The sequence below is a fragment of the Ammodytes marinus genome (genome assembly GCF_949987685.1).
Source record: "Ammodytes marinus genome assembly, chromosome: 2".
NCBI classification, from domain to species: Eukaryota; Metazoa; Chordata; class Actinopteri; order Uranoscopiformes; family Ammodytidae; genus Ammodytes; species Ammodytes marinus.
The window spans coordinates 7,986,811-8,058,899 of record NC_137231.1 but is presented as its reverse complement, the minus strand read 5'-3'; the positions used below and the strand labels follow the sequence as shown (position 1 = coordinate 8,058,899).

At 41.9% G+C, this 72,089-nt stretch overlaps 1 protein-coding gene across 1 annotated transcript; it reads left to right on the top strand.

Annotated features, from left to right (window-relative positions):
• Positions 1 to 12,440: 12,440 nt before the first annotated feature.
• On the top strand, positions 12,441 to 48,643 carry tet3 (tet methylcytosine dioxygenase 3). Its single transcript, XM_080047916.1, has 11 exons — positions 12,441 to 12,733; positions 13,383 to 13,442; positions 26,906 to 29,849; positions 34,795 to 34,885; positions 37,271 to 37,364; positions 38,964 to 39,172; positions 40,682 to 40,832; positions 40,989 to 41,078; positions 41,411 to 41,548; positions 41,732 to 42,086; positions 42,206 to 48,643. Exons 3-11 carry the CDS (start codon positions 26,954 to 26,956, stop codon positions 43,993 to 43,995), a joined length of 5,814 nt encoding a protein of 1,937 aa, XP_079904042.1. The 5' UTR covers positions 12,441 to 12,733; positions 13,383 to 13,442; positions 26,906 to 26,953; the 3' UTR covers positions 43,996 to 48,643.
• Positions 48,644 to 72,089: the final 23,446 nt, after the last annotated feature.

Sequence of the window (72,089 nt, the reverse complement as noted above, 5' to 3'; positions counted from 1 at the left end):
AGGCTGGGCAGACACTGCCATGACTCCCCAGGCTTCAGCTACGATGCCCAGGCTGCGGTGGACCGCAAACCGTCCGTCAGGCTAGCTGGGAAAGATGGCCTCCACACTGGATACCACCCGGATTCTAAAGGGCCACCCGGGTGACCAAGAACGCAGTATGATAATTTAGTTGTCTCTGGAGGGCTCAGAGTAGAAGATGAACATTAAGCTAACTTTTCCTTGGATACAACCCCTTGAGTAAAGGAGATTGAGGCTTTCTCAAGCTGGTGGAATATCTAGTTATCTACTCGCCAACTGTTAAGACCAGCCAAGCTTGCAGCAAGTAAAGCCTGATATTCATGGTGTATTTGGAGTACTTGGTGTTGATTTTAAACCTCTTAGATGTAACTGTTCAACTGAGTTTTTAATCTCCCTAATTGAGGGACAGTAGAGGCATAAAGCCGAACAGTCACCATGCCCAGGCCAGGGGTAGGGCCTAGAGCCCCACCTGAAGACATTTTTGAATTCTCCATGGATGCCGAGGAGGCTCAGTCTCTCCAGTTGCATAGGAGATCCTTCGAGAAGACGTCTCCCCTTAGCAAATATATTGAGACTGAGCACCATCAAGCGGGGCTCTTCTCTCTGTTTCCCTGTGATGCTTCGCTGGACGCCACTCTTGACCACCAGAAGAAAAAGAGGAAGAAATGTGGTTCCTGCACCCCCTGCCTTCGCAAAGAGAACTGTGGTGACTGCACAAACTGTGTGAACCGAAAGATTGGCAAGCAGATCTGCAAGCTGCGCAAATGTGATCAGCTGAAGAAGAAACCGAACGAGTGGGAGGTAAGTGAGGTACCAATTTGTTTATGTCTGATTACATTACATCTATTGTGTATGGGAGTATTGTATTGGTGTTAGCATACCAATAGTAGTGGTGTTCTACGTTTCTAGGGAAAGTTTCTGACTGGCATGACCAACACTCTCAGCAAGGCTGTCATAATAATACACATTGGGGGGGACATAATTTTAAACATTACATGATTAAGATTGACAAGAAATTAGTTTTCAAATTTAGAAAATTTTCATTGATTTAGACTTGGCCCTAGAGTCCTTTCCTCACACAAAAATGGTCCAAAGAATTTAAACTGTTATGATTGGTAGGTCCGGTACTTTTTTGTTCCAAAGGGCACATTTCAACCACAGCACAACCTTTTAACCTAAAAAATCTAGAGAAAGACAACAAATGCTGACGGAACAGCTAAAGGAAGTGTTCTGTTCTTCTTTAGAAGTTTTCTGAGTTAGATATTATTTCAACTCTTGTTCACCACCGAAAACACACTCACATTATCCTGTTACACACTCACACTGGGGGTTCAGTCAGTAAAAGCATGTTCTGGGTAAGTTGTTGATGTAGTGCAATGCTCAAGGTACTTGGGGAGAAGACGCTCTACTATTCATCCACCTGCTTGCTGCAGTACTTACATTACAGACCATCAGATGTTTTGTTTGAGATGTCCATTCAGACAAATAGCATTGCGCTTTGTAGCTGCTGGTGCTACTCTAAGCATTCCTAATCTGTCGAGCCTAGACCTGCCTGTCCTCAGGCTGCGTTTAAATGTCTGCTCAGTTGCACTTGCCATATAAATACAGTATAAGTGTTTTTATATTACAGCTCTTATCCAAATGACTAACTATGAAGTGAACAGATGTGACAATTGTACAAGGAATTAACTTCCAATAGTCAAATATATACATTTTTATCCGCAGTCTAATATTTTACTGTCCCCATGGCAAACTCCTCTTCTGTCTCAGCTTCTACTGATGAACATTCACTACTGTTTAACAAGAATGGGTGGAAGTCTGAACATTCAAATTGACAGGAAACAGAGGATGTCATACAGTGATGCAATACTTTGTGCTTTACACACATGATCAAAGGATTACTGGTTATACTGGCTACAAAAATTAATATTATATTACAAAACCAGGTTATTAAGCATTGCTATAACTATTTAAAAACTAATTATTTCTACTTAAAACTATTTTGACAGCATATAGGAAAACATGGCAAAATAGATCAAACAATAAGTTGATGAGTAAAACAAAGTTTTAGATTAATAAAAAAGGTTTAAGCACTGTTTCCTTTGTAAGATTTACCATTATCAGTACTTCACCTTTAACTAGATTTATTATTGGTCTTTTGTGAGTGCTCTCACTGATCTATGTCATGTATTCAGAAGGTTTTTAAGTCCACAAGCTCCAGCCTGTGAGGATGTCCCAAACAGAGCAGCAGCAGTGAGGCCCACATACACACGCACACACACACACACACACACACACACACACACACACACACACACACACACACACACACACACACACTCATTTATTAAAAGTAGGGATATAAAGTGTCTTCAAAAGTCAGAAAAAAACAATGAGCAAACCCTTTTATATATCAACTAAAATAAAGTTAATGTAGTTAAGGAAAAGGGGAGTATGCATGTGTGTGTGCCGGTTTTTAACAGACTCAGTGGACAGTGTGTGTGTGTTTGCGTGGCTGAGAGACTGAGCGCTACCAAAAAGCAGTGGTGGAGAATTCCTGCAGTTGCCTGGGCTTTGTCCTTTGACCTCTAAGGCTTCGAAAGAGGTTGGGGGTTAACCTCCAGCCAGTTTGTAATCTTGTGTGTGTGGGTGTGTGAAGAAAGAGAAAGAGTGAATGTGTTAAGAGTGTGCAGTGTGCACTTGTGTGAATGGACGTGCATGTGTGTGTGCGTGGCTCTGTGTGTTTGTTTGTGCATCAGTGTCTTAAGGCGGCTGTGTGTGTGTGTGTGTGGGGAGGGGGTGGGGGGTGGGGGGGTAGACAGGAAGATGCAGTAAATGGTCAGCAGTTTAGGAGGAGGAAAAGCAGGAAAAACTAGAATAGACCTCTAAAATAATCCAAACCCAGGAATAAACACTTACCCTCCTACCAGGGCAAGCACACAGCGAAACCAGCACACACCACTCTTTCTGTTTTTCCCATACTAACGGTCTGTCTCACACGGCTTGATGACTAAACAGTGTTTAATGTTTCTTTGTAATGTCAACAACTAAAAAGGATAGAGGCCCTTGTATGACATTAATCAGTTTATAACAGATTTATTACAAACAATTAGGGAATTCAAATATTATTATAGTCTAACATATTTGTAACAATTCCAAAGCCCAGCTATTTCCATGCAAATATTAAAGATGTGTCGTTCACTCGCAAATAATTTGGAAATATTTAAAGCCTGTGAAACTTATAGACCATAACAAAACTCTAAAATCATACACATTACAGTACAATATCAATATTCTGCATGCTTGTGTGGACTTTTTCCTTTTTTACTAGAATCAATCTGGCCTTTGTAGTATTGGTCAAGTAAAAGTAAGGACTTGTCCATTTTTGTTTGGAGTAAAGCATTGGCTGAGCGATATTCAATTCATGAATAAAAAGCCAGTTACTGCCCAAATCGACATTGTGTTCAATGAGTGAAATCAGAACTTGATGTAAAATGATTGTTACTGTTGTATTGACACAGTGCTGCATTCTCTGAGTCGTTCAGGTGTTCATTGGCAAACTTCAGACGGTTCTGTACATGTCCCTTTTTGAGCAAGGGGACCTTACGGGCACTACAGGATTTCAATCCATTACGGCATAGTGTGTTACCAATGGTTTTTTTGGTGACTGTGGTCCCAGCTGCCTTGGGATCATAAACAAGCTCCTCCCGTGTAGATCTGGGCTGATCCCTCACCTTTCTCATGATCATTCAGTGTTTCCCGACGTGCGCCGCTTCTATAAAAATCCTTCTCCTCCGCATTTTCAATTTTTTATTTTTTTTTGTACGTAGCTCCTTTTAGAAAATGGGCAGCGCGTAACGTAAATTGCGCAGCACGCGGCACATCATCACGTAGCCAACATCTAAGAAGAAGAATAACCTAATAGCGAGTGTGGCAGTTGTTGGCAGTAGTAGCCTACACGGTTGCAAAGTTACATTGATTCCAGCAGCGAGTGAAGCGGAAGAGCGAAGTGTAGCGGAGGAAACTGGTGAATGTAGCTTACCGCGCTGATTTGCTTGTATCACTGGTTTCACTTCAGAGGTGTCGGCCAGAACACCACTTATGGCCAAAAACGTCAGATTATAAGCATGAGACTAGGAGAGGAGGAGTTGGGTTTATCCGCTCTTTATTTTCTTCTCTTTCACAGACACAGCAGCACACAGATCGCGGAAAAAGAACAAAGGGTTTAACTCCGCTCCTGATGAGACGTTGGAACAGCTGTTATTGCGACCCGCGAATCGCAGCCGTTAAAACATGCATAAAACTAACTTAGAACAGCAATCTTACTCACACACGGGTGATTCCACAACTCAAACAAACATGTACAAACTGTAGAATGATCGCTACATGCACGCTCGCACATCTGACCAAGCGAGAGGAGAGAGGAAACTACTAAAAAGACTCTCCAGCCGACTGACGTCACGGCCCTAACTGACAGCTACCCACACTAAACAAAACACAACTTAACACACTGTAAGAAGTATTAAACACTGTAACCTATAACTTTGGGGCCTTTTCTACACGAAGAAAGAAGGAAAGAGAGAGAGAGAGAGAAAAAAAGTTGCTAAAATGTGTCGCTACATGACCTCCAGTGTTAAAAACCCTCTGAGCCCTATCGTAATTTTATTTTATTTTATCTAGGCTATAAACCGTAACCTCCGTGCCGTTTTTCTTCTAGTAGACTATTGTGTGTGTGTGTGTGTGTGTGTGTGTGTGTGTGTGTGTGTGTGTGTGTGTGTGTGTGTGTGTGTGTGTGTGTGTGTGTGTGTGTGTGTTGTCGCTCTTTTTGGATCACTCATAGCCTTTACAGGAGCTTATATCCAGTCAGGAGCTTGTAGCCTAGGTATTTTCGGGAACTGTTAGATCCGATGTTGTTCTTTATTGCCATATAAAATCTGTTTTCATCGCGTATTTTAGTTAGGGATTTATGCTAATCGCCTGTAAGCATGTGGTCATTAGCATAAATGCAGGGAAAAAGCCTATGGACTTTTTAAAAGATTATGAATAGTTTCTATTATGTATAATTTATATTTATTTTAGAATTTTCTCATCACTTTTTGACTCTCAAGACTAAGAAGAAGTGTTTTAAGCAATAACAAGCTTAATCATTGTGCCTTTTTGTGTCATATCAATAAATAATTGTGAGATATTTTTAGCTTTTTTACTGTCTAATTGATAATTTCCTACATTCAAACGACATCACTGCAGCACACATATTCTTATAGTCCAGGTTGTGGCCCAAATAAATGATAGCTTGACAGCTATGCATTATAGGGGTGATGAATGCAATCTTAATAAGAGAATAAATCCAGGCAAACCAAAACATCTCAAAAATGGCTTAGGGCTCAGAGTTTAAAAGGCTGGTACAAGCTCTTAAGGGATGCACTGTGCACAATGTATATATACATAGTTAAATAATATATATTACATTTGCAGATGAGTCTAAAAAGCTGGGTGAAAAAGAAAGGCAGACGGGGACAATGGAGGAGCTGAGGTTAGTGAAGCAAATTAGGGAAGCAAACTTTCAAGCTAATGAGAATTTTCTTTTGGATTTGAATGCATAATGTTAGGTGATATTATTTGAACATTACAAATACATGTATATAGGGTAATTTGAAGGAAACAAATAAGATTTCTAGCATTTCTTACTTGTTGTTTAAGTGGTCAAGTTTATTACAGAAAATACAGGTAGACCAAGTAAGGGAGGAAAGACAAGGGACAGAGAAGCAAGGAGAACAAGAGAGAGAGGGTGCAGTGGTAGATCCTGAGATTTCATTTTTGAACAATGTGTCTTGTGTAAAAAACAGTGTGTAGTGTTTTGAAAGAAGTGTGTTGGAGAATTTCAAACACAGTGCAAAGCACTTATTGTGTTTGTAGGGTTGGTGCTTGTGTTTTGGGCATGGTCACCAAAGTTAGAGGTTGTGATGCTTTGGGCATAGCAACCACTTTTAGTGTTTAAGCATTAGGCAAAAATCTGTAAATAAATTGTGCAAATTATTTTTGCGTTGTGGCATTTTTTGTTTAAATATTAATTTCTATACAAAAATGTCAAAATCTGTTAGACACAAAAGGCAAAGTTACAACACCAATAATCCTATCTACAGTAATACACAGGACTGTGTGAATAGGATTTAAGTGCATATTCTCCTCTCAAAGTGCACCAGATTCATGGATTCCAATGTACAGGGTACAAAAAAAATTCGGCCAGGGGGGCATGCCCCCGGACCCCCCTACAGGGTTCGGGGACCACAGCACCGCTGCTGAAAAAAATCCTGCGGGAAACACTGTCATTGATACCCCACGAGGTGAGATCTTGCATGGAGCCCCAGACCAAGGGAGATTGATGGTCATTTTGTGTTTCTTTCATTTTTGAATGATCGCACTTGTCTCCTTCTCACCCAGCTTCTCACCAATGGTCTTGTAGTCTATTCCGGCCTTGTGCAGGTCTACAATCTTGTCCCTGATGTCCTTAGACAGCTCTTTGGTCTTGCCCATGATGGAGATGTTGGAGTTTGATTTATTGACTCTGTGGACAGGTGTCTTTTATACAGGTAACAAGTTGAGACAGGTGTGTTTTATACGGGAAACTAGTTGAGATTAGGAGTACTTTTTTAAAGCACAAGGACTAATCTGTGGGAGCCAGAATTCTTTGTAATTGGTAGGGAATCAAATACTTTTTTCACTCAATGAAATGCAAAATAATTTATATATTTTTTTAAATCTGATTTTCTGGATTTTCTTTTTGATATTCTGTCTATCACTGTTAAAATAAACCTAGCATTAAAATTATAGACCGCTCATTTCTTTGTAAATGGGCAAACTCACAAAATCGGTGAGGGATCAAATACTTATTTCCTCCACTGTATATTGAAAACTTTTTTTTTGAACCCTTGAATATATATGAATACTTGTTACTGTCAATAGGCGTACAGGAACTTTATATTAATTGAAATATGCATTATTAAAAAAAAAAACTGTTACAAATATGTCTAAAGTGACATGACGCATTTATAAACTCAGACATTAAGCATTTTATGTAACTGCACCCAACCGTCTGGAACTCCCTCCCTCCAAACATCAGCATCTTAGACTAAATAAACTCATTCAAAAGTCAATTGAAAACTCACCTCTTTAAGAAAGCATAATTACACCTGACTCTACTCCAAACCTTATCTTTAATTTGTCTGTATTGTGTTTTCTTTTTCTATAAGTATGATTTTCTATATGTATGATGTGAAGTGTCTTTGAATGACCTCCAATAAAGCACTATAGAAATTCTATCAATTACTATTAACAATCCAATGTATTACAACAGACCTGCTGCTGCTGTTAATAGGCTATAACTTTAATGCTATGGATGTAGGCTACCTCTGGGGCAGCCTACATGATTGCTTGAAAAAAAAAAAAATCGGCAACAAATTGCCAATTTTTCAGAGATGTGCTATAATCGGCCGCCCGATATTTCGGTCGGGCCCCACTAAGAAGGCATCTATTTAAAATGTAACCCAACAGTCTATATTGATAGGCTGTGATGCAAAGATTTGTAGATCTTTAAGATACTGGTCAGTTATTTTGTCTGGCTCTAACAATAGAGATGCTCCCAGACCACAGCCAGACCAAGCCTCCTTGTGGTCTTACCCTGCCTCTGACACTGTCCATACTAATGTTGAGTCAAATATTCAGCTCTGTTACAGAATGATAGCTATAAACAGCTTAATCCCAAAATACCACACTGTTGGTTGTCAAATGTTTTTGTGTAGTGAGCCTAGTTAGAGCATCAGGAAATGTGCAGAAGATGTAGCAGCTCTGAACCATCCATCCATCCATCAATCAATACCCCCCCTGCACAATCTCACCATCTCTGCCCTCTGACCTCAATATGGATGCAGCAGCTGACTGACTCCCTTATTGCCTGGCAACCACATCGTCCATTTTGTCTTGTGACAACTGCATCTCACTGTTGTACAATGAGAAGATTGGCAACAGCTTTAATATCTAGCGGTTTACAATATTCAATAGCTATGTATTAACCATGAAATATTTGGTTTAATTATTTAATTATTATTTATTTATTTTTGATAAACCTTTTTTTAACCCTAAACACTTGCTTGCAATTCCACCCAGACAATAATACAATAATGTGCTTAGTGTGCCAATAGAGTTCAGGTTTCATCCCCATAGACAGTTGACTATAATGGGTAATGTGTGTGAAATTAAGGAGTCGGGTTAACAGAAGGATGTCTAGTGCTTTTGTCAGTATAAAAGGTAAAACAGATTAGCTTAAATAATACCATTAATTAGAATAATTGGTCTAATTGCAGTCAAATTAACCCAGCACGCCTATCTTTCTCTGTCAATCCTACCTGCAGGTAGGGCTGGGCGATATGGACCAAATCTTATATCACAATATAGGTAATTTTATATCACGATATGGATATATATCATGATATAGTATTTTTCCTTAAAATTCAATGGATTACAATAACCGTACTGAACTTTAATCACATTAGATTATTTTCATATTTTGCTTGGAACTTAAATTTCCATACAAAAGAAAAACTGGTGCAAAATACCACACCAGTCTGGCTTTAGTCAGTCAGCGCAAAATAAAAATGACAGCATCAACCAAAGAGCCTACATTTTCCAATTGATAGTAGCCTATATCAAAATAATGAAAGACTTGAATTTTCCTGCAGTATTTGCTCATCTTCATTTAAAAAAGCTGTCAAAATTAACTAATGAGCAAATGTCTGGTAATACTTTAACTCCAGCTTCAACACAAATACTATTTTCAAGTTTGACATGTTTTAAAGTTACATAAAACCAGCATTGCTGGCTGTCTCCAACAATAACAGCACGGGGGTGAAGCCCCGAGTAGGCTAAAGATGTCATTATTAGCCAGCTAGCTCACGAGAGCTAACCCATGTAGTTTGCGGCTTAAAACAAGCCAACTCTACGTCACGGCAACAGCACGCTGAAGCATCAAGCAAGTTTCCTTTGCCCGATGACATTTTTGACCGTGACACGGAGTTGGTTTGTTAACTGTAGTCATGGCGCACCAGAGCTAGACAGCTAGGCCGTGTCTGAACTGCCATACTAACGTCCTACTCATACTCATTTTGACTTCAATTTGAGTATGTGACGGTTGGGTATGCGAGTTTGGGTATGTGAGAAATTCCCGGATGAGTACTAACTTCCGGGAAGATTTTGGGTATGAATCGATCGTATACTTTTCCTACTCAACCGCCCCACAATGCACTGGGTCAATTCTACCCGCCCAGGAAAATGAAATATTTTCGAGCAAGTTGCTAGGCAACAACATTGTTTGGGGTTCCGCGATCTGACAACTGTACGTGCAGTCATTCATACACTCTTACAATAGATAAGAGATGAAGATAAATACCTAACAACATTAGAGTCACTAAGTGAAATGAGTGTTGTGAGTCTGATAGTGGAGAGAGATCAGAACAGATCGCTGTACCACACACCGCGGCTCGTCCAGCTCAACTCACAGACAGCTGAGTGCTGATGAGCCGGATAGAGAGCGTCGGAGGGATCCTCCGCCTCAAAACATCATTATTATAAAACAAGAGGTCTAAAACACAGATGATGAACACAGGACTGTAAAAATCTAGTTCAATATCTAACCTGTAGAGGGCGGTTATAAGCTTAACAGTGTCTAAACTGCCTGAATCTTATAAGAAGAAGAAGAAATTCTTCATTGCTTGAGTATACTTCAACTGAGAACGTTTTAGACGCAGCTCGCATACACAATCGATCTTTGAGTAGAGAGTATGCAGTATATAGATGGTGAGTATGTAGGGTGTAGGACGCTAGTATGGCAGTTCAGACACGGCCCTAGAGCAACAGATGAGGCTTCTTCTGTTGCGGGTAGAGAAGCTGTATTGCAGCCCAGAACTCTGCTGCAGAGCCCCCGTGTGGCGCGGCGGTGTAACTGCAGTGTAACTGTAGGGACTCGGAGGGACAGCTGCCTCCCGCTCCATCTATGATCCCGCCACATGAACTTTTTTTCTCCGTGATATAAACGGTATGGCCAAATCTCTCCCGGTAGACACTTTCATATCGTACCCGATATGATATCGTCATATCGCCCAGCCCTACCTGCAGGCTATCAGAACGGCTGCAATGAGCCTCCCTGCCCTGTGTGTATGTGTATATGACTAGACAACAGTTGCGCTGTTTATAAATAAATAGGACTTGTGTGATTGTGCTCTCTCAGTGATTGCCAGGTGTCCATGGAAAGCTGTGAAACTCTGAAAGGGGAAGAGCGAATGTTTGATGTCCTAGATTACATTTGATTGTGCATACATATTTCTAACTAGCCTCCATTGACAGGTGGGCCGTAGCTCTTGAATCACATTACTAGCACAGAATGTATTATTTCCTTTTGCCATCTCTTTAGCTTTAACTTGTTATAACACTACCTCTCTACATTACTTAACCTATTTTATATTAATTCTACAAACAGCTGTAATACCATAACTTCAGTACCTATTACTTTTACCGCTGCCTTTACTGACAAGCGTGTACTACGACTACACCATTGCTACGATGACGGCTCCAAGCACCACAACCACACCGTCCACCTGTAACGAAGCACATTGAAGCCAAGCAGCTACTCTCACTATCCAGCTTAGTACAAACACGTCGCTGCTCCCACATAAACACACACTCACATACACACGTGGCCGTGTGACGTCAGCAGAGGGGATTTCCCATGCCATATGAGAGCGTCAGACAGACAATACAAACGCTGTGTCACTATGCGGCTACCTCGCCTCCCCACATAGCACTTTAGCTCCCTTTCTTTTTTCGATTCTCTCTCTCTGTTTTTGTGTCTGCTTCCCGCTGTCTGTCTGCGATGTCTCGCCAGCCAGCCTGAATTTTCACTTACGTTACCTTGTCTGCCGCAGGTTTCTAATTCATCAGCCCTTTCCACTTTTGCACATATTTGCTGTTTTTCATATCGGAACATACTGCTCTGTCACACTGTTCATTTTTGCTTATCTTCCCCTTTTCCAAAAGCTGATGGAGTTTTAGTTTAGTTTTTTTAAAACGGCTTCATTAAAAAAGAGAAATGCATCTTTGCAGCGTTTAACCGCTTTCTGCATTGGAAGACTTTTTTTCCCCTTGGCTTTAGTGGTCGTGTTCAGTACTCTGGCAAGAGCCTGTGCTGATGTCTGGTTTAAAAAGGTACAAGCCGGAGATGATGGTTCATTCTCAGAATGTAAACATTATGAACACAGGCTTTCCAAATATGCTTGGTATGTCACTTTAGCACGGGCTGTGTTCAAAAGAAGCCTCCAGCAGCAAAGCTAGTGTTTGCACATGCATGCTTTGCAGATCACTTATTGACTGTATATATGTGAACCACATCTGATGATTTGTGATCCTGTGATTAAATGGCAACTTTGCTTACTGCAGTTGTGTAGCTTTGATGCTTATATCTTTTAAAACCACACAGTCTCTGTTCCTGTTCATTTTTCTATGTCTTCTTCACTTGCTTTGAGTCAGCATGTTGCGCTTTGCTGTGTAAGAGAGCATTTTGGAGGGGTGGGAAGGGGGTACTTGGAAACTTCAGAGTCCCTGTGTGTGTGTGTGTGTGTGTGTGTGTGTGTGTGTGCAGTGTGCGCGCACAGTCCAGTCCAGTTATTGCAGGCAGCCCTGACACAGATGGTGTTCAGCGATACCACATACCAGAGGCATTGTTTAGGGAAGGCGAGTTGGGGGAGATAATTGACAGGCATAGAGAGGACCCATCCCCCCCACATGCACCTCCCGTCCACCTTCAATCCATCTCTTTATGTCAGCCTCTCTTTTATGGTGCTGCACACATACACACATACACACACACACACACACACACACACACACACACACACACACACACACACACTGACAGACCCTTCCCTTTTTATTTGAACCTCTTCTCTTTACTAGCTCTAATTTCTCTCTCTCTCTCGACTCCCTCACTCGCTCTCCTTCAATTTCACCCTAGCAGCAGAGCCCAGCCCCGCCTCTGATTGGTGGACGGACTGGCTTTGTGTTCTATCTCTAGCGTGACGTCTCTCCGACGAACTCTGTGTGTGCTTGTGTGTGTGTGTGTGTGTGTGTGTACATTTGTTCATGAGTGTATATGTTTGAAGAGAAAGAGTGGGGGGAGGGGATGGTTCAGGGGGCATTCACATCATGTGTGCAAAAGGAGAAGAGAAAAAAAAACTGAGCGAGTGTGAGGAAGGAGTGATAGCGATCCCAGAGACCAAAAAAAAAAACACTTGACTGTGTGTGTGTGTGTTTATGAGCGTGTGTGCGGTAGACCTATTGGAATACTAGCAGGGGAGAGAGAGAGAGCGACGGGGTAGAGCAAGAGACCAAGCGAGAGAGAGAAAGAGAGGGAGAGAGAGAGAGAGCGTGTGTACAAGGGCTCATGTAAAACCAGATTAAAAACACAAGATGGCTTCCTGAATGGGCTGTTGGAACACAGACGAGAGTGAGAGACCGTGAAAGAAGAGAGGAGAGGTAGAGAGAGACCGAAAGATTGAGCGAGAGAGAAGAAAGGGATAGAGGTGAAGACGAGAGGGAGCCAGAGTCTTCTGATGGGGATTTGGCCAGTGGACGGAGGAGTACAAACCAAGGAAGCTCAGAGGCTCGGAGGGTAAATATTCCTCACTCCAGACTATTTTAGGATTGATTGGTGGGTGTGGAGGGGGGAGGGGAGGGGGGGAGAGATAACGTTGGCGGGACTGGGGAACAGCTCGAGACAAAACACATAATTTAACACTGAGACAGCTAGGGCCATGTAGACAAGGGGGACATGCTGTGCCAAATAAGAAGATGCTGTTGCTTGACAATAATCAGCCCTGCTTTGAACAGTGTCCATCTATTTCCATCTTACTCTCAGCTAACCTATCCACTGACACTGGCATACATTAGAAGTCTGCACCAGTTCGGGATACAGACATTACATAATTCTATAATTGAAATGGAATCTGGCTTTGCTGTCTCTCATTCTCTGTCCCAGCAGTAGAGGGAAGTGCCGGCTCACTGTTTGAGTTCAAATCAAAGAAATAGTTTTGTGTCCTAGGCTGCTTTTTGATGATTGCTGAGAATGACACGAACGATAACGGGATTGTGTGTAAAAAGGCATGCATGTTGTACCTGGCAGTCCTGCTGTCCTTAATGACAAGTCTTGTTCAGAAGGCCATTGTCGCATTATTCTATTGATTGTTATTCTCTCCCCCTCCCATCTCTCTCTGTCTCCTTCCCGTTCCCCCCCTCTCTTGCTCTGTTGAATGGCTGTAAAGGTGGAATATTGTGAAGACAACAGTCCAAGCTGCTTCGGAGACCCCGAACTGGCAGCCGAGGTAAGAGAGGGCATGGGGTTTGTGTTTCCATACTGTTGTGTCTGTGACTTCTCGGCCATCTGTGTACATAATCTCTATCCATGTTGGCTTATTACTAAGCAGTCTGTTCATGAATGCAGTTGTAAATATGGCAGTTAATAAAACCGTGACCGGTAACTCTACTTAATGTGTGTCTGTTCATACATGCATTTTTACAAATGTGACCAGGCTCTGTCAGTTTTGCATGTGTTAATCTATATATGAATGTCTTGAAGCGTCGGTATATTGCGCAGATACAACTATGATTGTCAACGCTGTGTCGCTAGGATTTCATCGATTTGTTGCTAACTCCGGCGCAGTCATGAACTCATTATATTATTCCTGATATCATGGCGGGTTGGAGTAAAGGTGCTTAGGCATCGTCTACCCATCCTTGTTGCCCTCGGCGGATACTGAATGTTATAAATTGGCTACTTTGACTTTTTCCTCCAAGCTGCTATGAGCTGAGGACCTCGGTGATAAAGTGGCGGTGTACTCGGTTTAAAGCGTCCCACGCTGCCTGCTGATTGGTGCCAGAGCCAGACATGTGTAGATACGAGAGACTAGGGATAGGAGGGAGTATGAGGAGGAGGAAGCGTACGCGCTGGCTCAGGAGCCAGGAGGGCCGTCCTTCTTCTCCTAGGTTCTGGAGTCAAATGAGGTAAAGGGAGTAAAAGTTAGTGGGTCACGCATGCGTACGTGTTTGATTGTCGGGCGTAGTAACCTGTGGCGCGTGGTAGCTGTGAGCTGCTGTTCCACAGCTTTGCCAAGAAGGGGCATGCTTGTGTGTTTATATGGAAAGGAAGTTCGAGATGCGAGGCTTCATAGAGAAAGGATTTGTCGAGCACAAAACGAGCTGTTGTCTGAGTTATACACATCTTGTGATGTCCTCTCCCAGTAGAAGAAAGAATGCTTTGATTTGACTTAATTTGACAACAGATGCATAGTTAAACATTTCATTGTTGCAAACCTAGACATGTGGACAGGACAAGATAGGACGGGAGGACAGTTATGCCGGCAGACACATTCACCTACATCACTACAGTGATTTAAAATATAAGTTAGTCCATCAGTTTAAAATGTCATGGATGAGTTTAGCTCTGCTGTATCGCCATATTCTAGTTTACCTTTAAGCCTGCTCTAATCCCTATCCATGCGTAGACGGTCTCTTTATCTACAAGTTATACATGACCATCTGGTTTTGGGATTTTTTTTGGGAACTGTCAGTTCATAAGAAGAGCTATAGACTGATAAACAAGTTTGTGTTTTCTGCCTTTGTGGCTTCCCTGAGCTCCTGTTTGTAAAGGGTCATAGTTCCTGTGCGTGTCCTTGGTGGAGTGTTTATCTCCTGAAGATCTGTTTCCTTGTAAAACATTTCCCTGGTTAAACAAAGACAAGCACGGTCCACCCCCAACCAGCTGACTATTTTTGACTCTTGACAGTTTAAATAACTAGTTAGACTTGATAATGAAGTATTTCAAGGACCCACACAACAGCTCCAAAATGTTGTAACATAAAAACATTGTGTGATAATAGACATTGTTAGAAGTGGGTCTTGCAGTACTCTCAATGTTACATCTCAGTTTTACAGCGTAGTGTTTGTTGCATACCTTTCTTTTCTGTTCAGGAAGCAGAATTGAATCAAGAGTTTACCACAATAGGTTACAAGACAGACGAACTGCAGTCGCGTGATTTTTTTTCCACGCCCATACACAGGATTTCCTCTTTATACATAAGATAAACTACACACACATTACTCTGGTGGGAAAAAGTCAAACGCAGAGCAGAAATGCTTAAACCACTGAGCGCGTGACAGCAGATGGAACGTTAGTTAATCATATGTTTGGCCTCGCATGGAATCCCCTGACTTGTTTGCAAAGGGTTAACACTGACCTAGTTTCCGTAGCAACACTGAATGTCTGATGACATCATTGCATTACTTTTAGCTCAAGTCCGGCATCCAAGGTTGGTCACATGACCCACTTGCCAGCACCATGTGTGTGTATTTGTGTAGTTAGTGGTTTTGTATATAGTACAGACTCAGGAAGTGGAGGGTTTGACATCATCTCTTCCATTCAGCGTTGGCTTTCGATGTATTTACTGCTCTGTGTTTCCACTCAGTAAAGAACTGCAGCCTTGTTACTATTGTGCCTTGAAAGGCAACTAGTGATCTAATGATTCATTCAAATGTGAATAATTGTGACATGGTTTCGGTTCTTAAGATAGGGCTTTAGCTTATTTAGAACATATCTTCCTATTGATGTTGCTTTGATAAATAAAAGATACCTATAATACTATAATCTTTTTTTTTTTAAATACTTCAAAGCATATTTAACATAACTGCACAAAGACTTAACCCATTGATGACTATGGCAATCTAGGATGCATGTCCTTAATGCCTGAGGGTTTTCTGAAAAAATAGTACGAATTGTCAAGTCTACCAAAACCTTAATATCTAAGCCTGTGTAGCACATAGAAACATGAAATAAAATACATTTAAAAGTTAAGGTTCACAGGTTTTATTTAAACATGCTCCCTTAGCGCTTACAAACCAATAAATATTTCTAAAAATCGTCAAAATTAGATGAATTAGAAAATTATTAAATATTGTTAATAAATAGATGCAATGTGTTGTGTGATTTTCGTCAGTAGTCTATAGTAGACCTTGATTCTGCGCACCAAACGCCACTAACTGTTCTGTCGCCGACATAGCTGGCGTATTTTTTTTATTATTTTGTTTTATTTTTTTTTATTGACATGATTTTCGGCAAACCACACAACTTTTGGGTGGTCAAGTGGTCTTAAAAAAATCAACAAAACCCACCTCATGTGTATTTGAACCAATGACAGTGCATTCTATGCTGGGAATGCCATGAAAATTAGATAAAGTAATAATGCTGCACGACGCAGCATCAGGCAGGAGAGCCAATGTGGCATCGCGCAGCAGCCGTCATCAATGGGTTAATAGAATAAAACAACACCTATACAATATTATACAATCTATTACAAGAAATGTTTGTATTAGGGATGCACAGGACTAGTCGGTTTAACGTTTAAACGTCCTTAGCCTCAGTAGTCGGCACCAGAAATACTAGTCAGTTAGTAATTTATTGCCCATCACTTGGACTTCAGATTTAACTTGTGTGTGGGCTTGTAAACGATGGAGCGAGAGTGATAAAAAGGTGAGAGCTTCACAAATCGAAGCAAAACATTTTCTTGACCGCTGCCTAAAGGCCCACTGTGATGACTCGTTTGTCAGCCGCTTTTTCATTTTTTGTACGCGTGGCAGTAGGGACAAAACAACCACTTTCATAAAGACATACTTAAAATATGGATATCTGCCGATCGGTGTGTGTAAATCCATCCGGTAGGACTACGTCTGTCTAATGACGGGCCATATTAAGAATAAACAGTGCGCCGCACATTATAACGGCATACTGCCTTGGTAATTGTCTACAAGAATGTTAAGGCTGAAGGGCTCCTAAAGCATTTGCAATGTGCTTAGCTTTCTCACTGTTTTTTTAATAGACTATTCGACTAGTCTTAATTCAAACTTCTGTTTAAACATTGGGGAAATTAGTCGCTACGTGCATCCCTAGTATTTACATATTTTTAAACATTTCTACTTTAGCCTTATGTTGGTATGGATGTTTTATACTTTGGGGAACTGCTTTATCTTTACACAATTTTCACTCAGAGAAAAAACACTGACTACATGAATTAAGTTCAAAGTTAACCATAAGGTGAATGGCTAAATTTTCCCCTTTAAACTAGCGTACAGCGCTGCATGCAAAGCCAAGAAGACTCGGTTACTTTTAGGCACTGATCAACTCATTTATCTGCAATGAATGATGTGCAGAAGTGAACATGGCTTTCACTCAAGCTTCCTCTAATGGTTGTAATGGAACGGATTTATCAAAGATACCTCAAGCTGTAAATCTTCATGGGACATTTGAATGCATAGTCAATTACAATTGCCAAACTTGAACATAATTCTCAATATATAAGAAATTGATAAGCTCTGCACTGTTGCAATGCTTCATGCCTATTTAATGACAACAAGCAGATAGATGTCCTGCTACACTGTGTATAGTCCTACATGTAGCAGTGAACATGACTTATCCTCCACTGTGTCCTGGGCTAGATTGGTACCGTCTATGGCACTAAGAGCTGTGGTCAGTGGCTCATTGGCGTCGTTCATGGTATCTATGTATGATGTTGGAGAAGGTTGTCAGCCGCCTGGTGCCGCAGTTAATAAAAAATGAATGAAGTGAGTAGGGGGAGGAGCCCTCAGCTGTTGTGCGAGCTCTTTAACTCTAAACTCTCTGGTGGCTGCTCTGCTGCTCCCTCTGGGCACAGTGTATACAATCCTGAATCCCGCTGCAGCCCAACGCTGCCATGTTTTATGTAACTCAGTGCCACAGCTGTTGGAGTTTTCATTACACACCATTGAAATGCAAACATGACAAAATAGATTTTTGAAGCAACAGAAGTGTATTCATGTAACTTGAATAAGTTGAGTAATTATTATGATTATAAGGTAAGACCAGGCATAAAACTGGTAGGAGCTCAGAGGTGCTTGGCATGGAATCTTTTCTCAAAAACCGCACATTAAAAGGACACAACATTATCCAGCCACAATCTTCTAGGAGTCTGCCTCTCATTTGAATCATTAAAAATACATTTGTACCTTGATTATAAATCTTCCTAGTGCACAATCCCGCACTGGCCCTTTAAGACAGGCTACGCCTGACTTGAACATATGGGAAGCTAATCTTAGCCCGAGTCCTGAGAGAGAGACAAGGCTGGCAACTAGCCACTGTGCAGAGCTGAGGACGGGTTCTATTGCTTTCTCTGTTTTTATCTATTAAGTCTGTATAATTTGTGATTGTACCCCCAAATATTGTCTCCAAAAACTCATCTCATAATCATGCTGGCTGTAATGTGTACCTGAAAACCATTGCTCTCGTGTTTGAAACGAATGGGTTCTGTTAATGATTACGTCAGTCTCCAATCAGATTTGGCGGCTCAGCTCTTTTTCATGTCTGCACACATTAGCCTGGAAGATAGTATGTATTACACAGTGTTCTTTTATTGTTTTTGAACTATCATTACTTATGTATGTTGTCCACATTCTTTGTCTCAGACCTAAAATGTTCAATCACATTATGAGTATTGATTACATTCTTCTCCTTCTTTCATGACCCAAACCTCAAGCACAAAGAACTGCCTATTAGAAACAGCGCCTCCCTCCTTTTTCCGCCTCCTGCTCATTATTTTTTAGTGGCTCCACCCTGCCCAACAGCCCCCACAACCATTACCACCTTTCCATTTTTTTTCTTTCGTCCCTCCCAAACCACACCTCCCTTTCTCTTTGTGAAGAGTGGTTGTGAGGAGGGAGGGCGGGGGCATCCCCAGCTGGGCTATTCGTGCCGACTTGCACGTGCCAAAAGTCAGGAGGTATGACTCAGACTGGATACCCTACACTCAGTACTACGATATACCCAAACACACCCTGAACCAAACACCATTCTGCCTGGCCTGGTAGCGTGTTGGGGTGGGGGGGGGGGGGGGTTGTGCAGATGGCAATGGAAGCAAAGACAAAGAGAGAGAACCGGAGAAACAGACAGATGCAAGGATGCAATAACAAGGTTCAATTTGAACAATATTTTGCCAGTCTGTTAGACATTACAAACAGACAGACGGAAAGAATACAGTGCATAGATAGATACACTGACACTCTGCATATGGTGACACATCCTTACAAAGAATGCCCAAACATTTTTTAAGCCATACAATAAAGGCTTTGTCAATCAGTTTACTTTTTATATCTTCTTCATGACATTGGTGATATCCAAAACTAAACACATTTTATTCCTCATTTGTTCATGAAAATACTAAATTAGTATAATTAATAGTAATACTCTTATCACAATGATAAGAGGATCCAGTAAAATATATTTCTTATTTGTTCAAGCAGGCTGAAACACTTTGCGTTGCTTCCACTCTGTTAAATACTGTATGTGCTGAGTGCAGCTCTGCAGCTTCTTGTCCTGCCCACCAATAAACCCAGTGACCCACAGGAGAACAATCCAATACTGTATGCATACTAGCATGTATGTGTGCGTAGAAGAAGAAAAAATCATTAGTGTGCCTCGTTCGTTGCCAGCGTGTCCATTTGCAGGAGCTTTTAGAGTATTTTCCTCTGTGTGCATGTGATGAGAAATGGAGGGGGAGAGAAAAAGAGAAAGAAAGTAGAAAATTGAGACAGAGAGCAAAAAGAGAGGGAGAGGGGGAAGGACAGAGAGTCACAGAGTATGTCAGATCAGATGACCTTGATTTCATTAGACTACATGGCAATATGGGTTGGGGGTGGGGGTGTACAGGGGCGGATTCAACTGACAGGAAGAGATGGGAGGAGGGGGAAAAGACCCTCACGTCATGACAGCGACACTCGTGCGAGTTGTTTGATGACCTTTTACCCTAAATGGCACAAATCATCCCACGAAAGAGAGGAGATGAAGGCAAATAAATTGTGACTATCAATTTGAAGAAAGATTATTCACCTTTGGCTATCTTGAAACTGAACAAGTAGTTCTTTATTGGCTTACCTCTGCTTCATACACCAGACCTCCCACTACAGATGTTCTGGTAAACATTTTTTAAAAGCTTATTTCGGTGTGTGAGGGTTTTAGGTCAGGGCCCTGTTGAGGTAAAAAGGCTAACGTGACTCAGACTTAGTCATGCAAGCTCACACAACACACAATGATGAGGATGGACTTCTGTTGTCAGTCATCCCTCCTACAACCCAAACCTTTCCTCTGTGCTGCTGAGAAACAGTGAGCGAGAGCTAGAGAAATGAGAGAGTGATGCAGAGAGAGATAAGGGCGTGAAACAACTCCTTTTAATGATGATTTGAATAGATTGTGAGATGAGGGGATCAATGTGACATTGACAATTGGATTCTGTGTTGTACCTTCCTCTCTCTCTCATTGACGGGTTGCAGCAGGTTTACTGTAAGTATGCGCCATACAGGTTCATGTTTTGAATTCGATTTCCACTAAAAAGTAATTGTTGTTGTATTTTACAGTGTGTTGGAGGTTTAAGAGTCACTTGAAGTGAACACAATTTAATTTGAAGTTAACTTGGACACTGCTACAGACTGTATGCCTTTCTGTTATAATGTTATCTGTCAAGTTGTTATGTTATCAAGTTGAATAGTAACCCACCGTGCTCTGGAGGTGATTTCAGGACACAGACCTGACTGGCAGCATGGTGGCGTTCCCATTGCTTTAATCTCACAGAAACATCTTGAAGCCAAGAATGTACTAAATGGAATTTTTCTGCCATTCTTCAATATCTAAATGTTCTGGTAAATCTTCTCTGTTTGATAAAGATACAAACATGAACTTCAGAGATGCTAAGCAATGGTTCACTTAAAGTGACAGTTGCTTTCTGCTGCTGGTTTTGAGTCATCAATGAGCACATGTGTGAATGTTGGATCAAGAGTTTAGTTAGTTTAATTTACCTACAGAAAATGTCATATAAACTGTATTCACTGTTTTGTTTATTAGCATCTGTCTCATGTTGGAAACAGCTGAATTTGCTATCATTGAGGTTCTTTCTTTGATGTGGATGTTTTGGTCAAATTGTACTTCCCTATGTTTTCATATGTGTACGTGCACAGCGACACACTTACTCAGTGCTCATGTTTTCACAAAGTGAGTCAGGGTATCATGTTGGGAGTATGGTACAGTCCTCTATGTCACACGCTCAGCTTTGTTTCTGTTCTGCTTTCTTGATGTTCATTAAGTATCATTGGAAATGTCACAGCCACGAAATATCACTCAATGATAGCCCTGTTTATTACTTGTAGTAACGCTGAGTGTCGGTCTGCCAAGGTGTCTTTTAGCATGTTAGTTTAAAAAAATGTTTTGGCAAGTGTTGTATAGCTGGTATTTCTTTAGCATTAAAGGCTGAAAGTTATTTCTTCTTTATTGTGAGCACAGCGTTATACTGTAGTATACAGAGTGTTTAATGCGGTAGTCCTTTTAAAACAGGAGAGTTAGTGATTCAGGGGTTAAGTTGAGTCCTGAGCAAGAAATGCCATGTCATTGCAGACGGGGGAGTGAGTGAGCACAAGTGAGTCAGGCGAATGAAAGAGCATGTTTTTAAGTGTCCGTTGGTGTGTGGTGGTTGGTGATAGATGACACATGTGCCCACCCAGTGGTGGAGGCAGGCATCCTGGTGGGAGACACTATGATGATGATTGGGATGATGATGATGACGATGCAGCTATGTCATCGCTACATGTGTTTCCTACCTCTCTTGATCACTGCTCTCCCTTCTCTCTCATTGGCGCTCCCCGGTCATGTGACCCAATGCTCTACTTCTCCTCTCCTTCCTTTAGACAGCTTAGGCTGCGCTGTGTTTCTCTTTGGGATTGACGCTCATCTGCGTGTGTGTGTATATACGAATAAGTGTGGCAACAGAGAGACCGAGAGTGTGCAATTTACAGGGCCAGAGAGCTGGTGCAACAGAAAATGTTGGAACGGTAATGCAATAAGCTATGCTAGGAGGAGAGAAGACTCAGGAAACAAAACAGAGACAATCCCAGAGAGGTAGGCAGATGCAGTTTTAGAACGCTAGAGAAAATGAGAGATCAAGAAAAACGGGTAAAGCCAAAGTAGCAAGAAGCAGGGAAAGACTACTGAAGTTGTTCCAGCCATAGCGCAGTGTAGCCGGCACACGCTCAGTAATATAAGAGAAAAATACTACGCAGGAGCTGACAACGACCTGCATGAGGGAGACGGCCATGTTTTCCCCCTCCTCCTCCTCCTGGTTAAATCTGCTCCAAAACTCAAGCAATGTTGGTCAGAAGAGAGGCGAAGCCACAAGGCCAGTCAGCCAGCAAGGGGGCGAGAGGAAACATCCAGCAATCTTGAAGACGTTGAAGATGATAATGGCAATCACGTCTAAGAAGAACACTGGTGAGGCGAGAATTACAGGAGGACGTTATCGTAGGCTGGTGGACAGGAGAGGACAGGAATATTGTCCTCGACGAACTGTAATCACTTAATTACTTGTAGTCGCTGCTTTTGTTTGGCAACAACTTGCTGGTCCTCTTATCTGTTCGCATCATCTTCTTCCTCTTTCTCATCTTCCCTACCCTTGAACTATCAGTCACATGAATAACATAGCAACTCTGTCTGTCTTTTAATTTATTAATCCAAAGACTTCCCTCTTGTTGTCTTGTCGATCCTCAGTGTGTTCCTCAATTCCCCTCTCTTCATCCTGCTACTGTTGCTTACTGATGTCGTAGTGTCATCCACTATTCATGTTCCATTTCTCGAAATCATATCGCCATTGCTCTTCCATTTTCTTACCCCTTGTAGGTGAATGAAATTACATTATAGAGTGTCAATGAATGATCCGTCACTTCGCAAACCTTCCACCTCTTCTCTATTCTTTGGATCTTGGAGGGAGGGCCAGCAAAAAAAACAGCAAGGCAGCAACCTCCTCATTCAACAACAGTTATTCTTCTTGTGCATGCAGCCTTGCTAGAAGATCTATTTTCAGCCACAGATCTAAGATCGCATCTTTTCGTTTTAAGTGAGGAATGGGTTACCGATTTCATAGTGGATGAGGAAGAAAATGGATATCGAATACCCGTTATCTGTGACTTCTCCTTTGGCCCGGTGTTGAGCCTAATCTAGATGCTCAAACATGGAAAAAATCTATGTTATGAAAACCATTTGCAGTAGCAAAAACCAGCATTGTAACATTGCTTTTCTTCGCTCCATTTCCCAGTTGATGCAATTGTGTGCTAGGATAGTGTACTCGCTAGCTGCTGGGTCGCATCTGCACTTGCCAGCAGAGAAGCTGTGTCATATCCGAAATAGCCAATAATACTTGACTTTTTTGGATAAACAAAAACACAGAATATAGCCTTAAATGTAATATCGGCTAGTAGAGTAGAGCCAGTAGTGTTGAAGGGTTTAGATTGTTTTCTCATTGCTCAGATCTCTGCTGCACTGGGCTGTTTCCTAGGTTGCTGCTGTTAGCCGCTATCCCCCACAGCTCTCTCTGTTTCTGCTCACTGCACACTCCTCCATTCCATCGTACGTGCCTGCTGTGGCTCAGATAATGGCCTCTCGCTCTGCACACACTGAAGAGAGAGAGGAGAGATGGAGGGAGAGGCTGCGCAAGAGGGAGGGGAATGGAGGGAGAGAGAAGGGGGAAGGTGGGGGCTGCGAAGAGAAGCCGACTGCATGTGTAGCCCAGAGAAAGAAAGAGGATTTTGAAAAAGGGAAGGGAGGAGCAGACAGATAATGAGAAAGGAAAAAGGAGAGAACAGAAAGCGTCGACCATAAGAAGAGGCAAGAGAATGAAAAACGTGTGTGCCGTTCTGGGGGGAGGTGTGTTGTCTATGTGTGCATGGTTGTGTGTGCGTGTGTGAATGTATGCATGTGTACTTCGCCACTCGCTCTGTCTGTGCACCGCACAGACCGGAGGAAATAAATAGGAATACAACCCAACAAGGCCGGATTGCTTGTGGGCTGCTGTGCCAACAGGCAAGTCTCATGCTCCTCTCTGTCTCCTCTTCTGCTTTCTGCTCTCCGACCGGCAGCTCAGTCTGGACATCTAGGAACTCGTAAGTATGCGTCGCTGGTCCTCGGGTCTCAGCCGGCTTCATATTGTCAGGGTCGCCGCTTCATGTTCCTGCTCGGCACGGCAGCAAAGGAAGGGGTGGGGGTGAAGGAGGAGAACAAGAGGGAGAATGTGTGTGTGTGTGTGGGGGGGGGGGGTTGTTGTGTATCTGGGATTTAGGTTCAGCTGTCTACTCACAAGCTGAACTTAACCCCCTCACTGCCATTACTAGTATCTTTACACACTTTGTCTCCTCCCTTCAGTTTTGTTTGCATTGTCAGTGTGTCAGCCCCTGCTTTGCTTGTCTTGTTTAAAGGGCTCCTACACATAAGTGGTCTACCAGGTTTTGCAACATCTGATCCGGTTATGTGTGTTGATGCTTCTTGATGCGCGTTTTGCCTGTCAAGCTTGTACAAACGTGTGTGTGTTTGTGTGTGAAGTAGAACGAGACGGTTAGAGGAGACAGAGATAAGCTCCTGGCAAGAAAGTAGACTCTGTCATGGTGTAAATATTTGTCAAAGCACGTGGTCTGTACAGTCCGAGGCACCCGGACTGCACAGTGTGCTGCACTCACACCTGCTGCAGGTGTGAGTGCAGCATTTGCTTCTTGAACCAGCAGACTCACCATGAATCAAGGTCAATCAAAGCTTAGATCATAGAGTGATGTAAAGATGTGTAACTGAAAAAAGAGGAAAAGAGAGTGTCAGGTTGACTGTGTGATTGTGGGATGTTAAATTGTGCAGTGTTGCGGTCTCTGTTTCAACACACTGCAGTTCTCATAACTGCCACGCACAACTGCCCCCCCCCCCTCCTCTTTCCCGTCTGATGCCACTAATAGTGCAGACATGGGGCCGCTCACGTATTGCATGCCGGCTGTTCACTGCCACCCTCTACCCCCCTGCCCCCTCCCCTCCAACCCCAAACCACCTCTCACCAATACCCCCGCCACCCCCTGGGACCCCCGACAGACACCCAGTGAAGAAGGTGGATTCAAAAGACCTGAGCATACCGCCTGTCCAGTAATTACCCTCTTCAAAGGCTCATTTCAATAATATTGAAATCATGGGGAAGCTGGATGTCAGGTTCCCTTCTACTGTCATAAACTGATGGATCTACAAAGAGAAGCCATTTCCTCTCTCTTTTGAAACTTCTGAATCAGGAACTAGTAAATCATGTGAGATTTGTGAGAACGTCAGCTACCTTGAAGTTAGTTTGTGTGCATGTGTAAGGAATTCTATCTCTAAAACTCAGGGTTTGTTGTGTCTTATGTCAGGGAATGACTGTTCTTGCAAAACAAAATAATGTATGGAATTGTCCTTTACAGTTAAGGCTACTTTGCAGTATGAAGCATTCAGTAGGTGCTCGTTAAGGGTATATTTTCCGTTTATAGTAAACACAAAGGCTAAAGACTTCGACACTAAACAGGTTATTATAGCAGTGCATTGGCTTCCCTCTATGAGTCTTGAGGTGTGTTGGTATACTCTCTTCAGTCACAACATGAACTCTGTCAATTATTTCTTAGTCTGCCCTTGGATTATCTTCCTTTGCTGTTTCTCTTTAGACTCATTTCTTTTGAATCTATGAGGAGTTAACCTGGGTTTTTGCAAGTAACATTTTAAGATTCAATTGAACTGGAGAATACAATCTGGCCTTAACATATTAACATAATTTATTCATGTTAAACTGTTTGAATTTTGTAGTTCAAGTATACCAATGTCACAAGTGTCCCAATTTTGACTAAGAGTGAAAGTGAGATACTGTATGTTGCTACTCTGATAAGAGGCTGAGAGTTAGTGTTACCAAATGTCTAAGAAGGTCTTTAGCCCTAGCAGAAAACATAATAAACAACTGATTCGAAAATACTTCTGGACAAAACACTTGTATTTAAAGAAGCATTTATACCAGGGGTGTCCAAACTACGGCCCGCGGGCCGCCTGCTTTTTATTGGCCCGCGGCCGATTTTAAAAATATAATGCAATATGGCCCTTTAAAAAAAATAATAATAAAAAATGTCTGCATACACCAACTCAGAACTTTGTGTCATCACTTAAAAGCAAATTAAGTCCACTCACACTGGTAGACTCCTTTAGTAATTGTGAATGTTTCATACATTGTTGTGTATCTCAGCCTTAGCTGTGGGGCTTGCTCAGATTGTTTAAGATCATCACATAAACAGAGCCACAACATCAACCTTGGATGTATAATTTTGAAATTAACAGTGAATCCCTCAATTTTGAGTGTTTTCACTGAACAACAAAATAACATCAGGAGAGCCATTTTGAACATTTGGAAAACGTGTTTCAATAGAAGTTCTATTCAGTCAAAACAGTAGCAAGTGGTACAATATTTTCATAAAGAACATAATTTCTTAATATCTTGTTTTTCATTGGAGCCACACATGTTGTAATCAGATGAATTATACGAAACTATTCACTATGCCTTTTTTTGATCAAATGTAGTTAATAATGAAAATAAACACTTCTTGGAAGTGGACTTTTGTTGACCTCAGTCATTTTGTGTAGTGTAATTTGTTTCCTTCACCGCTCAGTGTGTATTAAATTCCACACCTCTGACATGCTGAGTCTCCCAACATGATGGTTCACTGGGTGAAATCATGATTTAATTGATATGTTATTCATCTTTCTGTCAAAGTTATTATTTTATTCTCTGTGCACAGTGAGTAATAATAATAATATGCATACTATATATAATAATAATATTGTTTTTTTTTATTCAGTCTTGGATTCGTTGGATTGTTATGACTTCATTGACCTCACTCCATGTCTATCTTTCAGACTGTTCACGAAGTCACTTCAGTGGATGGCCCAAGAAGTGGAGGCCAGATGGAAATTGGGTCACATGACCGCCTCCAGGAAGGCGCACTGAGCCTGGAACTGGTCAATGGGTTGAGTCGCTATCCTAATGATGAGAAGACATCTCTGGAAGCAGAGAAGCAAAGGGTAGAAGGTGTGCCTCCAAGGCAGTGGGGTTCAGGACATGGCAAGGTCAGCGACACCCAGCAAAAGCAACCATCTTGGAACAGCAGCAGTGGTTCAACCCCTGGTGAACCCATTCACCATGCAGACATCGAGGATGCCCATAATCTGGTGGCTTTTTCTGCTATTGCTGGCTCTTTGCCCCCTTCTTCCTCCCCTTCATGCCTAGTGCCACCTAACACAGCCCAGCTGTATCAAAAGTTCACCCAGGAGATGGGTGTCGAGGGGGCTCAGGCCAGACTCTCTGCAGTGGCGACTGAGAGTAGTTGCCAACCTCCTGAAGACCTAAACACCCTACAGACAGCACTGAGCCAAGCCAAACATGGACACAAGCCCCCCAACTGCAACTGTGATGGGCCTGACTGTCCAGACTACCTTGAGTGGCTGGAGAAGAAGATTAAGACAGCAAACAGTGAGGATCCAGGTGCCTGCAAGATACCTGATGTTCCCCCACACTCACCTCACCTACATAAAGCCCATTTTCAGCATCAACCTCAGCCCTACCCCCAGCTGAATGGCAGCCAGCATCTTTCTACTGCATACCCCCAACAGCAGGGAATGAAAGGCCCTCATCCTGACCAAGTTCCCTGCGCCAAACCCCCAATTCCCTGCTCTCCCCAGGTGCTCTCCATAGCCAAGGAAAAGAATGTCAGTCTCCAAACAGCCATCGCAATAGAAGCCCTGACTCAGTTATCTGGTACTGCTCCGCATGGTGCCGTCTCTCCAAGTCAATTCCCCTACAACAATAACATCCACCACCACCACCAACATACTCATAATCTCCTATCTCAGCATCCCAATGGCACTTGCTCGATCTCGTCCTCTCCCGGCCCCCAATCATCTTCCTCACGCTCTCAATCCGTCCCTCCAGGACTACACACCAGCCAGCAGGTCCCAGTGTCCTGTGAGCACCACAGGCCCCAATCCCAGGATCAGCCATCCAATTTTTCCCCAATCTCATCCTCTACCTCTCCTTTCCCTTTTAAGGGAAAACATCCAGGCTTTAGTCCTAATCCCCAGCATTGGCAGCAGGGCTCAGACAGAGGCTCTGAACAGAAGAACCCATGGATGTGTATGAAGTCTGAGTCCCAGTCACACTACGCTGCTGCACCTCAAAGTAGCTCAGACCCCATGTCAGAGCTCAAACAGCTGCTTGGTGACACAAGTGGCAAGTTCAGCAGTGCTCATTTCAAGCTTCCAGTCACACAGCAGCTTAGATTGAGCCAGAATTGTGGTAACCAGGCACAGGAAAGCCCAGCATTGGTCAGGATAAAGCAAGAGCCAGACTCCGGTGAGCACTACCATCACACTGCCTCCATGGGACATTACGGCATAGCTAATTGTCAGCAGCAGGGTCAGCACTACCCTGGCACCCCCTTGTCTCCTGGTCAGGCAGCCATCAGCCACTCCACTCAGGCAGCTTTGCAACAGCACCTTCACTACAAGAGGAACCTCTTCTCTAACCACTCCGCTGGTTTCGGGACACCAGGACCTTGTGAACCTCTGGCTTGCCAAAACCTGAAAAAATGGTGGCCACAGATTGAGGCAGAAGGTTTGCCACATCTGACCATCAAACGGGAACCCAAGGAACCCAAGAAGAAGAAAAGCAGCCAAGGATCTCCTGTCGTAAAAGCTATGAGTGGCATGCTTTCAGTCCATCCCCTGCCCAAACCCAAACAGATCGTCATCAAAAAGACCAAGCAGAAAGCCTCCCTGCCAACCTTCCTGCCTCACACTCAAATCCCCATACAAAAACCGCCAGTCCTCATGATAGACAGATCCCCAACCCTCACTAGCCTGCAGCCGGGTTGTCTCCCCTCTCTGCCCCTACAAAGTAACTCCACTCAGGCTGCTGCTGCAGGCTTTCCTGGCCCAGCCCAATCTCAGGTATCTATTTCCAACTCCTCAATGACTCCCTCTTCCATTGTTTCTGCATTGTCAGAAAACACTCCAGCCCTCATGGGCCCTCTGCCCTCACATGTGGCCCCTGTAGCCCATGCGAAGTTAGAGGCAGAGGGCAGCCTTGCCTGCAGTAACACCAGCACCACCACACCTCTGACCTCCACAAATCCATCCACCACATCAAAATTACTCGTCAACATAGATCCAAAGTACGAAGAACTGATCCGCCAGTTTGAGGCCGAATTTGGGGACTCAGTCCCAGACGCACCTGCAAGTCAGCCCATTGAAGAGACTGCTACAGCCCCTCAGCCACGGAATCTGTCCCAGAGCAATCCTCAGGACATCAGTCCCACATCATCATCCAAAGCCCAGTCGGCTCCCTTCATTTCAACCACTCAAGCCAGCTCCACATCGAATCCAAACGACCAGGAGATGGAAGTGAGCAGGGATGATTCAGGGACCCAAAGTGAAGCAACCTTGAACCAGGCATCCACAAACAGCCCTATGGAGGAGCAGAATGAGGGGCCCCAACATGTTCCTTTATTTCAGGAGGCCACTTTGGACAAGCAGCAAAAGCCAAGTGTGTTAGAGGATACATTCAGCATGCCAGGTTCTCCGCTGCCTAAACGCATGAGGATCGAAACATCGGGTGATATTGCAGTTCTTTCCACCACATGCTTTTCCGAGGACGACACGCCCACTAAGGACAGTCTGCCTTCTTCTCCATCTCTCAGAGGCTTCCTAGAGTCTCCCCTGCGCTACCTGGACACCCCCACAAAGACCTTGGTGGATACTCCTTCAAAGGATCTACAGGCAGAGTTCCCCACCTGCACCTGTGTGGGTAAGTCAGTGTGTTGATATCTGTGTATGCAGGGGGCTGGGTTACTGTCCATCAACATACTGTATTAGCACTTTTCAGACAAGTATTCAATTATGTTCTAACACATCGCACAACTCCAAACATACCCACATATCTCTGAGTGGAGATGACTTTCAGTAAGTAGGGCCCTATGAAATCCGTTTTCTTTTTTTCCAAATTCCGTTTAGTTTTTTCACAAATTTAGTTTTTTCCGTTTTAATCTCATGATTTCCGTTTTTTTACAATTAACACTCATTTCATCATCAGAACGAGTGTCTAATTAATGCGAACAAATAATATTCTAACAATTTAATCAGATATAAGAATACAACACAATATTGCACTGTTTTAGTGCTTAAAAAAACGAAAAAACAGATTTGTTGGGTAGGCTATAACAGAAAATAAAGCCATTAATTTTGTGCTTCAAGTGAAACATTAAATAATTATTTTTTACATAAATAATAGAGTCCTTATAAACTTTTCAAGAAGCTGGACTAGAGTGAATATTGGACAGGTGGGACAGCCCTTCACCCAACAGCGGGCTGCAACACCAACCTACAGTCTATTGTGCGACGGCGATCTAGTTATCATTAGCTTCAGCGTTAGCCGACATCACGGCAACAGCTGAATAATGTAACACATTACAAGTTACAAAGTTACACTACATGAAAACAACGGGCTGTAGACGCTAGGGGTGTGAACGGTTACAAAAATGTCTAACCGTGTACACGACGGAATTTTTTTCGTGTACACGGTTAACCGTGACGTCATTGTCCTCGTGCGCCCGCCGTCCTGTAGGCGAGCACACACACACATACGCGTTCGCCTGTCATGTGCGCCGTCATTATCGCGCTTCATTAATTTCCTGATTAATATAGCCTATCGCTTTCTACATGTCCACGTTTATGCAGGTTGAACAGGTGTTATAAAGTTCGGGCTACTTACGCGCGTAGTTCACGTCAACCGGGTAACTTTAATCTTTAGGTTATCTTTCATCACTCTTCCGTGGCTGTGACTCGAGCCCGAGAACGGCGCCTCCCCGTGTGTGCGTGTGTTTGCGATTATACACACACTCGCACACACACGCCGAGGGACAGACAGATTGGGCAGACTAGCTTTTATCCTCCCCAAGTAGTTTATTAGTGATGTAAAATCAATAAATGCATGTCTCCAGAACATATTTAAAAACTTTGAAAAAAAGAACATTTAAAATTTGAAGATTTTGATTTTACTAAACGGTTACTCGTGTACACGTGCACACTAGGGTTGCTGGACGGGTCCCGGGATTTCGGGATTCCCGTGAAATGAGTCAGTCCGGGAGTACCGGAAATTGGCCGCGGGACCCGTCCTCCCGTTTTTTTTTTTTTTTTCGTTTTTTTTTAGGGGGGATATTTTTTTTAATAAGCTAAAATGAATAAAACAAAGGCTACACAATATTTTGTGTGAAATGTATTTTTTAGACAGGCAGGCATACGAAATACCAGCGCCTCTACAATACTGAAAGTGCTGTGTCCGAGGAAGAGTCTGATGATACCCAAGAATATGCGTATCAGCCAGAGCCAAGCGAGCAGACGATGACCCAGAGCCTTACTGCACATCTGCAGCAGGCAGTCATTAGCCTCGTTAGAGATGTCGCCGTCTTGCTCAGACCTGCGCAATTATGACGCTCGGCTTGCTGAGCGCACAGCATTTTTGTTGTGCGCTCAGCAAGACGGGCTTCATAGTTGCGCAGGTCTGAGCAAGACGGCTCCAAGTCGAACGAGGCTAATGACTGCATGCAATGTCCCGAGCCAGACCAGAGGTATGGGAATGACCTCCACAAAATAATTTCAAAAGACTTTGCGCTCTTCGAGGCAACCAAAGAGCGACCCAAACGCCTGCAGCAGCTCTACTCTGCACTTTCCACCATACAGCCGACGTCCGTGGAAGAAAGAGCGTTCTCGGTGTCAGTTCGTGACAAAGCTCAGAAACAGGCTGAGCAGTGTTTCTTGAAGTCACACTTCATGAAAGTAAAAGAAAGGAAAGCTGGAAAGTAATCTTGCTTAGCGTGTCAGTTTGAATAGGCTGTTAGTTCTGTCATGTCTTATTTCACACGTTAAGAGCAATCGGTAGTGCATTTTTTGTTATTTGCCTATCCTTTGGAAAATATTCAATTTAAACTGATTTCGTTCATAGAAATAAAAATAGATTGTTTGAAATACATTTGTTCGCCAAACACCGTTTTTTGGCCATGTTTTGATATTGAACCTCTGAAACATTTTTCGTATTTTCTTCATAAAAACACCGTTTTCAATAGGCCTATTTAACTTCTGGAAAATATTTTGCCTAATTTGAATGGCTTTTCTTCATGTTATTTAAGTAGAAATAAAACGTGATGTAATATAGCCTTGTTCTGCTGCATTTATTTATCTATTGGCATTGATTTAGTCCCATTAAAGTAGTATTAAAGGGCAATAATGGTTTCAACGGGAAATCCCGGGAAATCCCGTGAGGAGCTCTGAAATCCCGGGATTTGAAAAGGGGCCATTTCGGGAAATTTCAGCAACCCTAGTGCACACCCCTAGTAGACGCTAGAGTTATAATTGCGTGTAGGAAACATTGTTGAGACTGGAATTACGTACCGCAGCGACCGTTCCATTATACAACACTCCCTTTAGCAATGGCTGAATATAAGACCTCCCTGTGCTGTGTATCTGCGGGAGCGAGTGACATTAATAACTTAAAAAAAGTAAACGTTTAACATGATTGCGTGCTTTTAGATGCTTTAATCATATGCCGAATTTATAAACAGACCATATTATTAACAATAAATTAAGTTATGTACATGTCAGAGTTACGTGTATGGATACATTAATAAGTAAACATTGAATAGACAGATTTGTGAAAGGGGTTTGGCGCCGTGTGTTACATTACCGTTACTGCAGCCAGGCTCTACTTTTCACGCCAGTATATTTGTCTTTAGATGTCGCCAAACCAAAATTCCTCCCTAGTTCTGCTTTAATTTCAACCGTGTTGTTTCCCTTTGCCTTGGAAATTGAATTTCACCAAAATAATGGCGAATTCCGTGACATTCCGTGTTAACAGCAGATTCCGTTTTTATTGCCCGATTCCTTGATTCCGTCCACATTTTCGTTATCGCGGAAATCATAGGGCCCTAAGTAAGATCTTTCAGCCCACCTCTGCCTTAGCTTTTCTGTCTGGTTGCATGTTTAGTGTGTCTAAGAATGTGTGTGTGTTGCCAGGGTGTGTGGCTGCAAACATCCAAACTGCTACAGTGTGAAGCACTAAAGGCAAAGGGCAGGGACAATAGCAGTGGTGGCAGAAGGAGCCTTTTGTGTGGGTTTGGGTCTGGCAGGCAAGCAGAACAGAGCCTTTGTTAGACAAAAAGAGGTTCAGTCCAATAGTCCGGGTAGTCCCCTGCTCAGATTATTTGTTTACAACTGAGTAGGGGGTCCTACAAGTGTATATCATGTATTATAAAACATTTTTGAAATGATTTATGAAATAAATGTACTTTTTAATGTACTGATTTTTGTTTGCCTTAACAGGTTTATGAAGTTAGGTTAGTTGGATTTTACTCTTTCGATAGAATGACATAATTTGAGTAAAAAAGTCTTTATTTTTCAAAAAGACCCAGCCTGTCTGTTCAGTTAGTGATTTTTGAATGACTCAGTAAAATATAATTGTTGTAGCTTATAATTAATGCTTTGTTTTCATAGAAGCTACCAAAACTAACCACCAATGTCTTGCAGTTACTGTGTGTTAACTGTAGGACCATGAACCTGATATGATAAATAGACCCTTGCTGTCCCTAAACATGGAAGAGGTTGCACAGCAGGGAGAGAGCAGCTGCAGTGAAACACTTGCTAGCTGTGTGCTGTTACTAATAGTAATGAATAGCAGACAACAAGTCTTCATAGTAAAGCTTGGGTACACACTGCCCTGTCAACTCCCCGTAGCATAGCACTGCGCTGGAATGATACTCCCTCTTACACACACTGATACAGTATACAGTACAGTCTTGATGTGTACACATACACACACACACAACTATTTTCCACGCAAGAATTTAGTATGACTCCTCCACTTCCTGCCCTGAGCCACGCCCTGGTGCCTCCCTGCACCAACAGGGGAATGTGACCTCATATTACCTCTGAGGCACACATAAACAACCCTGAGTGTATGTCCACATTAAAGATAATCAGCTGATAGTGTAGAGCATGTACATTGAGAGCAATAAGCTAATGTTGTTATCTAGAGTATGTGGAATACTATGATAGATAAATATTGTATACAGAAGCAACAGCAGCATAGTATTATTAGCCATACAAACACATAGCACTCTTAATGTCCATTAGAGTGTAACATTTTATGTAGGATACATGCAGCTGCACAGTTTCACATACAGAGATTAGCATTAAGGTAATAGGTAGTGTTTTACAACCACAGACATAGGACAATGGTCAAGCACACATACACTTATTTTATACACAATTATTCACAGCAAAACATGGATGTACACAGCAGTCATGCAGACACACCATTACTCCAGCTCACATAAACTGAGTAATTAAAAGCTTCTGCTTTACAAAGTGTCTCTGCACAAGCACCACACCCCACTGTGTGTGTGTCAGGAGGGTATGTGTGTTCATGTGTGAGCTGGATGTTGCAATCAGTTCCATCTTCTCATGATTCTTATACATGACTTGATTACAAAGAGGATGTCTTTGAGTTTGTCCAAAAATACATCAAAACACAAACTAATGATGAGGGTGTAGTTTGTTATTTTACAATAATATAACAATTGTATTAACACAATACATACATTTTCAACACCAACCAAAATATGTTGTATACTGTGAATTAGTGTGTGCTTTCAAGTGTGGTTATGTGCTGATTTCTCACCCCCTACTGTCCCCTTTTCTAGAACAAATCCTGGAAAAAGATGAAGGGCCTTACTACAATCATCTGGGATCTGGACCTACTGTAGCCTCCATACGAACCCTGATGGAGACAAGGTGAGTCTTCCTCCTACATGCTTTTGCCTCTCTGCCTCTCCCTGTTCCTCCTCCTCTCCTCTCTCTCCACCTCCCCTCCTCCTCACATTTTGTCCTAAGGGAATCTGTGACCCAGAATCCAGTAGGAGGAACAGGAAGTATCAGCATAGCCAGCGTATCAGAGCGAGAGCATGAAACACCAGAGAATAGAAGGACATACGTTATCAACAAATCAGAGTGAAAGACTGAAAGAAAGGATGGCAAAAACAAAGAGAAAACTTACAATTTTAGTTACAGAGTTTGACTGTAATAGTGCATTTTTTGTGCATGTACTGTATATTACGTTTAGTTATCTATATTATGTAATGTCAATATGCTCTGTTTGAAACCTCAAATAAAACAATGAATCTCACAGACATAATCAAGTTATGTTTTTTAAATAGGACAACAGATGATATTTAGCATTCACCATCAGGACTCTGGCTGACTCTTTGGCTTCACCAAACCAATGCTTGTTACTTAGTCTGCAATGCCTCAGTAGACATGGTAAATAGAATATGGATTGAGTTTAACAGTTGTATATTCATCTCCATATTTATTCATCTTAGGAAGGAACTCCAGAAAGGTCTTCAGCTTGTCATTTTAATAACCAAACTGCAGCTACAGCCTCTTAAATGTGTTGGTATAACTTACCGAAACATAACACTTATCAAAGGTGATCAAATGTTGTCGGGGATAAATAAAGGCTTATTTTTAATAACTTGGTAAACACATTCTGACAATATATTTTTGGCGTCTGTTATTTGTAACCCCAGAATGCAAAACACTTATACTCTTGTCACTTGTATTGTAACTTTCTATAATCGGAAGCCTTATTGTGTTATGCTTCATGTTAACAGTACTAAACATTATACTGAGGGGGCAATTTGGCCGCTGTTCAATAAGAAACTGGATTTGAATAGGTACAATGAGTCATTAGTCCCTAGAGAGCATTGGTTCAGTGAGGGGGGATGGCGGAGACCTCTTTTTGTGGTTTGAGAGATGACATAAGATGTTAAAGCCCCCAATATCCCTAGCTGACCTTTCAACCACCCCTGACCCCAGCCGGCCACCCCTGTGGTGATAAAGCCTACTCCCCTCCCACTCCCTCGGCCACCTCAGGGTGGTTCCTATTCAGCAGTAGCCCCTTGTGTTCAGTGTCGCACAAAATCTGTTCAGGGCTGAAGTTTGCACAATGGCAGGTATCAAGCGGGCAGGAGACCTGATAGGAGCCGTGAGCATTCATCTGACAAGTTCCTATGACCTATGTGGACCCCTGCACAACCTCTGACCCCTCCCCCTCTTCTACACCTCCTCACTCTATCAACCGAGCTGCAGAAATACAAACACATGCACCATTTGTAGCACAAATAAATCATCTACCAACACTCCATTATTTGCTAAAGCAGGTGTTTGCAGACACATGAACACAAGACAAATAGAAATTTGTGTGGAGGCTCATTTATGCACATGTGGACAAAAAACACCAGCACAGAATATCTCCAAGTTAAATCACGCTAGCTGGCATTGTGTAGATGCTCATGTGTTCTGGTTTACGCTGCCATGCTTGTGTGAATCTCAGCAGAGTCTTGTGAACACTTCTCACCAGCCAGGGCTGCTGAGGTTGGCCTGTCTTTGTCATAAATGACATATTATACCACTTCTTCCACAAGCTCCTGTAGCAAGAGAGAAAATAATTATTCAGAGCAATATAGCTAAATGCAATAGTTGGAATAAAAAAATAAGAAACGCTCTTGTTGAGGGAAACCATGACAAAATGATATCATTATCTTCTGATCAGCAGGATGGTGTCTCTCATTGCAGCTTTAATACGTATTGAGTGGCCATGTGTTCCCCATAGTAGCAATGTGGCACTAGATTGCTGATCTTCATCAGCAACTATTTGGCCAATTGAGCATGTTCAATCTGAGCTGTCAGATTGTTCAGAAACAGAATCCTTTATTGTCATTGTACAGTGTACAACGAAATTGTAGCAGCATACTACACCTCAGCTATGACAGTTTAAACAGATTCACAGCATTAAAAGTTAATTTAAGTTAACAGATCACACAACCATGTTGGCAATTAAGTGGCTGACCGGTGTGTTAACTTGTGAGGCTAAAAAAAATAATGCAGGGCGTCTGATCAGTCTGCTTTTGTTGGTGCTAGTTCTTTGAGATTAGCTTGGTGGCCATGACACAAGGGAAAGACTACAGCTTATATTTAAATTAAGGCCACTTGAATATCACCTTGGTCAGGTGTGTCAGTATTTGCGGAACCTAATCTCAAAAGCCATTGTGACTTCAAACTCCCAACTACTCACGTGGATGAACGTTAAAATAACAATATATTTCTTCTCCTTTGTAGGTATGGAGAGAAAGGGGAAGCCATCCGGATTGAGAAGGTGTTATACACAGGCAAAGAAGGAAAGAGCTCACGAGGATGTCCTATTGCTAAGTGGGTATGTAACGTTGCATTTCATCAAATCTGCCATGTAGTTAAAGTTTTGAAATTGACTTTTTCACACCTAAAAGTCCGGAACCAAGCTTAATGTTTTTGTTCCACTGCACAGATTTGATCCGCTCAGATTTAGTTTCATATTGCAGTTCTGTGTGCAGCGGACGTCGGGGGGTCAGTTTAGTTGTTGGGCTTCATGAACTTCAGGAACCATGTAAAGCGTCTTTGAGTGCCTAGGCAATAAAGCGCTATATAAAACCTATCAATTATTCATCAGTTGAATGAATTAATAAAGAAAAAATTTACGTGGTTTACCACAGTGCTTTATTATTAGTTCAGGCAGCCGCTTAGACAATGCACACCTCCTGCTTTAGCCACCATTGTGTTAAAAAAGAAGAAGACTGAAATCTAAATTGTCCTGCATCTCTGTGAGATTAAACAGCGGCATCTGGTGGTGCATTGGACAGTCTGTAGTTTTGGTCAGTTTTGCCTCAGAGAGTGTGCTATAGCAGCTAAGTATTCCTCGTGGCAGCCGGCAATATCCGTCCAAGACTTCCTGTCTAAAAGTACGAACCATCCAAAAAATGCTTTCACACTGCACAAGAGCCATGATTTAGTTTAATCTGGACTGAGACCACCTCTTTTTGTCCAACTGTTTAGTACGGATCGTGGTAAATTTCATACCTGTAATTGTGGTTTGAATGGAAACTTTTGAAAAATCTGGACCAAACAAAGAAGATGCGTAATTTTTTGCATGGATGACCTTAGTGGGATTAAAAACAGGTTGAATTGACTAATGGTTGTCACCCACAGTGAGTAACTCAGTAGGAGGTTTCACTCTGAAACAACCCCTCTCGTGTCACCCCTGACACGTGCTCCTAATGTATGTGTGTGTGTGTGTGTGTGTGTGTGTGTGTGTGTGTGTGTGTGTGTGTGTGTGTGTGTGTGTGTGTGTGTGTGTGTGTGTGTGTGTGTGTGAAGACAGAGAGATTATAGAGGGTAGTGTCAAAATAAAAGTGAGTGGAAAGAGAGCAGGCATGCTCACACCAAAGGTTTTCTTATCTTTTTTTGAAGAAAAAATAAGTATTATAGTGGTATATTTTATAGTATAAGAATGTTCTTATTGTCTATACAATATAGAGTCTAGTTATTCGTTAGTGTTAGTCTATGTTAGTTTTTAATGTATACACTCTTCAGGTTAATTTATTTAACTAGTAGCATCATAAGCAGATTTAGGATTGCTATCCAGTCAACACAGCAGTTCAGATTTCAGTATAAATTTCTAACATCCTTCCAAAAATCAGTGTTACCTTCACTTTGTGTCACCTTGTTCAGAATCGGTATCTCAAAATCTTTTGTATTTTGGACATCATGTAGGCACACGTTTATTAATAACGAATTCAGTAACTACAGAATCAAAGAATAGAAAGTTTTGCAGAATTTTATTGTATCAACTGACATTTAATTTTATTTGTGAGTGTAATCCTGTTTTAAATAAGTGAACATAAATGAAGGTATTGCTGGTACAAAGCCTGGATGTTTACCTTACCTTCCCTAAGATGAGTAAAAGTTCAAGTAACGATAAGATCTGCTTTTATTTCAGGTGATTCGTCGTAGCGGTGAAACAGAGAAACTGCTGTGTCTGGTACGTCACCGGGCGGGCCACCACTGTGCCAATGCTGTCATCATCATCCTCATTATGGCCTGGGAAGGTGTCCCAAGGGCTCTGGCAGACACACTGTACAAGGAACTCAGTGAGACACTCACCAAATATGGCAACCCCACCAGCCGACGCTGTGGCCTCAATGATGAGTGAGTGGCTAATGAAGTACCCTTCGACTATTATATGTAACAAACTAGTCTGTGCATAGCAGGCAGTCCAATGATGTGCTTGCGCACTGCACCTGTAATTTAAGGGTGTATTCACACCTGCCGTGTTTAGTTCGGTTGAAACGAACTCAGGTGCACTTCCGCCTGCGGTGCGCATCATTCAGGCAGGTGTGAACACAGCAATCGCACTCGGGGGCGGACCAAATAAGCGCTCCGAGACCCAGCTGAAGAGGTGGTCTCGATGCGCTTCCAAACGCACTCTGCTGCAGTTCGTTTGTGGTGTGAATTCGGCCGGACTCAATCCGACCCAATTGCAGGAAGCACTGCGCCTTTCCTTTCTTTTCTTTTTTAATAAATCGTCAGCTTCACATTATGGGAAAGGTTTGTTGTCGCCATTGTTAGGAAGATTAGTTGTGGTTTGCCTGGGAGCCCCGAGCGAAAATATTACATTTGATAGAGAGTCGCATACACATGCTGATGTGTTCAGCAATCAGATGAAGGAGAGGGGAGCGTCTACCTCACAGTGCCAACAGATTCACGCTGCGCTTTGCATGAAGTGTGTGTTTTTATTTTTCTTGCCATGGTAACGGGACCGTCAATACTATCCCCGTGTCAGTTTGGAGCTGAGCTGCGCCGAACTGACACCCATCTGATACACAGCTAATGCAGCTGTGTGTCAGCTTGAGCCTATTCTTCTCGCGAGCCTCGCGTCCAGCAGCAAAAAGTAAAAGTACAGTAAAAATTATGTTTCACATCGTAGACTACAAGCCACATAACGTGGCATTGACATAGGGCTACATATTATAACCATATGAAACAACAATAATTTGATGTTTTTCTTCTTTATTTATAGTCTGGATGTAGGACTTTTTATTATTTTAACCCCATATTATATCAATGATATATTTTGCAGTTTTTACTTCGTTCTTCCTGCTTCTCTCCACCCCAGAATGTCTGTCCAATGAATGAATGACCTCAGATCATGTGTGGTTTTGTTCCATAATGCTGGTTCACTTGCAAAAGGGGCAATATGAATGTGGACCACACCAAACAAAAAAAATCTAAATCCTATTTGGTCTGGACCAAAGCAAGTGAACTAGCGGACTTTCCCAGTGTGAATACACCCTAAGTTATTTTTGAAGATCATTCTACGAATTATATCTCAAGGCATCTTTAACAGAACTTTCAGGAAGACATATGACACCAATGGAAGTATACTACAGTATACTACAATTTAATTAGATGGGGGTACATGATATAATCTGTACTCATGTGGGCACATTTCACATGGAAAAGTACTCTGGAGGCATAAAGCTGAGTTTAACGAAATACTGTGTACCTGCACAAAAACAAACATATTCATCTTTGTCACTAGATGTGTACACATTGACATTTACATTTGAGGAGATCGAAATGTACCTGTACAGGAGTTACACATCTTTAATACATACTACTTGAATCTGAGAGTATGCTCACTGTCTCCCCCTGCAGTCGTACCTGTGCGTGTCAAGGCAAGGACTCTGACAGTTGTGGTGCTTCCTTCTCCTTTGGCTGCTCCTGGAGTATGTACTTTAATGGCTGTAAGTATGCCCGGAGCAAAACGCCGCGCAAGTTCAGACTTCAAGGAGAACGCCCTGAAGAGGTATCATAACATCACAGCCACTTGTTGGAATAAACACAAATATAATAATGCTAAAGATGATTGGGTTTAGTCTCTTTCGTGATTTCTAAGCCACTATTTTAAAGCTTTTTGGCTCTGTTTTGTTCTGACCTGTGTGCCATGTTTCTTTATTGTCAGGAGGAAAAACTCAGGAATAACTTCCAGAATCTAGCAACTGAAGTTGCTCCTTTGTACAAGCAGCTGGCCCCTCAGGCCTACAGTAACCAGGTTTGTTGTTCAGGAAAATGCACTTTAGTGCACATTTACTGTACTCATTTTTACAAGGTTATAATCTCATGCAGCCACCATCTACACCTGTCATCTTCTTTACACACAATGGATATTATTCTAAACCAGACCATGATGAAACCTCAGCGGCCGGTCACATAATAAATTCCTTATTAGCAATATAAAAATGCAGAAAATATTATTTGTGTTAATGTTCTTTTTTTACCTGTGAAGTGCTGCCTTTGACATAGGCAAACAGACGTAACTGCTCCATGTTTGTCTAACTTATATGAATCTAGTAAGGAAGTGATGAACCTTCTCTCCTTCCTCAGTGCGAGACGGAGTCGAAAGCTCCAGACTGCAGGCTGGGCTTGAAGGAAGGTCGGCCGTTCTCCGGAGTCACAGCTTGTATGGACTTCTGTGCCCACGCTCATAAGGACCAGCACAACCTTTACAATGGTTGCACAGTGGTAAGGTCACTCACCATAATTGCCATATCACACACCACACTAAATTAGTTTTTTTGTGTTATTTTGAGGCAAGAAAAGGTTATATTGTTATTTTGTGTGAATAAGCTAAAAAAGGATTTAAAATGAATGTGTTTATAGCATCGCACTGTTCACCTTTTATTTTGCTCGCCCTCTCTCTGCTAGGTGTGTACTCTAACAAGAGAGGCCAACCGTACGGTGACGGGGATCCCTGAGGATGAGCAGCTCCATGTGTTGCCTCTGTACAAGTTGTCTACGACTGATGAGTTTGGCAATGAGGAAGCCCAGCGCCTCAAGATGCAGACGGGAGCCGTCCAGGTTCTTCAGGCTTTCCCCCGTGAGGTACGCAAGTTGCCAGAACCTGCCAAGTCTTGCCGACAGCGCCGACTGGAGGCCAAGAAGGCCTCCTCTGAGAAGAAGAAAAATAAACTCATGCAGCAGGCAGGTGAGACTCCAGAGAAAACTGTGGTCAAGGCTGAGGTCTGCATCCCCGGTTCCCCTCAACCCAAAGGCAATAAAGGTTAGTCGCTGTGGTCCAACAAAGACATCATAGACAATTCAAAACTTAAATGTAATTGAAGTTTACTTTCACATTTTTAATTTACTTTTCCTTTGTTTCAATCATTCAATCATTACCAGCAATTATAAAACAAGAGGTGAAGCCCAACATCAAGAAGGAGCCCTTCAACGGATCAATAGATGGATACCCTCTGCTAGCAGCAGACCCATTCAACAACATCTATCCACACCCTGCCTATTATGCAAGGGGAGGCCTACCCCCAACTGGCCCGCCCTCTGCACCAGACCCAGTAAATGGTTACCACCATAATCTCCCCGGAATGCACTATGGCTACTACAACTACCCCCCAAATGCACTTTTCCGCCCCAAGCTGAGGACCTACGAGGGACGAAATGGCTCTTCGCCTAAAGTAGATAGTAAGGCTGACCAGGTAGACAAGAAGCCCGATATTCAGATCCTTCAAGCCAGACTGGCCCAATCCTACTCCAGTCACCCAGAGCAAGACAACCAACCAAATCATGGCACTTACAACCAGCCTGCGGACTTGAGCCAGTCCCGTCCTTCCTCCGTCTCCTCTGAAACCTCAAACAGAGGCACTCCAGTTGTCAAACAGGAGCCTATGGATGTGCCAGTCTATGAAGGCACAATGCAGAGGCATGCTGGTGCCAATACACCTAGCACCCCTCAGCCTGTGGTATGGCCAGGACACAAGCTAAATGGAAGTACTGTTCCTACTTGGGACGGCCATCTGAACCCAAGTTCTGAAGCCTCTGTGTTGTATCCGGACAAGCAGCAGTTTCACCAGCACCCCCAGCAGCGGCAGCCCTCTCCTTACCCCCAGCAGTGGACATCCTATCCTGGCTCAAATGCCCTTATGGCTTCCCCTGGCCCATCGCCTTCACGCCAGTTAACTCGATCTCGATCTCCGTCCCCTCACCAAGGCACATTGCTCCCAGGTCACATACATCAAGGCTCCCCACGCCCTGCCACCCCACTCACGCCCCACTCTGTTACACCACAACCTGGAGCCTCTAACTCAGGCTCTGTTACGCCACAGCCAGGCACCCCAGGTCCAGGAATGCCCAGGCACTGGGCAAACCCTGCACCTAGTCCTCAGCCGAATTCTTGGGCCATGGGGCCTGCGGCATATAGCCCTGGTATGCAGCACAGCCATCCTGCAGGAGCCTACCCTGATAAGATGTGGTCCAAAACTGGAGAAAGTCGCTGTTCCACTCCCCTTGGGCTCCAAGAGAATGCCTGGAGGTCTTGTGGGGGTTCAATTGCAGGCAGCACCCTGTCCCCTGCCCCCGAGGGTCGCCTTTTTCCTGATGCCCTGCAGCAGTCAGATCAGGCATGCTGGAACCCTAGCCGAGCTGAGAGTGAAGCTGAGAGTACCAAGCGCCCTGTAGAAGATGATGAGGTGTGGTCTGACAGCGAGCACAACTTCCTGGATCCCAACATAGGTGGTGTAGCAGTAGCACCTGCCCACGGCTCCATTCTGATTGAATGTGCCCGTCGGGAACTACATGCTACCACTCCGCTCAAAACGCCTGACCGCGCAAACCCCACCCGCATCTCCCTGGTCTTCTACCAGCACAAGAACCTCAACCAGCCCACACACGGCCAGGCATTGTGGGAGGCCAAAATGAAGCTTCTGGCAGAGCGTGCGCTGCAGAGGCAGCAGGAAGCGGCTCTTCTCGGCCTCTCCCAGGAAGAAATCAAGGCCCTCGGTAAGAAACGCAAGTGGGGGGCTACGGCGGCAGGTGCTAGTCCAGGACCTGGACAATCTAAAGACAAGAGGGAGGGGCCAGTGACACGTTTAGCCCCCACTTTCCACACCACCTCTATAGTTACTGCGTCTCCCTATGCCTTCACCCGCCTCACTGGTCCCTACAGCCACTTTGTCTGAGGTCCGACAGTTGACTGATAGCTATACAGTGGTGCAGTGGAGGGCTGGAGAGAGTGATGAGCAGGATGAATGTCTCTCAGCCGTCCCACAGCCTGGCATCTCTCCATCCTGCCCCCTCCGCAGTCCACTTGGAGGAGGGGACATTTTTATTGTTTTTTACCTCATGTCAGGCAGTGGTTTGGGCTTCAGACACACTGCCTGTGGTGCTCTTCTTCTCTCTTTCCTGGAGAGGAACTCCATTGCTTTTTCTCATTTATAGAATTTTAATGATTCTAATTATTGCTATTATTATCAATATTATTATGATTGCTATTGTTACTGTCAATGTCGTTATTACAGGTATTATTATAATGAAGATTTGTTTGTTTTTTATTATTGCTGTTTTCATTAATGTTATTATTAATGATGTGATTGTTTTTGGTTATATGTATATTTTTTATCAATCAGTCTGAGTCAGTCAGACTCAGATAATTGCTTTTTCCATGTTTGGAAAACCCTATTTTTTATTTGATTTTTGTGGTTCTTGTCAATCTTCCAGCTGTATTTAGATGAGGAGCCATAGTCTGACTGGCAAGACAGCAAATCAACATTATTAAACGTCATATGTGCGTACATAAAGAAAGCCTTTCTATTAAGCTTGCTTTAGATATCTATCTCTATATTGATAATATTTAGATATGTATCTCGGATATTTAAAACGTCTTTATATTGGATAAGTTTGGTTTGTGACGAGGGCCCCTAAAAGTCCAAAACTCAACTCATAAGTTATGAACAAAACCAATCATCCTGATGCAAAATGAAGGGAAATAATGAAAAACTAAAACATGATTGCAATTCCCCTTTTTACCACATTGGGTACAATGTTGCTGCTTGTCTTGTCGTCAGACAATGTGGTCCTCCTCCTCTGCACCCTCCCAGCTTTCGACTGGTGCTAAACTTCCAGCTCTGAACGATTCTCACTGCGCTTCTCTTCATGGCACTTGTTGCTGTACTTAGGTGCTCTCACTCAAACCTGGGACACCTACTGTTTGCAAGTGAATATGTTTGCTTTGACCCGGGTGGAGTACCAGAATGATGGGATTTATATTTCAATGCTCAGGTGCAGGAAATTTGTCATGCAAAGAAAGGTGTATGAATTATCTTACAAATGCTTTCATCTGTCAGTAACATTCAGGTAGGGTGTACACACTTCCCAATGTAAACTCTAGAGGGCAGCGGTGACTTTCAAAGTGGTGTGTACAAACATACCCACAAGCACTTGAGATCTTTACAGGAGCCAGTGGAGCTTTGCCTTGATGCTTTAACCATCCATGGCCAGTGGAGTGTATCACACCCTGTTTGCTGACCATGGATGGGCCCCATCACAGTCCAATCTCTGTCCAATTGTGGCACTAAAGTGAATGAAGTCTTGAGATGGTTTTGGGAAGCCCCCCCTGGGTTAGAGCGAAAGGAAACAGAGTTGGGCCAGCAGGGCTTTTTGGTGCTCCCACACACACTCTGGTGCTCTCCTATTACACTTGATACGGTAAAGGGCCCGCTCCTTCCTCTGCATGGTGCTGCCATCTTCGAGCAGAGGCAAGTGGGCCCTTCTGCTGGCACCTTGTCACCATAGAGCCAGCCGGTCAAAGTGTCTGACCTATGGTTGAAGCCCTGTCTTTGGGTTCAATAACTGTTTCCTTTTGCAGTGTATTTGCAGTTTCTTGTAGCAAAGTGGTTTCGACTCAAACAAAGTACACTGTACAGGGCAGAGAAAGCACAGTGCATTTCAACCCATTCACAGAGAAAAGCATATTACTGAGAGACAGTGCGAGGCCTCGGAAAATTACTGTAGCTTTTGGGGGTTGGTGCCAAATGCAAATGCATTGAATCAATAAATCTCTCCCTTTGCTTGTGTGTGTGTTTGTGTCTGAGAATGACACAAATACAAGGGTGCTTGAAAGAGAAGAGACAAAGGGAGAGACTCATTGATGGCCCTTGAATCATTTTTATTTTCCCTCTATCGACCAAGTGACTTTTTGATTCATTAAATTCAAACAGTGACATGGTTAAGTTGCAAACTGTTGTGAAAAATACAATGATCCATTGATGCAGGCTGACTCCTAGCTGTTGGGTGGTTGTTTGGGTCAAGGCCGTGGTCATCTGTGAAAGACCCTGTTACCTCTGCCGTGGATCTCCTGCTCTCTACCTCACACTGTAGAGACACTGATCACAATCACACCTTGCTACTGAGGGCAGAGAATCATGCAAATGTCCCTATGTGTGCTCATATCTCCACACTCATTTTAACCTGCTTTTTTACTCTTATTTATTACTACATGGTGATGATAATGATTGTCTTTGATGTTATTGTTTTTTTTCCATCTTTTTTTATATAGCTAGTACAAATTGTACATAGAGAAGAAAAGATTTATAAAAGCACTTTTAATCCTGATTTTAATGACAAAAAGAAAGAGCCGATTATTGATAACTTGAAGCTTGTTTTTTTTTCTCAAGAGAGAGATAAAACAAAATGTAAATATTAAAATATTTAGGTAAGATTATTTAACTTGTGAGGATAGTAACTAAACCATTAATGACAAGGGGGTATATTTTCTGACAGCCCTCAACAACGGTAAGCAACACTTTGTCCCGATGTGTTGTGTGTAGATGTGTGCTTAGTAACACTGCTGTTTTACTTTCGTAAGTACTGTACCCCTTGTCAGCATGTCACTGACAAAGACCTTTCACTTTCTAAAAACGAATTCCTTAGCACAGTCATGTAACATGAAACAACACTTACTCACTGATGACAGTCAGGAGGATTCCCCCATGCTGCAGTTCTCTGACACAAACTCCATATCCACAAATGCTTGTCTTTTTGACACTTGTGGATTTTTGGATATTTTTACAGCAGGTGTTAACAACCCAGAAGAAACACTCTTGTCACAAATTAATAGCAAAGCAAAATTCAAAATGAAAAAAAATAAAATAAAATTGCAATTATGTGGTACTGTACATCAGTGATCTGTTGTTAGTTAGCTGAGGAAAATTTTTGATATACAGGAATAGTTTGACATTTTGGGAAATATGTTTATACACTTTCTTTCGCAGTGTAAAATGGAAAGATTAATACCACTCTCATATCTGTATGCTAAATATGTAGCTGGAGCTACATACAGTAGCTAGTTGTTTATTTTTGCTACCAGGCTTTATGCTTAGCTAAATTCACAGACTGCTGGCAGTAGCTTCATATATGGGAGTTACCTGGATTTTAACAATAAGTATTTGCCAAAGTGTTGAACTGTTTCCTTAATATCAGTAGAGTTGCCCTTGATAAATCTACCATGGGTCATGTGCAGAACCACATCCAAAGTGGCGGTTGGTATATTTAGGAACACACTGGTCTGAGGTGAATCAGTGGGCGATGTTTTAGCAAGCAGTGGCCCAGCAATCTTTGTCAGTTGTGTTAGACTATCAGGTAAGAGAATGCCTCCCTGCTTGTTTAGAAGTATTCTTATCACTGTTATCTACGCTAGTTCTCATAAAAGTATGCACTTTGCATATACGTCATGACACCCCGTGGAAGACACCATGTGCTTAGATTGAAATAATTGATCATATGATTGACACATCATCGGCAATGGTAGTTTGACTGGTGCACACAGTAACATGGCCCATTTTACTTTTTAACCATTATGCATGGCCCACATTACACACACAAACACACACTTGCCTAACAATGGGTGCTGAGGATACAGTGTACATGGCATCTTAATAACTTTGTACATTTCTAAATGTGGGGTGATGGTCAGCTGGTGCTATGATGCTACACCTTAAGATTCACTGTGTAAAAAATGTGAGGCATAAATGATTACCACAGCTATTTTTTCTGAGCTATTGGAATGTCAAGAGAACTATACTTTTGATTCAAGCAGTTTCACGGAATGGGAAGCTGCCCAGGTGCTGACTTTATGAAAAGTCTTTTTGTTACAACGCTACAAATTTACATCTCTTTTTGATGGCAGGGGGGCACTCCAACAGTTGATTACATTCTCTATTGATATTCATTTCATAATGTACTTGAACTCATTAAAACTAGGATGAGATATATAATCATATTATTGGAAGACTGTTAACTGGGTTTCATTTGGTACAGCGCAAGTACCAAAGACTATTGAAATGATCTTTTGAGTTTGTTGTACTTATTTATGGTAACTGAATGCTTAGATATTTGAATAAAAGAATGGCAATTGTGTCCTGCCTCCCTCTTCCACTCCTTAGTCATCCAACTTCCTTTACTCAACCCCTCTCTTTCTCTTGGCACCTTGTATATTTTCTCTTTCACACACAAACATAGAAATACATACGCTTACTAATGTGTATGGCCTACTTTTAGAAGTTTATTGAAAACCTCATTTAATCAACACTCTTCAAATTTGGGATAGAGTCTTGGACCCTGGCCCATAAAACATATAAATGAACCTACACAACTGGCAGCTACATTCCTTTTTGAGTTTTTGGGTTGTTCTTGGTTCTTTATTTTATGTCAAGGATGCAGTATGTAAAAAAAAAAGTGTTTTTGTTCAGTCTCTCTCTCTTTGTAGCTGTATGGTGTATTATGTGAATACATAGTGTATGTGGTAAAGAAACCCACAATATTGTTTTATGTTGCGCGATAAATAAAAACATTGAAGTGAATGTGTTTGGTTTTGTATTTTTGACTTATTTTGTTCATTTGGCCATTACAGTTTTTTTCGATTGCTTAAGCACGATTTTGAAAACAGGGCCTGATTTCTCAAAACACTACACACAATTAGCAAAACACCTCAGACCCTTTGCAAAATGAAACACTCTTTTCAAAACTATACACTATTTTATAAAAAACATATTTTGTCACCATATGAAACACACACGCTTCATATCACTTAATTCTGTCTGAACCAGTTACACACTGCTGTTGCTAACCTTAAACACTTTTAGTAATTCTACTTCTCAGTGATTTGAGTAATGTATATAAAGTACACAGAGAAAGTGCAAATATACATTAAGTTCACCAAACACTTGGCAAGACCAATGCTGCAGACTGAGGAAAATATTATTTAATTCTCTCCATACACCCAAATCAGTCAACATGGAAAATCACAACAAAACATGTCTGCAGAAGTCTGCATAACACTGTTATCCCAGCAAACAACAACACACATATAATACTGTATCCAGTACAGGTTACAAATTACAGAAATAATAAATACAATTAAAAAATCGGATAAAGGAAACATACAGTATAGTATCCACCGCCTCCGCCCATCCCTTACACCCCATAGCACAGCCATCCTTGTTCACACCCTGGTCACTTCCCGCATGGATTACTGTAACTCCCTCCTCTAATTGGTCTCCCCCCTCAAGTCCATCCGTAAGCTTCAACTGGTCCAGAACTCTGCCGCCCGCATCATCACCAGAACCCCCTCCATTAATCACATCACTCCTGTCCTACAGCAGCTTCACTGGCTCCCGGTCAAAACCCGCATTGATTTCAAGATTCTGCTCATCACCTTCAAGGCCCTCCACAACCTCGCCCCTCCATACATCTGTGAACTTCTGCACACCAACACACCCACCCGCACTCTCCGGTCCTCCTCTTCCATTCAACTGACTGTACCGCCCGCCTGGTCACCATGGGGTCCAGGGCATTCAGCCGATCTGCCCCCCACCTCTGGAACACCCTCCCATCTGACATCCGTAACTCTGACACTCTCTCCACTTTTAAGTCCCGTCTAAAAACACATCTTTTTAAACTGACATATTCAATCTAGTTCATTGTCTCCCACCCATTTCACCCACTTGTGTAAATTGTTTCAATGTATCTTGTTCTTGTGTTTTTTATGATTGTTAATTTTGTTTTTTAAACACTGCCCTGTAAGGTGACCTTTGAGTGCTATGAAAGGCGCCCTCAAATAAAATGAATTATTATTATTATTATTATAGAAAATACTAGACATTATATCTTCGCCTAGCTGGATCTGTCCAGAAAATTTCATCCACATCCTTCCACCGCCATGCAGAGAAAAACTGGATAAGGAGAGTATGGTGGAAGGTATAGAACTGTGTACTGTGGGTGGTGTTGAAACCAGCTATGGACCAGAGCAGCACGGTGGAATGACACATTGTCCCAAATGACAATGTATTGCGGCCGTCTGGTGCATTTGGTTACCTGCTGTGACTATGATGTACAATCAGTCTAAAAATGTGAGTATGTGAGGTAATGTGGTCTGAAAGGAAGCTAAGTGGGTACTTGTATATTCAGTGATTTGCCAGAATGATTTATTTGACATCTGCTCTCACATTTGGGGGGAACAATTGTTCGAGGTCTAAGGGGTTTTGTGGTTAATTTTTAACAGTTTATTACACATTTACCAATTTCGAAAATGAAAACAGCAAAATTAAAGAAATCATAACTTTTGAAGAAAAAAACATACAGATGCAAATTAACAAATTTTTCCATATAATTCTGACTCAGGGAATTCAGTAAAATAGTTATTTTTAACATTCAAGTACATTTCCCTGTTTTTCTGGACAAAAACAGCAAAAAAGAAATTATTACATCTATATTTTCTTTTATTATTATTAAATAAACTAATACATGTAGTAAAAATGTAACTGTTTAGCAGTACCTAACTATTAAACTAACTAACTAACCTAGAATTTTGATAAGAACTACATATTCCTACTCCCTACAGTCTAGGGAATAGGTATATGTGGTTCAAATTTAGAGTCTTGGGCCTGCCATATAGTCCAGCAGATAGGTGCAATATATGAAGGAATTGTGCTTTTGATGATACAAATATGAGCTTTGGCACACTGTTAGAGAATGCCCTAAGGAAGATTTTTGGCTATAGGGCCATCACCAATTTTTCCTATGGCACCAGTGAATGGCCGCCGACGGTTGTTATTTTACATGTAGCTTAGGTTCTAGACCACCTAGGATCTTGGTTCTGGTGGCTAATCCTACATTTTGAAGGATGAGGAAGACAGTGGCACTATTTAAAACATGCTGGAAACTACTGAAGTACATGTACATGGCATTCAGGGAACAAAATTATGGTAAAACCATAGAATATTAGCGGAATTTTACATATTGTCCAGTATCAGGCAAGGTAAGTCGCGAGCAGAAACCTTTACTCACATAAAGTTTTAGGTAACATCCCAAATACATTTGCATAAAAATAAAAAATGGGCCTAATCCTAGTTTTAAAAGAATGAGGAATGCGGAGGTTCTATGGACAATATGCTAATAACTACATATATGTAGTTACGAACATATATCTGGCATACAAGGAATTCAATAACTATACAGTAATTGACAGATTTATCATAATTATTTTTGAAAAAACAGCCCACGTCAGTGGCAGAGGGCATTGCGCTGTCCACTGCACCCCTTTGTGAATCCACAGCAGAGGAGTTTACAACAGGCCTGTATCGATCCTGGTAGTGCGGCCCAGTGAAGTTCCCATCCACCTGTGGCCTTCCACTTCCACTCCTAGTTAACTGGTGATGGGCTGCAACCATCATCTCTCCCAAGCTTTGGCTAGCTTGGTAGGCACTGGCAGCCCTCTTTCTGTGTTGAATCAATGCTGCTTGTGTTGTACCTTTCTGGGTGAAGAGCTGCTCGTCTGATTACTGGCTGCTAATGCAGTCATACAGCAATAACAAAAATCAAGAGGCTCCATCCAGTTGTCTAGGAGTCAGCCAAGACACAGAAGGGTCTCTTGATGTCATTAAAGTTCTCCATGTATCCCACCTTGTCTTCTAGTCCCTGCCACTAAAAGATGATGGTGTCACAACCAGTAAATGCTTTGAACACTGGTAAGGCTACACAACATCGATCTGGACCTAGTGCCCTCACCATCTCCTGAGCTTCTAAATATCGAACATTTTTCCCAGCTCCAAAGGAAACATGCAGCTAATTTATGTTGAGGGATTTGGCTGCTGTCACTGCCAGTAATGGCAAATCCATCTCAACTGTGTGTATTGACGCCTTGGTATACCCTTCCTTCACATCATCTCCCAGGTGCAGTAAGGTGTTTTTCAGTGTTGAGGGCTGTCACACCAGTTGCCAGGAAGGAGAACAGTTCAGTGCAACACTTTGGCCAGTTTTCAAGAATGGCACTGGATGCCTCATCGCGTTTACAGACGTGCTTCCCTCTCTTGCTGTATGTTCTGGCCTTAAAACTTTTAGGGAAATATTCATTCCACATGTCATCCACTCTGCTGACATGCTACAGCTGAGACAAGCGGTATGGTGAGAACACTTTCTGTAAGTAAGCATGTTAACGAGAGCAGTCCCTCCATGGATGATGACCTGTACTGTGGGGTTGGATATGTTTTTCGAGAAGAAATCCGTGGATATGCCGGGTTAACATTGCATGCAAATGGCATCAGTGCATGTGTGGTCTGCTCATGGTGCCAGCTGTCTCCTTTCTCGTCTTAGTGTAGGCCTAAAAATCTCTCCATCAGGCCTACAATACTACCGGCACCTTTCACAGAGGCAATACTCTGCTTGTGGGCCTAGTCAATGGCATTGGCTGAGAAGCTGCATGTCATCTTCTTCGCGGTAAAGTTTCCTTTCAGAAACTGCCCATTCACACCTGGATGAGTATCTTTCAGTGTAATCATATTAGGCAAATAGACTGTTATCCATCTGGAGTGGTTGTGTCCCAAAGCAATGAACTAAGGCACAATCTTGGTCAGGGGCAGGGCATCAATATTGAGTAGGAAGTTGGACTCTCTTATTGATCAAACATACAGTAGTTCATCAACTATTTCCAGCTGCACCAGATGGACCAGAAGTGGTCATGTCACAAACTGTAGTATGTGAGAGGGTGAGGGTCTGATTGAGGCAAAAACACTAATTGGTAACCCTGCACATTGGTGCTACAGGGGATTCTCCATGTACACCTTAATATAGGAGACAAGTGCAGTGAATGTAATGCCATGGTTAATATTGTCTGTTATATTGTTTCGCTTTCTTGGATCTCACTCTATTGTACAGATAGATAAGACACTGAGTTTGGTACTTGGCCTCTTGGGCAAAGAGGTCTACAAAGTTTGTCAAGTAGCCTAGGGGTTTGTGCCACATGCAAAATTAGATGGACATTTAAGCATATCATTTATGTCTTCCTGAAACGGAACACATTTGTTCCAGGTTATTGGCCAGGCGTTCTTTCTTGCTCATTAGGATCCACCACCTTGAATAGTTTTGTTAACGAAATCTATTTCTCTATGATTGTATAACATATTAATGCTATCATTCTATTCACCTATTCACCTCACATTGAACTCTGTTGTACAAACACAGTGGTAAACATGTTTTTCTTAAGCCTTGTCACACATCAAGATGTGAAACTCACAGCACATGATTGTATAACATATTAATGCTATCATTCTATTCACCTATTCACCTCACATTGAACTCTGTTGTACAAACACAGTGGTAAACATGTTTTTCTTAAGCCTCGTCACACATCAAGATGTGAAACTCACAGCACATGTTCAAGGACTTCTTGCACTCGAATCAGTACAATTGTATCACTCAGCCCCAAGGGAGAAATGACTCCCATATTCTGTTATCAGAAGAATAACACCTGTGCTGAGATGATTTTCTGGGAATATCTCTCTCATTAAAAACATTTCTGCTTTCGCCAGAAAAACAAGGGCTGGACACACAAACCGAGTGTATACGCCTACACAATTTTTTGGACCATATAACCTCTGCTATTTCTGTTCAATCTTTGTCTCAATCCATGTATGCTTAACAATGTAATAACTTATGGTGCATTGATTGATTCCCTTGTATGCTGAAACAAGTAAACTTCACCTGCTTTTGAAGAAGCCTGACTCAAATCCTTTTATTCAAACACTTGGGCTGTTTGATGAAATAATTCTAGTAACAAGTTTGGCCATGGTCCCTCAATGCACTATGCTACTTGAGGACAATGTACTAGTTCTAGCACCACCACTCCACCATACGCTGAACCCACCAGAAATATTTGTCAGATGTCGCTAAAGTCACATGGGAGAGCATAGGTAACTGCGTCAGGCAAGTCCAAGAAGGCCACAGGTGGATGGGAACTTCACTGGGCCGCACTACCAGGACCTTTTCTTGTAAAAGTAGGATTAGGTCCATTTTAAATTTTTATGCAAATGTATTTGGGGTTTTACCTAAAACTTTATGTGAGTAAAGGTTTCTGCTCGCGACTTACCTTGCCTTATACTGGAAAATATGTAAAATTCTGCTAATATTCTATGGTTTTACCATAATTTTGTTCCCTGAATGCCATGTACATGTACTTCAGTAGTTTCCAGCATGTTTTAAATAGTCCCACTGTCTTCCTCATCCTTAAAAATGTAGGATTAGCCACCAGAACCAAGATCCGAGGTGGTCTAGAACATAGACATAATAAAGGATAGATGCCGCGTTGGCCGCTACTGTTACAGTCAGATGTGTAAAATTCAGAAATCATAGATTCAAATAAACCAAGAGTAGGAAGAGCAGTCATTTTTAAGTTGCTCTGCAGAGCATTCCATGAATTAGGGGCACTACATGAAAAGGCAGTTATTCCTAAACTGGAGTTAGCTCGGGGAAATTTAGGAGGAGTAGTCGAGCATGGTACAGATGTTTCCCATGAAGGCATTAAATATAAATAAAAACCAGTGTATATAATATCTCATTAAAAGAGAAGGACAACATGAGTGTTCATGTAAAAATATGTTTTATTTCTCTAATTTAAAACACAAGCTTGTTAGGCAATTGCCTCTTAAAAGAGGACGGGATTATTTAAAAGCAAAGTCTTCTTGGTTGTCCAATGTTCTATACTAGGGGGGGATACCAAGTTCAGTCTAGTCTCGAGTTGGTTCCTCAGACACAGACAGGAAATCAATGTGTGCCTTGCAGCGCGGTACATTTAAAAACAAATTCAATACAAAACCACAGCAATCAAAAGTATTAAATTAAGGGAAAATCAAACAGCAAACAATAATACTCAAATGCATAAAATAAAGTTAACCATCCTTACAATCGCATTTTACTCCGAAGAGAAATAAAAAAAATTTGATTCTGATTAGCTAAAACCCCTGAAAGAGGACTGTTTTACAGAGCTTCTTTCTTGTGCTCCCTTTCTGTAATTCAAGCGAGGCGAGTTTGGCAATGTGGTGCAGCCTTAATTTGTGAAAGACAGACACAACCAATGACAACAAGTCAGAATGGTGGTTGTCGATGCCAAACTGTGACCGGTCCAAGATGGCGCCCGCATTTCTCGCGCTCAACGCCCAACGCGGCGTCTATCCTTTATTATGTCTATGGTCTAGAACCTAAGCTACATGTAAAATAACAACCGTCGGCGTGCCATACGAAAAACTGGTGAGGCCCTATAGCCAAAGATCTTCCTTAAGGCATGCTCTAACAGTGTGCCAAAGCTCATATTTGTATCATCAAAAGCACAATTCCTTCATATATTGCACCTATCTGCTGGACTATATGGCAGGCCCAAGACTCTAAATTTGAACTACATATACCTATTCCCTGGACTGTAGGGAGTAGGAATATGTACACTCAACAAAAATATAAACGCAACACTTTTGTTTTTGCTCCCATTTTTCATGAGATGGACATAAAGATCTAAAATTCATTCCAGATACACAATTGTACCATTTCTCTCAAACATTGTTCGCAAATCTGTCTAAATGAGTGATAGTGAGCACTTCTGCTTTGCTGAGATAATCCATCCCACCTCACAGGTGTGCCACATCAAGATGCTGATCTGACATCATGATTAGTGCACAGGTGTACCTTATGTCCACAATAAAAGGCCACCCTGAAATGTGCAGTTTTGTCTCACAGCAAAATGCCACAGATGCCACAAGCATTGAGGGAGCGTGCAATTGGCATGCTGACAGCAGGAATGTCAACCAGATCTGTTGCTCATGCATTGAATGTTCATTTCTCCACCATAAGCCGTCTCCAGCAACTTCGCACAGCCATTGAAGAGGAGTGGACCAACATTCCACAGGCCACAATTGACAATCTGATAAACTCTATGCGAAGAAGATGTGTTGCACTGCATGAGGCAAATGGTGGTCACACCAGATACTGACTGGTTCTGAGTCCCCAGTCCCCCAATAAAGCAAAAAAATGCACATTTCAGAGTGGCCTTTTATTGTGGACAGTCTAAGGTACACCTGTGCACTAATCATGATGTCAGATCAGCATATTGATGTGGCACACCTGTGAGGTGGGATGGATTATCTCAGCAAAGCAGAAGTGCTCACTATCACACATTTAGACAGATTTGTGAACAATGTTTGAGAGAAATGGTACAATTGTGTATCTGGAATGAATTTTAGATCTTTAAGTCCATCTCATGAAAAATGGGAGCAAAAACAAAAGTGTTGCGTTTATATTTTTGTTGAGTGTAGTTCTTATCAAAATTCTAGGTTAGTTAGTTAGTTTAATAGTTAGGTACTGCTAAACAGTTAAATTTTTACTACATTTATTAGTTTATTTAATAACAAAAAAAAGAAAATATAGATGTAATAAAATCTATCTTTCTTGTCCAGAAAAACAGGGAAAATGTACTTGTACTTGAATGTTAAAAATAACTATTTTACTGAATTCCCTGAGTCAGAATTATATGTAATTTGCCTCTGTATGTTTTTTTCTTCAAAAGTTATGCTTTGTTTAATTTTGCTGTTTTCATTTTCGAAATTGGTAAATGTGTAATAAACTGTTAAAAATAAACCACAAAACCCCTTAGTTCAGCCTGTTACCTGGCAGAATCTTAAAATAAACACATCAAGGATTAGAAAAAAACAGGTTGCATAAAAAAAGCCACCCTATGCGCGTGGACTTATTCTTCCATCTAGACTAATAGTGTAGTTTCACGCTAGTGACTCACGTCAGCAATACTCGCCGTCGCGCAATGACGTCGGTTAGGAAAAGTGGAGTCGAATTCTTTTGACAGTGCTGTCTTTTCCTATGTTCGATAGGAAGCACCTTTCATCTCTCCTTAACCCCGATGACGTTTAGGGGTTAAGGTATGGGAAAGGAGGCTTATAGGTTAGGAGATTGGACTATTCGGATTGGCCCGAGGTGATGGAGAGCTCAGCATGGGATGAGCATTATGTCCCAGACCGGCTCAACACAATGTCTGACCTGCTTCAATTCAATATCATTACCACAAAGATACGTGTGCTCTTTGGTATTTATTTTCAACAGAAAAAATAGCATAATTAAAGTGTAAAAATATTGTATGGACGTATAATTGTGTAACACACATTCTAATGAAAATAAGACAATACGCCCTTCCTCAGCCTGCACTGGCAAACACTCAAAAACCGCACAGATTTGCTTTATTATAAATGATAAACCATATTGTCACAACACATCAATCCCAGCAGGCGGATTCATGTTTATAAAAAATACAACAAGTGCCCTTTATAAAAAAAACAGGAAGCTGAAAACTCCTCATTCTACCCATGTGTCCAGAAAATGTATCCAATACGTTTCCCTCTTAATAATATTGGTGTCTCTATTACAACCTCTGCGTGGCATTTTCACAATTCCAATGCCCATGTAATGTAGATAGCTCAAGCTGTGGTTGATTATGACTGGCAAAATGCCTAGACTGATGATTTATCGTCATCATTACGTGTAGAAACACCTATGTTAAAATATCCTGGTTTTGAACTCTTTTTGTTTTTCCAATGTAACGAGCACATTTGAACAGAAAAACAATACATTTATTATTACATATGATTCTGCCTCTCACCTTATGTAACACCAGAGTTAGGGTGGATGTATAAATATAATCTGATATAATGTTGAAGGAGCTAGTATTGATCTTGAAACTTAATAAAATAAACATTTGTCAATATCTCCATAGTTAAAGCTGGGGTGGAGAATTTGGGGAGAAAATAGCAGTTAGGATAGAGATTTGAATCCAAATACCTCAACTGCTCCACTTGTTCTCTTTGGTCCCTCCCTGACACGCTCTACACCAGGGCTATTCAATTAGTTTTGAATGGGGGCCAGTTGGTGGAAATGATCCAAAATGAGGGGCCAGAAAAAAAGCCTAAAATTGAAGAGCATCACATCAATAGCTACATATATCGTAAAACACTACAACAACATAGGAGTGCATATTGTCTTTATTTTATCAAATAGAGTTCAACAGCTTATCAAAAGAAATCCCTATTTGATTAACATAGGCTGCCTGTTGTTTAAGTCTTTAACAATCTTATCAGTTCAGGAAAACACAATAGGTTAACTCTTCAACAGCTTATCAAAATACATAGTTATTGGTTTTTTCAAGAGTGCAACAGTTTATCAAAATACATATAAATACATGTACTCTAAGTGCAACAGCTTATCAAAATACAGGTAGGCCTAGGTTTACTAAGAGTGCAACAGCTTATCAAAATACAGGTAGGCCTAGGTTTACTAAGAGTGCAACAGCTTATCAAAAACTTATAAATAAATGTAGGCTACTCTAAGTGCAACAGCACACAGTGTTTCCCCCAGAAAATGTCTTAGTCAAAGGGTCACTGTCCAGGGTCATGGGAGGCGCGGCGAAAATGTTGGCTGTATTTTGCTCAAAGATGCCAATGCTGCAGTACAGAAATAAACAACTGCTTATTTGAATACAAAAAAACAACAGACACTGACTTTACAGTTGTGCAATTTTGTTTGCTATGTGAAGGTACAAATTTTGTGCAAACATGCAGACAGTACAAAGCAAAGAAAACTTCTACTGGTGCAATATTATGCAGACACACTAAATACAAATAATGGACCTTACACTTAACATGCAAAGTGTAAATTCAACTTTTTAAAGTTACTTTTTGGATGAGGGGCTGTTGTGCGATTATTGTGGACAATAAACCTACTGTGATGCGATAGCCTATACTTCATTAATGGTTATTTTGAGCCTACTTGCTTGATTTCTTTTTAAATAGAGGTTATTGGTCGTTTTGGAACATGTATTTCCCAATTTAAAACATAAAAATAAAGCAGCATTGAAAATTCATAAAATAAATCTTGTTGGCCTACACTAGCATGCTGTTTTACAAATAACTCAATAGTTGAAATAATAAATACAATGTGTTTTCCCCTTAAAATGACTAAATGCATTTCAAAGACAGTAACAGTGTGGCACTTCTGTAAACTTACTGAAACTTGCAGGGGCCATCACTCTCATGCATTCATCAAACCTTTCTCTGCGCTGTCTGAGCTGATAGATATGTTGTGTTGCCACGGTGATGTGGAGTCTTAAAGCTCCCATATTGTGCAAATGCACTTTTCCGATGTTTTTGAACATAATTATGGGTCTACGGTGTGCCTACAGACTGCCAAAGTATCAAAAAAAGAAAGCTCTCTCCTTTTCTCACTCTCCCCTTTTCTGAAACACTCCACCTCTCCACCCAATATACTCCAGTCAGAATTCTCCCCGTTGTCAAAAACTGGAAAGCTAGAAGCTTCCACTGTGCAGTCCACCCCCCTATTTCTTATTGGTCCATGGCCCCGAGATCCTCTGGAAAAATATTCCTTCACCCCCATGTTGTTTGTTTGTTGCTAAGCGACAAGATGCCTGTAGTACGGCAAAACATGATGAATGTTGCATAATCCACTAATTTATCTTAACAACAGCAGCCTCGTTTTTAATAACACAATGGATAGGAAGCTACTTGTGCTTTTTTTCAAACAGTGAAACTGAAATACATTTTTTTATTGGTATTTTTGCCTGACTGGTGTATAGCTATTAGCTTTGGGACAAGCATTCAGCTTTTGCTCATAAAAACATATTTCTATTCCCCACACCAGTCTGGAAATGCCTCGTTTTTAATAGGACAAAGGATTGGAAGGAATACTGAAGAAGTCTGACTTTGAAGATAATTTTTTCACTGATTTTAGTGGTATTGTTAGCAGCTAGCTCCCGAGCTAGCTTCGCAGTAGCCACCATATTTTGCAGCATTTTTATTGTGAACATGCCGTTTCCATTAGCGTGTGGCTGTCAGTGCATCTGTATGAACATAGTCTTTCATGTAGACAAGGATAGGTCATGTCAAACTGTTCAAAGTGCGTTACTAGCACTAGACTTGGTTCTTCTCATGGGTAGGCTAAACCTAACTGTGCTAACAGGCTATACGTCATCATTGTTTACAAACAGACAGAGGGCGAGGCGTATCTGGCTTCGCTTCCGGACAGGGGGCGGGGGGAGCTCAAAGATTGTATATTTACGAGGGGAGCTGCAGCTCTTTTAAAAAAATAGGCCATTGTGAGATTAGCTGAACATCAGCATAGTACAATAAATTATCTGAAAGTTTTTTTCAGCAAACAATTGAAGAAAAACGTATTAGGGACCACTAAGACCATATAATATGGTGTATAATAGAACTTTTGAGCCGATTGTTCAATCGGCTCAAAAGTTTCTTTCAGTTGGAGCAATTTGATTTGTGGAGGGCTAGCGAATCAGTGAAGCCCGTAAGTGAGGCGGGTAGCACAAACAGCTAACAACAGCTAGCCATTGTTTTAATGTGTTTGTTTGTTTCGTTCAGCGAGTACTCACATGCGTCAACCCTTGTTGACTGCTCGACACCATGCTCGACACTCTCTGCTAAAAATGGTGCTCTTTATGGTCCATAAATATAAATATGTATTTCTATCTATGTTTATGGTCTAGAGAGCCGTCCCATCATTTCCGGCTTCCATATTTTTTCGGGCCACAATACAGATTAGCGCCGCCTGCTGTAATGGAGACATTACGTCCCGCGCAAGCGCAGAGCGTACGGAAAGTCAGCAGTCGGCTTGGTGTGTTCTTTGCACTTTTTTTGGCCGCGACGGGAAGACTGGAGCTGCCTGAATCGGCAAACTCCATTTTTGGGTAGTCGGACTGGTGTGTCCTTTAAACTGTTCTAGCTTTGCAGAGCACTTCTTTCTGTTCAGCTAAATATCCCCATAGAACCGTGTTTGTCAGTTTGCTTCTGCTCATTTAACTCTCCCGTGTACATGCCGTAGTCGCGCGCTGTGCGGTACAATCGCGCGCGCAAAGCCGCATACACAGAGCAGCTGATAGAGAAACACTTTGAGACACATGTGCGCATTTATCTACTGCATATAGCGGCCTCTCGCGCAGTTATGACCATGCACAAGCACACATCGCGCGTGCTAGTACATAAATTGTGCAGCACTAAAAAATATAATAAATAAATAAATAAATTGGGTCGGTTGGTAGTCAAGGCGGGGGCCAGTAAATATTCCTTCGCGGGCCGGATCCTGCCCGGGGGCCGCCAATTGAATAGCCCTGCTCTACACCAACAACGTTGGTGCCAAAGTGAATGGACAGTCCAAACAGCCAATAAGAACAGATAATCGTATTTTTTATTTTATTTTTTATTATTTTTTTGAATCGGAGCCTCGCTCTGATTGGTCAAAGTGGTACACTTTGAGCGAGGCTCATGTTAATTTTGACCAATCAGAAATCACATACCCCAGCTTTAAAGATAATAAAAACTCACTGGAGGGATATGTTCAGTTCTTTGATTAAAATCCATGATTCATAGTTTCTAGACCATCTACATAAGCTATGAGGTATACTAGGGTTAAAGCAGGAAACATCCATGGTACACAAAATAGCATCAATTGACAGTCTTTCAACTTTGTTCAAAAAATCTCTAGTGCACATTTTTGAACAGTTTGGATTTCTTCAGCAAACTTTAAAGTGGGATCTGAGTGTAGGGGAATATATGCATCTTTGTCACTTAATTGTCTTTTATGGCAGCGTATTTATGCCACTAGGGAAATATATATAACATATGGATGTATAACATCCATTTAGCAATTGAATTGCTTTCTCGGAATCCATTGTTGCCGCAGGTATCATCAAATCAAATCAAATCAAATCAAATCAGTTTTATTTGTATAGCCCAAAATCACAAATGCATTTGTCTCAGTGGGCTTTACATTTCATACAATATGATATATGATACAATATGACACCCTGCCCTTACACCCTTAGCTCGGCTGAGAAAAAACTCCCAGTAAAAACCCTTTATCAAGGAGCCTGCAGAGTATTTTACACTGTTTGAGCAGCTCCAGAAGAAGGAAACAAGGTCTCTCATAACGAGATACTAATCTATTTTTTGAATTTCCCTATTGGGATCAATAAAGTGCTATAGTCTTAGTCAAGGACGGATTAACATGACCACGGGCCCTGGACACAAACCTGCCATGGACCCCTACCAACACGCAAATACACGCACTAGCACACCGTGCAATCCACAATCACACACACATTATAATGCAGCCGAGAGAGAGAGAGAGAGAGAGAGAGAGAGAGAGAGAGAGACACACACAAACAATTCTATAAAGCTCTCTGGTGCTGCGCAAGAGAAATAGATCTCTGCGCATGCTTTTTGGCCCACCCTTGCCCCCCTCGGAGCCTACACTCAATGTCTGAGCGAAGCAGCGCGTCATCCGGTGAAACGCTGTGTTGGTGTCGTTCACAGTGAGACCGTGCCAGTGTGAGCCGCCGTGCAGACACACTGTGGTTTAAGACTAATTGATCACAGGGTATTCCTGCACGTTAACGGGTGTCGAGGGGACAGATCGCTGTGCCGATTCGTGCCCCTGACACGTTGACTCGCACCATAATGAGTCGAGGCTTTGATTTCAGTGCGGGGATGTGGAGCTCTTTGGCCATTTCCCGTGCCTTTTTTTCTCTAGACACATCGTTCTCTCTCCAAGCGCGCACACGCTTGTCCCGGCCGAATATAAGACCCCGAATATAAGGGCGCACTCACACTAGTGCCGTTTGCCTGTTCCGTGCTCAGCACGATTCCCCCCCCTCCCCACTCCCCCCGCAGGCCCGTGCTCACACTGCTCGTCAAATTTTTTTAATTACAAAAAAAAAAATCAAGGGCCCCCCTATTGGCCAGGGCCCTGGACATGTGCCCACTTTGCCCATGCGGTAATCCGTCATTGGTCTTAGTCTATAGTTATTTTTACCTATCCCATTTTATCCTGCACAACAATGGCCTTTAACCGACTGCCCGATATTCCGACAGCTCAATTGTCAAACCCAGCAATCTACATCATTGTGTGACTGGTGTGTCTACTGTAGAGACTCTCCTACGTATCAAAAAGACACTTCAGATGGCAAGGTGACATTGATGGAACTTCTAAACTACATTTATATTATTTCCAAATCCAAACAAAGAATCAATGAGAACGCCACACTGGGAAATGATCATAGTGTCATGATCCCGTTTGGGCTCCTTGGCCTTAGATGTGTTTTCCCTTTTCACCTGTGTTTGTGTGCTGAGCTAATTGCAGGGGTGGAGCCTGGTGTGCTGGAGTCAATTAACAACATTTGCAGCTGCCTTCAATCTTCATCAACTGCGCTACTTATACCCGGGCCTACCTTCCAGACACTGCCAGATTGTAGCTTCTGTTTTTCACACAGTCAGTTCACTCTCTCGCTCACTTGTTTTCAGCTATGCTCTGTTCCACTTTTTCCTGGTTAACCCCTGTTTCTCTGCCACAGTTCTCCCGGCCTGACTCCAGCCACCAGCTCCAGCCCTAGCTCTCCAGCACTACTCCTCGGACCCCTCCTGCCTGCCCGCTCTAGCCTGCTTCCACTCAGCCCCCTGGACTTGCCCCGTTGCTCTCTCCCTGGACCCCCATGCCAGCCAGTTTCCCTCCCCGGATCCCGGTCCTAACACCCCTTCTTTTACTCACACTGTCTCTGCGCCTGTGTCCTCCAGACCCAACCGTAACACATAGACGGATTATGAGATAATGGGCCCCTGGGCACAAACTCTTAAAGGGCCCGCCACTCGTCCGTATCCAGTCAGGTACACTGACTTTTCCACACAGATACATACAATTAATGGCAAAAAAATATTAAGGAAGTAAGTGTTTCCCACAGGATTTTGGGATACTGTTGGAGGGACCCTGTACCTTGTTGGATGGTCAATTTTTTTTTACCTTTATAAAGTAAAATGATTTTCACATGTCGGAGGTCACGTGGGTTGGCCAATGATCCAAGGGTTGGCGGTTCGATCCCCGCTCTGCCACCTGTGTCATGGTTGTTGTGTCCTTGGGCAAGACACTTCACCCACCTTGCCTCGTGTGAATGTGTATGACTGCTGTATGTTTGAGGTGGTGGTCGGAGGGGCCGTAGGCGCTGAATGGCAGCCACGCTTCCGTCAGTCTGCCCCAGGGCAGCTGTGGCTACTATGGTAGTTTACCACCACCAGTATGACTGTGTGTGAATGAATGGAACCTGGAACCCTGTAAAGCGTCTTTGAGTGCCTTGAAAAGCGCTATATAAATCCAATCCATTATTATTATTATTTACAAGGCATGGCACGGTAACTTCCTCTGCAGGTGACAGACCTTTACACCTTTGTTTTTGCTCTAAATATTTCTTAATTCAAAATAACGGAAAAGATGCCTAAGATAAGGACGCGTTGATGTCAGCTGTTGGTAAGCTCAAAGAGACCAGGCAATCTGTAAAACAGTGGGAGACCAACTGGCGAGCCACCAAACAAATCATGGCAGACAAAGAAACACCGGACTGGGCTGTACACCTGATCACGGAGGTCACTGGCTTTAAAGAATCGTTTAAACAAAGCTTTGATGAACTGAACGAATCGATCAATGGACTTAAAAAAGAAACACGGGCCACATTAAACAGAGTAATTAACGCAGAAAAGCGCATCGGCGCTATAGAGGATCAGATTGCCGGAGACAATACAACTCTGAATGAACTGACGAAAGAAGCGGATTTATTAAAAAATAAATTAACCACAATCGAAGGCCACAGCAAAAGAAACAACATAGTGTTGGTGGGCCTCGAGGAGGGGGCAGAAGCTGGCGACCCAAACAAGATGATCGAGGGCATTTTGAGATATATTTTGGATTTAAAAGTTGATGACATGGTCCGAGTCGAAAGGCATCATCGAAGTCTCCGTCCCCGCTCGGGACCAGCCGAACCTCCTCGCCCTTATCTAATGCTGAGGTTGAACGACAGACAGGCTATTCTGAAAGCTGCGGGAAATAAGAAGGAGCTGAGCTGGAGAGGAAGACGTCTCCACGCTTTTCAGGATCTACCTGTGGATATCAAGAAGCAGCGTGCCAACTTTGCTGACATCAAGAAGAAGCTGCAAGGCACAGGCCTACGATATGGCATGTTGTATCCTGCAAGACTGATGGTCACCATCGAAGGGAATAAACACATCTATAATAACCCAACAGACTCCAGGTCTGTACGCTTATTTTTTTAGGTGGTAGCACTGGTGCTAGCAAGCAAAAAAAAAAATCAGTAGCACAAAAATAAATTCAGTAGCACACAAAGTATGATCGAAAACTTGCATAACCTTAACCCATGCATTTAGCTCTAATTGCCTTTTAGCCTGTCATCTTGGTCTCATTTGAAATTCTCAATTAATGTCATATCCTAGTGTGTGCAGTAATAATTGTAGAAAAATGTATAGGGGTGCACTGATTGTAATTTAGACAAAAGAATCTAACCTGCCTGCCAATTGCAATTTTTTGCTGATTCAGAATTATTTCTCCCCATAAAATTAATATCTATATATTTTTTGTATATACATATCATTATTACATTCATAATAATATTTTTTTTGGTAAATGTCCTTCTGTTAATTAAAACCTAACTTTAAAACATATAGCCTATTAAATAAATAAGTATACATATTGGTACAATTTAGGATAAGTTAAATAGGTTGTTGTGAATGTGTTGGGAGTAGTTCTTCAGTGGCTTATCAGTTATTTCAAACTTTGTTTAAAAAGACTACTGTTGACTGCTCTCTGCAGCTGAAGCAGTTGATTTTCAAGCTAGCGCACTGCAGAGCTATGAAGCGCAAACTTCCTGTCCTTACCGGCTTCAAAAAAGTCAACTCACGTTTGTTACTATAGTAACATGCTTTTAATGTGAAGGCGCACAGGAAATGTTCTGTTTGCACACGCGCTAACTTAACTGCGTGCCGTCTCCTTCCGGTTATTACCGTTGGTGAACTGTATTAGACGCTAGAATCGCCGCACAAGTACAGGTCCCGAGCACACATCTTTCACCAGCCAAAGTGGAGGGTGGACTCAATACTTACTTGCCTAAGACTACATTTACCCAAATTTGGAGAGTGTTAATGTAGAGCCCTCTAAGCAGTGTTGTGCAGCACTCCTCTGTGTCTCAAACAGACAGCATCTGCTCATTAGCTCTCGTGCGAGTGTACTTGTATTCATCATCGCACGTGATCAATTTCAGTAGCAAATGCGATCAAAACTGTCGCACTGTACAGCCCTGCAACAGACGCAGCCAACGATCTGAGGAGCAGGCTTCCAACTATATTTGGTTAACGTTCGCAGAGAGACGAGGTATGATCAGGCCCGGTTCTAGAAAGTCAGACTTGGGTGGGCCTGTAGAAATTTTAGGTGGGCACACTTTTCAGGGAGACCGAAGATGCGAGCGCGCGTAGAGCGCGCAACCAGAAGTGTTTTGCCCTTGTAAGATCTCTGCGTCTGCTTTTTGGCACATTTACTGTGAATTGTGTAGAACACAATATGCAGATAAACAGTGTTGCTGTGTGGGAGATTTGATTCGTGCATGTTTTTTTTCCAAAATGTTTATGAATAACATATAATATACATTATAAACAACATAATGTATATATTTTTCTTAATCGCAGTATTAACTGTAGGCAGCCTGAGCTGATTGAAGAGAAAGCTTTGGGACTGGCAACCTGGATGGTGGTAGTCCAGAGCTATATACTATACACACTAGATATATAGTCTTTCCACTATTGCCTCCGATGTCCAGCTGGGTGAAAATAGTAGCCAGCCGAGGTCACGACCCTCTTTTTTTTTACCTTTTTAAAGTGAAATGCATGAATCTGGTGCACTTTGAGAGGAAGATTAAGAGGCTAAATCTGAGGAATTTTGTGTGAACAAATAATTTGGAGACACTGGGTCGGATGAATTAGAAGCTATTGAAGAAAGACATGGATTTTCCATAGAAATATACATTTGAAATAAAATATTATGCAGGGTCCTCTGGGATGGGCTTGGTGCTCTTTTTCTTTTACGTGACATATTTTTCTGTAATATAATGAATTAATTTAAATGCAGTGAGAGGAACGAAGCAGAATAACTCTGTTGTCCAGTTATCTTTTTTTCCACAGACGAGGCTGACATAGGCTATAGACTACAGTATACACAGTGCATGGGCAACTGAGGGCAGCCCCATTTTCAAATATTTTTAAATAAACTCAATACACACTGTGCATGCCATGGACTTGAACGTGACGTGATCAGTTAACCTCGGATTACCTCCCAGATGAACTGATTCAATTACTAAGCTATTAACTATCTACCAAAACATTGTATTCCTTTAATTGTATGATAATTTACATGTACATAATATGATGTTGATATCAAACACACAAACTAAAAAAAAAAAAAAAAAAAATTAAATTGGGGGGGCCCCCTGGCAGTCGGGACCCTAAGCAACCGCTCATTTCGCTTATGCCTCGGGCCGGCTCTGCTGACCAGTGACCACTATAAACAGGTCCGTCCGATAGTGGGTCTGGACTTTCACCAAAAAAAAAAAAAAAAATTATATATATTTTTTTTTGATTGGGTGGGCGCAGCCCACATTTGGGTGGGCACGGCCCACCCTGGCCCCTGGCTACCGCCGGCCCTGGGTATGATTAAAGCAGCAACGTATTACCTGTGAATACCACTTTCAGCAGTCAGCCTGTAAATACAATTCTCTCTATCTCCTCTAAAGCGATTGAATATTTAATGTATGTTTTCTTGCTGTGACGAGAGCGTTCCGGTTTGACCGCGAGCGCGCGTCATGAGAATTTCCGTGCGTAATGATGCCGGAGACGCACCGTTCTTGTATTTTTATTTGGAGCTATTTTCATAATTATTATTTTGTGTAAGGTGAAGGTCTGATCACTGCAGCAAGGTCAGCTGTGCTTTTTATATTAGTTCACGGACAGGGAATGGACTTAGATTTGTTCTCCTTTTTGTTATGTGTATATTTGCCTTTTGGCAATCTTGATGTTGTCTTTTGTGTGTTATGTGCCTATCCCCCCTCTATGTGTGTGTGCAGAACATTTAGAATTCCAGGGCATATTTTTGTATCTTAAGTTCTTATTATTTGCTTTCTCCTGTCAGCAAATTCATGGGTTCTGTAACTCAATGTGGAAAAGGTTACTATGTAAAAGGGATTTCTAATAAAACAAAGAGATATAAAATAATAACTCATTTAAAATCCCTGGAAAGTGATGTGGCAATGTTACAGGAGACACATTTGAAGAATACAGAAGCTGTTAAGTTAAGACAGAGATGGGTTGGACAGGTATTTTCAGCTCCAGGTACAGGAGCCTCCAGAGGTGTCAGCACTTTAATAGCAAAACGTTTATCTTTTAAGTTAACCCAAGAAATAGCTGACAAAGAAGGCAGATATATTATTATATCGGGTTTCCTATAAAATATAAAGTGCACTTTGGTAAATGTATGCTCCTAACACAGGGCAGGCAGAATTTCCATCTAGATTAAATGTGATTTTAGCTCAATTATCTGCTGATCCAATCTTTATGGGTGGAGACTTTAACCTGGTTAGCGAACCTGCTGTAGATAGGTCTAGCCGCCCACTCCCATCTGATAGGTCACTCTCGGTAGCATTTAAAGATTTAAAAGAATCTCTGGCAATGTCTGACATATGGCGTGTAGTGAACCCTGGTTTGCGGGAATGTACATTCTATTCTCATGCTCATAACTCATACTCAAGGATTGATGATTTACTTTTGTCTCAAAACATAGTGGAGAATGTGATTGACAGCAAAATACACAATATTATTATTTCAGACCACGCCCCTTTGTCAGTCCTCCTCTCTCTCAGAACAACCATAAAAATAAACAGTGGAGATTTAACAACTCTTTACTCAAGGATGAAGAGTTTGTGTCCATATTAAAAGAGAAAACAAAAGAGTTTATTAAGATCAATCTAACTTCAGTGCCCTAAATACAAATAGTATGGGAAGTGTGGTGTATTATTTTCCTAACACATTTCTGGAGACTGGCTTAAGATACTTACCGGGCCAGTGGATCCGAGTTTTACTGGCCCCTTGCATATTTTCACTGGCCCTGCACACACTTTTTTTTTCTTCATAATTTAGTGTCAATAATTATAATACCTGTATTAGAAAAATAAAGAAAAATAACCAAATCTAAAGGGAATTTCTATACTGTAACAGTATAGATATTCCCTTTAGATTTGGTTATTTTTCTTTTAGTTAATTATTATGCATCTGTGGCAGTGCAGCGCTGTCTGTTGTGGAGACAGAAGTTATGAGAGACGGAGAGAGAGAGAGAAACAAACTGTAGCAGGCTATACAGCTGTTTATAAACAGGTATAAAAGTGTCATATAAGTATGCGATTAATTTAGATTAATTAATCACAGAGCCTGTAATTAATTAGATACATTTTTTTAATCGCTTGACAGCCCTAATAGGAACTGTCCAGTGAGCCGAGTCCCTCCGTTGGTTTCTGTCTACATCCGACACAATCACCGGAGGCGCATTCACAGCGTTTAAATAAAGCCTCTCATTTGTATTACCATTGGGGCTTGCATGCAAATACTGTAACATTACGGCGGCAGCTAAAGGAAAAGCGCAGTTTTCACTTCATTTTCTGCACCTCTACCTCTGCTGTGGGAAGAAAGAAAGGGGGCAGAGTAAGTCGATTGATTTGTCGACTCGCAGGCGGACAGTAGGCAGCTCTGCCAACGGAGCGAGAGTGCGCCCGCTTGTTGCTCCGCCTGTCAAAACGCCCACGCATCGTTTGTCCACTGGCCTTTCATTAAAAAATATATTTTATATTAGGTTTATTATATTGAGTCTTAAATAAACACTGCTTTCATTACGACTCTCAACGCGCATTTCAATGAACCATGATGTAGTCTACAAAAAGATACTGAACTGTGATTGGCCGTTACTGGCCCGGGCGGGACAGTGACTGGCCAATCAACTTGCCCTGCATATGATTTTACTGGCCCCGGGCCTACGGGCCATGCGTTATGTCGAACCCTGCCCCCACACTGCCCGCTCCACAGAATTGTTTAATTTTTTTAAGTCGGAAAGTCACACTCCCCCGCTGCCCAGGAATTTTAATTTTTTAAAGTCAGTGATTTGTATTTCTTCTATATTTTCAATGACTCTCCTCCTACAGCGTCTATTACTTCTGTCTCACTCCTGGCCTACAGCTATACTGCTTTCAACTCCCCCTCCCCGTCTCCAACACACAAGCCGTGCTTTAATTCACTACAGTTAGGTTGCTGCCTTATTAGCTGTTCTGACAGTTAACCTACCATTTCTTGCTTTGCCCATTGCTATTTATTTACATTTTGCTTCTGTAAATGCACACTATTTTTCAGTTTCAGAAGCAGCTGTCTGTTATAATTATTTACTTTCTGTACAAGTGACATCTATTTTGCTGGGAGTTTTTCCTCAGATGAGCAAAGGGTCTAAGGGCAGGGGGTGTCTGTCATATTGTTGTTTACGGACTGTGATGCCTGCTGAAGAAAATGGCTGATATGGCTATAGTAAGAAAAACTGATTTCATTTGACTTTTCAACTAATCCACAGTTGTTGCCACATTTTCCTACAGATGCTGCTTCCCAAAACTGCCCCCCCCCCACACACACCCATTTGCTGCTTCCCAAAGTAGTATTTAAGTCTGCATGTTTTTTTTAACAGGGTTAAATGTTTAATGAGGCCTGTGCTCTGAATACATGTAGACAATGCCTACATCACATCTCTGATACTCTCTGAATCTCTCATATGTCATAAGGCCTTCCTAACAACAGAAATGCACAGAAAATCCCTGTAATTTGGGTGCATCCACCAATTACATTTTTGCTCTCTATTTACATTACAAAGCAAGCAAAATATTATTCTCCTAATAGTGTACTGATTTCCTTACATTGAAATCAGGCATTGGATTAAACGAGTGATGTATGCAGTAAAAGCACTTTTCAATATAGCTTTTCCTGAAATTCTCTGCTGAAAGTTGTCATACACAAATGCCTGTGTGCGCACATATTTGAACTGAGACCTCACTAAATATTGTGACAAAATATCAGATTACTGTCTTAATGAAAACAATTAACAATTCACCAGCACAGATGGATAGTGAACGGTTTAAAATGTAATGTTTGTGCACACTGTAAAAAATAGCTTACATTCCTAAACATTGAAAGTTACATGTGTCAACCGTGAAACAGAATAGCATTTTTGTTTTCGACCAGAAGCATGACCTAAAACCAATGTGTTTTTCTGTATGCACACTTTGAGCCATGACTTTTAATACATATTACACTTAACATTGTACAATTACCTCATTAATCCATACATTAATTTGGTTTATAATGTAATAAATCAATTACACTATTAGAAAAAATATATTTTGCTTACTTCATAATGTAATAGGTGAACCACAATGTAATAAGTTGGAACAATATGTGCAAAATGTTATTACATTATCCACTCAGCATTTGTTACAATATTGACCAGGGTTTCTACATTATCACTATGGGTTTACTTCCATTTTTTAAAATTACATTATGAGTCATTGATACCTTATGGGCTCTCACCATACCAAAACATTGCTTTACTTTGCCTAAATTGTGTCTAAACAGTGACGCTCCCTCACACACACCATCTCTTTCTTTCTAATTCTGACTACTACACAGCTCATTGCTGTTTCCAGCCACTTACATCAATGCTGCAGAGCACACAACCACGCTTGGAGCTGATCTTCTTTCCAACTGCTGCCCTGACACTAACATGGTAAATATGTTTTGAGGTTATTTAATGCTTTCCCCTTTCATTAACAATAGTGGAAAGTGCCTCCTATGAAACAGACATTGAACAGGTTTAACTATCATTATCACAAAAGAACATGCTCTCATCACAAATCAAATTAATAATAACCGCAAACATGTGTTATGCGTAGGACAAGAACCCATCACTT

Bases quoted from the DNA above. Each gene is read 5' to 3' on its own strand.
- tet3 (XM_080047916.1), top strand. From the start codon at position 26,954: ATGGAAATTGGGTCACATGACCGCCTCCAGGAAGGCGCACTGAGCCTG. The intron at 39,173-40,681 runs GTGAGTGGCTAA...CTCCCCCTGCAG, and splicing joins CGCTGTGGCCTCAATGATGA to TCGTACCTGTGCGTGTCAAG. The intron at 42,087-42,205 runs GTTAGTCGCTGT...AATCATTACCAG, and splicing joins TCAACCCAAAGGCAATAAAG to CAATTATAAAACAAGAGGTG.